Source organism: Humulus lupulus, chromosome 8 (genome assembly GCF_963169125.1).
Source record: "Humulus lupulus chromosome 8, drHumLupu1.1, whole genome shotgun sequence".
In the NCBI taxonomy this organism is placed as follows: domain Eukaryota; kingdom Viridiplantae; phylum Streptophyta; class Magnoliopsida; order Rosales; family Cannabaceae; genus Humulus; species Humulus lupulus.
Window position 1 is genome coordinate 86,961,587 of NC_084800.1, and position 72,089 is coordinate 87,033,675.

The window sequence follows — 72,089 nt, forward strand, 5'->3', positions numbered from 1 at the left end:
TAGTATATTCATATTTATATACATGTTTGCATATATTCAGTTTGATATGTTTTAAAAATTTATTTTGTTACAGGATCGTGCATCTGAGCTGGAGTGGGTGCAGAAGTTGAAGGATGAGATTCGAAATCTTTCAGCTCAATTAGCTAATGTTCAATTCACTTATCGTGATCCTGCAAGGAATTTTGATAGATCAAAGGTGAAAGGTGTTGTTGCTAAACTTATTAAAGTAAAGGATAGCTCTGCGATGACTGCCTTAGAGGTCAGTCATTTATTTGATCTTATTTAATGTTAAAAAATGATCACATATGAATCTTTGACTCTAATATTGATTAAATATACAGGTAGCGGCTGGTGGAAAGTTGTTTAATGTTGTTGTGGACACAGAAAATACTGGAAAACAACTTCTTCAGAATGGTGACCTTAGAAGAAGAGTAACTATTATACCCTTGAACAAGATACAATCACACACTGTTCCGGATAGAGTTCGAAATGCTGCTGTTAGACTGGTTAGTTTTGCATCAAGCTCTTTGTTCTGCCATGATGGAGTTTGTTTGACTTTTGCTTGACAAGTTTTGTAACAATTTTCTAGGTTGGAAAGGAGAATGCAGAATTGGCGCTTTCCTTGGTTGGGTATGATGAAGAATTGAAGGTATGATTTGATTTGATAATGTTGAGTGACGTCAGATAATATTCTTTAATGGTACTTGGTGAGTTATGAGGTCTAAGCTTTTCTGGACCTGCGGTATATTTTATGCGGCGTTTTGTGCTTTCTGTTGAATTATTAGAATTTAATTATTCATATGCAATTTTAAAAAAATTATATTTCCTAAAGATTTTTCTTAAACTGATTTTTCTTATACAGGGTGCAATGGAATATGTTTTTGGTTCAACATTTGTTTGCAAAAATACTGACGCTGCCAAGGAGGTATATACATCTCTGATACCACGTTCACATGGCAATTGTGGAACAATGCAATTTAAATTGTAGTAGTCCTTTATTTCTTCAACAGGGACGGTGCATTGTCATAAGTGGATTGGTTTGAATGATCTAGTGTTCTTGATCAGTGTATTATCATTTTTACTTCAAATATGCAATTAATGAATGATACTTGGTACAAAGTCCAACTAGACAAAATTATCTTCTGAGTTCTGATTTGATTTATCTAATAAATTTTTGTAGGTTGCTTTTAGCAGGGAAATTCGCACCCCAAGTGTCACTCTTGAAGGTGATATATTCAACCCTAGTGGTCTTTTGACTGGGGGAAGCCGCAGGTAAGTAACAAGTGCCATTCAAGTTCAGTTTGCAGAATATATATACATATATGTGTGTGTATGCATATGTATATCTTGCCATGCTTCTATGTAGTCCCTTTTAATACAATGAAGCATCACAGGGGTGGTGGTGATTTGTTACGACAACTCCACGATCTAGCCGAAGCCGAGATAAAGCTCTCTGTACATCAAAAACGGCTGGCTGAAATTGAAGCAGGGGTAACTATTTCGTACCTCGTTTCTTAAATGAAAGTGATACATAGGATACTCAAGATTATAATGTACTCTTGTTTATATCAATCAGGTGGTGACATTTTCTTGTCTTGACTTCTCGTGAACTGTGAAAACTTTTATGAGCTGTGTAACATGTTTTTGAAATGATCATCGACTATAGCTTTGTGGTTGGTTAAGAATAAAGATTTTAAATTTTTTCTCATTTTGTATACCTAATTTAAGGGTTTGGGATTGTCTCTTTTCATTTTCTTTTTCCTTTTGATTATTTTTTTCCCTCATTGTATTCTGGGGCTACAAGCACTTGCTTCATGAAATCATTGAGTAATTTTGGGGAGGCATGCATTTCCTTATTGTGCTTAATGATTTTTTTTCCTTGAAGAAATCCATTTATGTAAACTTTGACTCAGACTACTCACAACACACTTAGTAAACCACTTGAGGTGTTCTCATATGGCGTGCTTAATGATAATATTGGTCAATTTGTGTTATATTTTTATTGTGATCAATATTATTCTTAATCGTTTAAGCTGAATATCAGAATGGAGATACTTTAGTGCAACACAATTTTAACAAGACTAGAATATGACAGTATGTTTAGAAAGTGCTTTCCCTCTTTTGTTACAAGTTATAAGTAGTGCTTTTGTCAATTTATATACAAATATATATATATATTTATATATTTTAGGTCCTCCCTCTCTATCAGATTGCATGAATGTTAAGTGTATCTTATATAACGGTCTATTTTTACATTTACTTTTTTAAATTGCAGATCACTGAGCTTCTGCCTCTTCAGAAGAAGTTCATGGACCTCAAATCACAGTTAGAGCTTAAATTGTATGACCTTTCATTATTCCAAGGCAGGGCTGAGCAAAATGAGCATCATAAGGTTTTTCACCACCTTGTATTTATTTACCAAGACACATTATTTGGACATAATCTCAATTTTTTTGCTCTTTGGTTCTGGCATGTGCCACCTAGCTTGGTGAATTAGTAAAGAAGATGGAGCAGGAGCTTGAAGAGGCAAAATCTTCTGCCAAAGAAAAGCAACTTTTGTATGAAAATTGTGTAACTAAAGTCTCAGTGCTTCAGAAATCAATCAAAGAACATGATAACAACCGTGAGGGTAGACTCAAAGATTTGGAGAAAAGAATCAAAATGACAAAATCCCAAATGCAGTCAGCTACAAAGGATCTTAAGGTAGGTGTTAGTTTTTCCATGCTATAAAATAGCATTTGGGATGAGATTCTCTTGGAGGTCATATGCTTTGCAATTTCACGACGTTACTGTTGAGCTCATTCCTCCTTGTTTTATTACCAATTATGGTGTACTTTTAGTGTTTCTTTAAATTGAAAACATAAAAATACTTTGAATGATCACATAGTCTCAGAGTTTCTGGGAGGTCAATATTATTAGGAATTCCTAATATCTAGATGCTATGAAATGACAACTTGACATTATTCTTTGTATGTTATGACATGAATTATGTGATTCATCACTAGCATTTCATGGTCAAGTGTTCATCCTAGCTCCTTGATATGTTATGACTTGATTGTACATGGCCAGGGACATGAGAATGAAAAGGAAAAACTTATTATGGAAATGGAAGCAGTTGTGGAGGAACGTGCAACTTTGGAGTCTCAACTGTCTTCTTTGAGAGCACAAGTTGACAATCTCAGATCAGAAGCAGAAGAACAGAGAGAGAAGGTATAGACTTTGGTTTATCAGGTCATTTGTGTGATTGAATTCATAATGCATGCTTATGTTTTGCAGGTCAATTCCACTAGGAACATTCTTGCCAAGGCACAAAAAGAGCTTGATTTGGCTCGCAAAAAGATGAAGGAATGTGATTCACAAATCAGTAGCATTATTAAAGAGCAGCAGAAACTTCAACATAAACTTAGCGAAACAAGTCTTGAAAAGAAGAAAATGGAAAATGAGGTAACCTGTTACGTCTTATAAGTTGTCATTGCTTTCATTATTCTAGGTAATTGCTAATTAATTTATTTTGAAACTTGTCTTAGGTAAAGCGAATGGAGATGGAACAAAAAGATTGCTCTACAAAGGTGGACAAATTGATTGAAAAGCATGCGTGGATTGCTTCTGAGAAGCAGTTATTTGGAAAAAATGGGACTGATTATGATTTTGCATCTCGTGATCCTTATAAAGCAAGGGAGGAACTTGATAAACTTCAGGCTGAACAATCAGGGTTTGTCTATGTGAAGCTTTTCTCTCTCTTCTTTCCCTCATGTGAACCTGATGTTTAGATTGAGATCTCGTACTCAACTCCATATGGATACTGTTAATACTGTCTTTAATGATGCCAAGAGGTGACTTTCTTCCTTGTGTAGGCTTGAGAAAAGGATCAACAAAAAAGTAATGGCAATGTTTGAGAAAGCAGAAGATGAGTACAATGACTTAATGTCTAAGAAAAACATTATTGAGGTTGGTGGTTTGATCTTTCTAGTAACTGTTATACCTCAATTTCGCTTTACTTACCTAAGCTTCTCTTTCCTAGAATGACAAATCTAAAATAAAGAAGGTGATTGAAGAACTAGACGAGAAAAAGAAGGAAACACTGAAAGTTACCTGGGTCAAAGTTAACACGTGAGAATAGTTTCAATAATAATTTGATCTCTAAATATATAATTCACTTCTGATGAGTTATTTTGCTCTTCTGTTTCCCTTGTTTATCACTCATACTTTTTAACATTCAATTCAGTGACTTTGGATCTATTTTCTCTACCCTTTTGCCTGGCACCATGGCAAAGCTAGAGCCTCCTGAGGGTGGCACATTTCTCGATGGCCTTGAGGTTCGTGTAGCATTTGGTGGAGTCTGGAAACAGTCCTTGTCAGAGTTGAGTGGAGGTCAAAGATCCCTGCTTGCCCTCTCTCTAATATTAGCATTGCTTCTTTTCAAACCAGCTCCACTTTATATTTTGGATGAGGTATGACTAACTTTTTCTTCACAATTTATTATCTGTTGTGATAAAGTTGTTACTATGGCAGAGTAGAGAATTTTTTTTAAGAACACTACTTTAGTTTAGCTTGCTTATATACAAGTTTATCTCAAAAAATTGTTTTGGGTGTGCACATCACTAGTCTTCCGATTTTGTCAGGTTGATGCAGCCCTTGATCTAAGCCACACACAGAACATAGGGAGAATGATCAAAGCCCATTTCCCACACTCTCAGGTTTGCAGGCTACTCTCATCTGGATATGCGCTGTTGTTATTCGCCCTCAGTTTTCTTAGTTACTCAACATCAATTTGATGTTCAATTTAGCTGTGGGATTAAGTTTCCGATCAAAAATTTTATCTCGAAAAAAGGATTTAACCCTCTTCCTCAATGAAAAATTCTAGGAAAAATATACATTCTCGTGACTTGTATCCAAGAGTCGATTACAAATTGAAAAACATTAAATTGAGCTCAATCTGTTAACTTTCTTTAACATTTGCTAGTCTAGGCCTAAACATCATTCATATTATTGAATCTGTTGCATTAAAAACTCGCAGGCTAAACAAACTGAAGCATAGATGGCAAACTGCATATAACTATTATTTGAGGCTTATGTATGCCATGCCTAATAATAATAGAATGATTCGTTAGTTTTACTAATTTTATTTTTTACAAAACAAAAAATGCAGTTCATCGTAGTTTCATTGAAAGAAGGCATGTTCAATAATGCCAATGTTCTCTTTCGGACAAAATTTGTGGATGGTGTGTCTACTGTTCAAAGGACTGCTGTTTCAGCGAAGCAGAACAAGTGAGTGTTGTTTCACGGGTTCAATTGTAAATCTTTGGAATAGCCTTTTTTTTATACTTCTTGATGTAATTTAATTGTTAGATTATTAGTAAGAGGAGATGGTATATATTTACGTTGGATTGACTTATTTATTATATTGTGACTGATGTGCGATTAATTATCTAATAAATATAAATTGAATACCGACTTAATGAAATATATGTAAATTTAATTAACATTGAAACAGTATAATTTCTTTTTGAAATAGCTTTTCTCAAAATGAAAAAAAATGAAGTACACACTATAACTCTTTTATTAAAAAAATTGAATTGGCACATCAATTATGTAATATCGCTAAAAAAAAGGTTATGTTTCAGGTAAATACTAATTTGGTATAAAAATAAAATAATATTAAAGTATCCTCTGGTTCATGTGTATTTAGATTTTTGGACTAGTACCAAAGAAAAGGGAATACAAAATCAATATCATCGACTCTTTAGCATTCCATGTCCCGATTGAAGGCTGGCTCTCTGATTAATGATTCCATTAAACATGTAGTCACTGCTTAGCATGGTTGCATGGCCCATGGGGAAGCTAATTTATTCAATTCAACAGAGAAGAATTTGTATTCTCAAATTTCCTTGAAACAAATTATTTGATTACTAATCAACCAGCTTATAGCAAGTACATGGGATACTAATGATGGAATTGGAGATTTCAAACACAACCTCTTAAGCATATTACATTTTTTTAAATGGCTGGCACAACCATCACGATAAGAATCATCATAATAAATTATTTTTCAAGTACGCATGATTTTGTCTGGTTGGGACAATATCAGCACAATCCTAATAAAACCAGGCCAAGGTAGTTGGAGTGCTAACTTGAGGCAAACATAGCTGATGATTGGGCGACTTCAAGAGCATAAGCAATAGTTATTCAGCTCGAGAAACCTGGAAAATATATACTCAATGATATAAGTAAAGCCCCCGCAAGAATTCCACAATGTCAGATAATATTCTTCTCCATTCAAGTTTCTCTAAAGTATCAAGTTTCCATGTCATCATATCCTCTGCGAGTCATTATTGGTTTACACTTCCCCACTTGCTTAAACCTCTTTCCAATCCCATCTTTTATCCTACCATGAAAGCTATCATCAAGAGAATTGGCTTCTCCTGCTGACATAAGTGCATCACTTACTAATTTATAAGTATATTCTCTCGGAACCGAGCCACCATCAACCAACTCAACCAGAAAATCCCGGGCTTCCAATACCCTCCCTGCTTCACAGAGAGCATGAATAATCGGTGTGTAAGAACTCGAAGAGGGTATTCCATGATTCATAGTCTGCATTCTCCTCAACATATTGACAGCATTATCAATCTCATTAACTGCACTATGGTACCTAATAAATGAATTATATGTAATCCGGTTAGGGGTAATACCCCTTTGGCTCATGTCTTCAAACAACTCTAAAGCTCTCCCAATTCGGCAAGTTTTGCAACAACCATTGATTATTGCATTATAGGTGACAACATCAGGAACAAAGCCCTTGAAGAGCATGATGCGAAACAAATGGTTAGCCTCCCACAACCTCCTCCTAATAGCCTTTTTGGACCCAGTCTGCAAGCTATATCTGCAATAAGAACTAATCAATATTGTATAAGTAAAAGTATCTGGTGGACATCTAAAGCCCGGCAACCCCATTTGCTCCAACAAAGCCCTGGCTTTCTTGAAATTCCCTACTCTACAAAGAGCATAAATAATGGTATTATGAGCATAAACATCCGGCTTACAATGAAACTGCTTCATCCTATAGAAAGCAGCTAATGCTTCATTGACCAACCCTTCTTCTCCGAGAACTTTTATCAAACAGGTAACGGTCGTTGTAGTAACAATCTCCCCACTCCCTCTGCTTGACATATCCCTGAGAAAATCCCAAAGAGCTTTCAATCTATTACCTTTAGCCAAAACGAGAGCCATTTCCCGGCAAGTTTTCTCGTCATGGGAAAATCCAAAATGGGCCTCAACCCAGTAATAGAATTCCATTGCTTTGTCCAATCCCAACTGGACCTTGTTGAGGTCTCTGTAAGCAGCTGGCCCAAGGACAAGCACCCCATTACCGAACCTATCAAGTTCTTCTTTTAGGTTGCGCTGTTTCAAAGGAGAGCGGTGCCTGAAACCTTTTTGGGTACCAATGGAACGAGGAGACCGGAAGAAGAATCTGGGCACGGACCTTAACACCTCAGAAACCGCTTCGGAGCTCCAGCAGTGAGAGGTGGTGGCTGAGGCGGCTAGATGGGTGTCGAATTCCCGGTTTTGAACCATGGCGGCTAGGACTTGGTTTACGATGGGGGTGTAATCGCGGTAAAGAGTTTTTGAAAGAATCATCTTTCGTTTCTTTCTTCGATTTTTCTTAGTTGTTAATAGCTAGGGGTGACAGTGGGTTAGGACATAAGTAGCTGAAACTGAAACGAAGTAGACCAAATCACTCTTGTCCATGGAGATATGTAAGTTTCAATTCGTAATTCCATGCAGAGAAATGAAATGCAATTGGGGAACTACACTACACCAAATATGCTTGACAATAGATTTTTTTTTTTTTGGGAAGGGAATGCTTGACAATTGATAATAAGTACAGATAATTTTTTTTTGGTCATGATTGACTTTATTTTTTTAACAAATGATTATCTTTATTATTAATCAAAATAGACAGTAAGGATTCAAGATAGAAAGTAAGGTGTAGGATATGTGTTTGTCCTAATAACTATTTAAATTTTACAGTTTGAAAAATTATTTTTTGAATGGTTCAAATAATTAACTGAACTCGATTTTGGTTAAAGTTTTTTTGAACTAAAAATATAAATAATTCACTTAACTAACATTCAGAACAAAAATAAAACCACTATGTTTAACAACAGTATTGCTATATTCAATTTTGTTTTCATCAAAATTAGGTTTAGGATTGTAGTTTACATATGGTAATAATTAAACATAGTAGATTTTGATAAACTACAATATTGTTCAAAGCCAAAAGCAAATAAAAGTGAATCATAAAAAAGCTGCCCCGAAAGAAAACAAATGCTTCAATTTGTAAGGTCGATAAGATACTTGCACCACAATACAAAAAAAGATAAGAAACTACTAATGAAATAAAGTTAATAATTCTTTTAGAAAATAGAGTATCCAACCAAAGGATCTTTCTTTAGTTTAGTCCTGAGTAAATTTAGTTAGGAACTGAATTTATTACTATTAAGAGAAAAATTAGAACAAAGTACAAATAAGGGGAGGAATTTCATCAAACCAGCAAAACTCGTTGTCTAGCCCAAGAATATACTTAGCCAATTCATAAGTTGTAGTTTTAAAGTGACGACCAACAAGAGAAAGAGATGGCCTCATAAAGATAGGCAATATAACTCTAATATCAGCAAAGATAAAACAAAGTTCATTATTATAGTTTGTGTTATTGTTCAAAGCCAAAACAAGAGAAAGAGAATTAGAAGAAACTGCAACAAGTGAAAGACCAAGTCTTTGAGCCCAGTCAGTCTTACTAGTAATGCTAATGCTTTAAATTGAATTGCTGATAAGGTCCTTGCATACAAAACTATCCAATATTAAAATAGATAACACAAAGGAAGTAGTTAAATTAAAATAATAACATAAAAATAAAAGAGAAAACAATCCCAACCGAAGGGAATTCCTACAATTAGTAGTTTTAAACTAAATTATTTCTTATAAAAGATTCAAGGATATAACTATCTTTAGGATATAGTCCAAACCAATTGAAAAGATTTAAAAGAACACAAAAATACCTTTCAAAGGTTTTGACAGGATTGTCAATACTTTTTGATCTAAGGAAAAAATAATTGTTCCAAAACCTATCATGTTTGTATGATTTGAGATCACAACATCAACAAACAAAGTAAGGAGATGATACCCCATATCCTCTCCTCTTTGATTTGGAGTTCTTTGATGTAAACAGTTTGTTCGATTAGAATTTGTGCACTTTTAATTGTCTCATAATATTGTATTACCCACTGAATCATTTGGTGTGGCTGTCTTACTAGTTGTCCATGTATTCTTTTATTCCTTTCAAACCATATAGCCCAAGCTACAATCAACATTTTCTAAAATAATTCTTTTTCCAGGATTTCCAAAGCATAAAGTAGGGCACCAAAAAACTGCATATGGATTAGAATCAACCCTAAAACTACAAATTGGACAAACACTATGACTTGTAATATTTCAACTATGTAGGCTCTTTAGAGTCGAAAATTTTTCGTGAAAACCTCTCCATGCAATATTCAAATGGAGTTAAAGGTATGGATAAAATATGTTGAACATTCAGGGTAATGAAAATTTGTTGAACTAGTGTGATGTTTCATTTCCCTTGTGTTTCCAAAAGGTCAGAAACTCTTAGAGGGTCAGATATGTTAGTTAAACTAGGGAGGAATGACAAAGGTCTTGGTATCCAAGGATCATGAAAAGCTGAAGTATCTCTCCTATACCTATTCCCCTTCTTAAACCTTTATCTAGGAAATCCCTTCCCCATAAGATACTTCGCCATGTCAATGAAGGATAATTGTTTTCTCTAGCCTCAAAAATACTTGTATGTTGGTAGTATCTTACTTTAAACACTTGAGCCATAAGAGATGAGGGAATTAATAGAATCCAAGCCTTTTTTGCCAGTATTGCCTGATTATATTGAATGAAGCCTCTAAAGCCTATACCTCCATCAATTTTTTGGTCTACACATCTTATGCCGGACCCGCCAATGGATTTTCTTTTTCCTATTTGTGGATCCCCACCAATATCGAGCTTGCAAGCCTTCAATTTCTTAACGCAAACCTTCTAGAATTCGAAAGCATGACATAAATATATGTTGGCATAGCTTGGATTACCACTTTGAGTAAAAAAAAAATTACCGGCAAGAGGAATGTGCTTAAATTAAACATACCCAAACTTTTTCATTGATTAATGTTGAAAAGTAAACATTTATATAATCTTGAAACTATCTTTACCTGCTTGAGAAAAAAACTTAGATTTTAGTGTATGTAAACACATCCATATTTTATCTTTAATTGGGTTGTACGAAGCTCTCTTCGTCCTACCTCCTATCATAGGTGGACCCAAATAAGTCTCTATGGCTTATGTCCTTTGCATGTTAAGGGAGGACATATAGAGATTTCTAATCTCCTCTGAGATATTTGGAGAAAAGTATACTAGGGACTTATTATAATTGATTGTCTGTTAAAACGATAAATACCTTTTATAAAGACTCATTGCGAAGTTGAAATAATATTTTGATATCATTTTGTAGACGTAGTAATTTAAATTAGATATCATTTAGGAGCTAAAGCTCATAAAGGAATAGAGATTTAACCTATCCTGGACATCCTGAATAAAGAAAAAAAAATATTCTGAATAACTTGTAAAGATCTTTTAGATGCGTAAACAATGATGAGACTATCATCCACAAAAAAAAAAAAAAAAGATGAGTAATGGATGGAACATTATTAACAATTCTTAATCCCATAATATCTTGCCTTCTTTCTGCTTGTCTAATCAAAGCTGAAAAGCCTTTTGCACATACCAAAAAAACAGATAGGGTGAAAGAGGATCCCCTTGTCTCAATCCTCTAGATGGAATTACTTCACCAAATGCTGAACCATTAATCGAAAATGAATATCGAACTGAAGTAACACATTTCATTAACTTTTTAACCCATTGAATTCTGAATCCCAACTTAAGTAACATTATCTCAACAAATTTCCATTCAACCCGATCATAAGCCTTGCTCATGTCCAACTTCATTGCATAACATTTTCTCCTTGTCTTTTTAAGTTTTAGATTGTAGAGACACTCATAGGCAATAATTGCATTGTCCGTGATAAGTATTTTTGGAACAAAAGCACTTTGGGTAATACTTATAATAAATGTGAGAAAATGTTTCAATCTATTGATTAAGATCTTTGAGATAAATATATAGACGACATTACATAGAATGATTGGTCAAAATTCACTTATAGAGACATGCTCTTTCACTTTTTGGATCAGGGTGGCAATGGTGGAATTAATGATCGACCAATCCTCATTTTCATTCAAACAGTCCATAATTATTTTTGATACCAACATACCTACAATATCTCAATGTTCTTTGTAGAATAAAACCCTCATACCATCTGGGTCTGGACTTTTGTCAGCAGACATAGAAAGAACTGCTTTTGTAATTTCTTTCAAAGAAAAAGGCTTTTCCAACGTCATATTCATTTCCTCAGTAACTTGTGGTTCAACCCCCAACAATAATTCATCAATATGTGTTTTTTGAGGGAGATGAAGAGGTGAATAAAGAATTATAGAATTTTAAAATAATTTCACTTATGAAGAGATAAATATATAGATGACATTTCCTCAGGCTAATAATTTTTTTTTGGGACTCATTTGTATAGATGGCTGGAGACATAATATACATATATGGAATCCAAGACTTCTTCTTTGAAGATTGAATAATTGTTCCCTTAAGGGTTAATTCTGAAACTAAGGAGTTTGAGGCCTCTAATTTATAAAAGGTTTATAAATTAATTATTCGCTGGTGAATTAATGGTACTTAAGGATAAAGAGGAAATTAGAGGGGTAAAATGGTAATTTAACCTAGCTCTAATTATGAACCAATTATTGGAGGATTGAATTGTATGAAGTGATTAAATCAATGAACACTTAATAAAGTACTCATTAAATATAAGTCTATAATTACAAGAGGGCAATCCTATATTTTTAGTGTAATAATATTAGGATTAATAAATAATATTATTATATTAAAGAATTTAATTAATAATCTAAATTTATTGGAGCTTGGAATTATAGGTCTATAGGTCCCCAAATCTGCTCTATAAACATTGTATAGGGTAAGAGTAGCAATAGAACAAATATGAATATATTTGTCAAGAAAATTAGTTTCCCAGAAAATAATTAGTTTTGAATTAATTATGTCATCTTATTTTAAATTAGTTTGAGAAATTAATTTAATATTTAAATTTTAGAATTTTAAATTAAGATATTTGATTTTGAATTAATTAGATATTTTATCTAGGTTGTAAGATTGATTTTGAATCAATTTAAATTCAATTAATATATTTTAAATATAGTAATAGACAAGGTCTATTTAATTGAATAACATAAATTGAAAAAATATGTCTTGTAACTGTACAAGAATTACACGCCAGTCACTGTCCCTGGACTGTGATTGGAGCAGACCCAGTGCCAGGGGCACTGTGGTAATTTTTTCTGTCTTATTATATTATAAATTAAAATTGTTTTAATTAATAAAACCCTATATGACTAATATAAATATATATTATAATATTTCTCTCAAAACAGAGACAGATCGTGATATTCAGTCTGACTGAAAGAGTGAGTTTTCTCAGGGAGAAAAATAAAGAGAGAAAAAATTGTTTCAACCCTTCTCTTTACCCAAACTCCATTGATCTCATGGGTTGAGAATATCAATGGAGTCCTAGATTGTCCTATTGAATCTCTACATTCCTACACACATCCTATTGTGTTGAGATTATGATCTGGAAGACTTTGCTGTGAGTCTTGCGTGCTTGGATATGATGATCGTTTATTATACGAGAAGATAACAATGACACTTAATAGGCTTCAAGAGGTAAATATTCTTATGTTAGATTAATATATATATGTATAAATCATATGATTATTTATATAAATTTGTTTTATATACACTCTTTTTGAAATCTACTGGGTCATAAATCGCATTCCGTTGCGCACTCAGATAATATGTTTCCAACACAAAGTTCATCATCAATTCAATTGACTACAGTGGATGTAGGTTTCATTAATGGCCGAACTAGTATAAAATATTTATCTCTTACATTTATTTCTCTGTGTTTGGTTTATTATTCCTAACAAATATTCCACTTAGGATTTTACACGCAAAACAACTTTTTATTTATTACCCCGTGTAGTTGACGAAAAAATCACTCAACAACTATGTATCCAATCAGGCAATAATTTGGCCCCTTAAAACCCATCTTTGATTCCACCATTAACTAATAGCATTTTATTCCATCTCGCTTAATGATATTGATCAAAGTATCATCCTGATACACTCCAGTTATTTATTCAATACTAAAAGAAGCGATTTCTAATCTATATAGAGCAACTACTGGTACTTAGAATTTCACTTCGTACACGTATTCTAATTTGTATAATAAATTAAAATATAAAATTACTTTTAATTTTAATATTTTCATTTAAAATACGATACAAATACTGCTATATTTCTATCTCTGGAGTGATGAGATGTTGCTGCATGGTTACACAACTAGTATATATATAAATATAAATATAAGAGAATTTTATAGTAGGGGCGCCACTTTTGCCTCTACTGGTAGGGACGTCTCTATTTTTTGGCACATGGAGAAATTATAATTTTTTTTATATGATGTTGTACATTGTAGCTATAACAAGTATCCCTATAGTTTTTGTAAATTTTTTAATAATTTACGGTGCCGAAAATAAAGTTTAAAGTACTCAGTTGCATGATGTGGTGTAAATCCTACACCCTTCAAGAACAACAGACAAAAAAGAGTAATGCAAGAAAACTAGGAATCGAAACTATGACAGAAACTTAAACAAAATAACACCAAAACATTACTTGGTTCAACTCAACTAAGAGCCTACATCCAAGGTAGAACAACCCCAATCAATGGCTAATGGCTTTATTTATTCTTGATTCTCAACTACAAAAATGGTGTTACATAAGGGGAGACTTGCTTCACATACAAAATCTCTCAAGCACTATGCTCTCAAACACAAACAGAAAAACCAACTTTGAATTCTTCTATTCTTCTAGATAGTCCCCTAAGTGATAGTAGTCACTTAAGTGGCTTGAACCAATCATCACAAATCCACCTAAGTTTGGTCACTTATGTGTTTAAGGAATAAGGTATGTTCTAACATGAGCCATTAAGGCTCTTCAGTATTATCAACATTCAACAAGTTTAGGTAGTGCCTAAACTTTTGAAAAGTGACACTCTTTGCCAACATATCAACAAGAATGTTTTCTGTGCTGATCTTCTTGGCTTGAACCTCCTTTTTAAGTCACAATATCTCTAATAAAGTGATACTTTATGTCTATATGCTTAGATCTTTCATGTAGCATGAGATTCTTAATCAAATGTAGAGCACTATGATTATCACAGTAAACAGTAATATCACTTGAGTTTAAGCTAAGTTCTTGAGTCAAACCTCTGAGCCAAATTGCCTTTTCAAATGCTTTTGTTGTTGCCATATATTAAGCTTTTGTGGTTGATAATGCAACCACGTTTTGAAGATTTGATTTCCAGCTTACACTTCCACCAAGTACTATAAAAACAAAACCTATCAAGGACCTTCTTGTGTCAACATTGGCTGCATAATCACTGTCAACATAGACAACTACTTCTTCTTGCTGTTCTATTTTCCTACCATAAACTAATCCCAGATTTGTGGTACCCTTTATGTATCTCAAAATCCATTTTAGAGTTGTCCAATGAACTTCTCTAGGATCAGTCATGAACCTACTAACCACACTCAATGCATGTGCTATGTTTGGTTGAGTGCATACCATAGCATACATTAGGCTGCCCACTACATTAGTATAGGGAACCTTTTCCATGTACCTTATTTCTTCTTCAATTTGAGGAGACTGAGATTGGGACAATTTGAAATGAGGTACTAAAGGTGTACAGACTATCTTTGCCTTATCCATGCTGAATTTTTCTAATACCTTCTCATGGTAATTTCTCTGTGATAGTTTAATGATCCTTGGTTCACCTCGGTCTATTTCTATGCCAAGAATCTTTTAAGCCTTCCCAAGATCCTTCATATCAAACTCACTGCTTAGCTGAAATTTTAGTATAACAATTTCTCTTTTGCATTTACCAATTATGAGAATATCATCAATATGACAGTAAGTATTTATTTTTATCAAAGTAAACACATGGATCATATTTACTTTTAATAAAACCAACCTTACTGATGTACTTTTCAAACTAGATATTCCATTGCTGTAGTGCTTGTTTGAGCCCATATAATGATTTCTTCAATAGACACACTTGATTCAAATCGCCATTATCAAAACCTTCATTTTGCTTCATAAAAATTTCTTAAACTAGTGTACCATGTAAAAATGTAGTTCTTACATTCATTTGGTCCAGCTCAAGGTTATCTCTAGCTGTTTTGGCCATCATTACTCGGATTAAGGTTTGTTTCATTACTAGTGAAAAGATATTCGTGGAGTCAACCCTTTCTTTCTGTGTAAACCCTTTGGCCACAATCTTTTAAACTCCAAGAATGCCTTCTTTCAGTTTGAAAATCTATTTACATCCTATTAGCTTTTTATTTTTTGGTTTGTCTACTAAAACCCAAGTGTTGTTCTTCCTCAAGGATATCATTTCTTCCTGCGTTTCTTGGATCCAAAAATGACTTTCTATGCTGTTGATTGCATCTTGATAGGAAGTGGGGTCTGAGCTTATTTCTTCTTTTGCTACTGATAAAGCATAGGCAATGAAATTTGCATAGCCGAGTCTTTCAGGAGATTTTAATTTTCTTTTTTCTCTAATTCTGGCCAGTTGATAACTTCTCAAATCAATAGTGTCAACTTCTTCTTTGAGCTGCTTCTTCTTGTCTCAAATTTTTCTGATCAAGTTGATTTTTATCAACATTATCCACCTCAATCTGCATATGGTTTTGAACTGAGCTGGTGCTAACTTCTTTGTTACTCTTCATTGGCTTTTCATCTTCTCTGAAAGTGGCATCTTTGCTTATAATGCATATTTTAAAACCTGTTTCCCCTTAACTCCATACCCAATAAACATGCATTTAATCACTCTTGGTTCCAACTTATCTTGCCGGATATGAGCATAAGTTGTGCAACCAAACACTTTCAAGTGTTCATAGGATGGCTTCTTGCCTGTCCAAACTTCCTGGCTGTTTAAAAATTCAAAGCTATTGAGGGACACCTATTGTAATGCCCTACTACCCAGGGACCGTTACGGTGTGCATTTTAAACAGTGCTAAACTCGCTAATCGAGTCATTTGGCCATAATCGTGTAACTAAGTATGATTAGTAGTTTAGGGTTAAAATTTTTGGTTAAGATACAAAGTTTCACTAAAACGTTTACTGTATACATTGGGATCCCAAAAATATAAGTTAAAGGTTAATTACAACAAAATATTTACAACCAGCCGACCTAAGCGACAAAATAGGGTTAAACCCTAGTTCTTCTTTCAACCCTCGGCCGTGGCAGTCGAGCAGCCGCATATGTACACATCACCACCTAAGCTCTCCAACTCAAGGATGGTCCATCTTTATTTTGTTGATCCCAAAATGGGGTGTTTTAATATTTAAACTCACAAGTGCACGATTCGTTTCGGAATATAATGTTCATGTAAGTACGAGGTCGAACCCATGGGAGTTGACTAACATCAAAAGAAACTATTTCAAACAAAGCAAGAATATTCTAACCTAGTTCCAAATATTTGATGAGAATTTGTTTTAGAAAAATAAAAGACAAGTAATAAAGGTTTTCAAATGAGATAAGTAAAATAAGATTATTAAGATTTTAGAATCCACAAAATGCAAGTTCAATAGTATTTATAAGTATATTGATTCCCAAGTTTTGATATAGTTGAAATAAATCACACTATATATTTTTTCAAAATATATTTTCTATTCAAGCACAAGTTACTCTTTAAAAAAGGTAGGATTTTTCTTCACTTATATAAGATATAATTTCTAAGCATTAGTTGTGTTACAACCTAATGGAACTACAAAAAATCAAAGAGATTATGTTTAGGCAAAATATGATACTTATGCTCTAAGAATTAGATGTGAATAATTTAATGAAAAACATTTAATCAAAGAATATCATATTTTTGCATAATGAAGAACTAAGTGTAATATGCTTTAACAATAAATAATAGATGAAAAAATGCATATCTTTGATAGAAAAATCCATAAACAATGTTGTACAAATGGGAAATCAACATACAACAAAAAATACTATCTAGTTACATTTTGCTTCATCATCATCTTAATAACCTTTGAAAAAGATTAGAAGCTCATAACTAGATAAAAATTACAAAATAACATACTTGACATGCTCTTCAAAAGATGAAAATGGTAGAGAGAAAATAGTGAAAAGTAGAGAGAAAAATATGTGTAGAAGATGTTGAAAAAAGATGAAGAAGAAGAGCTCCCCCAAATGGTCTTACAAGCCTCTATTTATAGGAAAAACGTGGAGATTAAATTAATCAAATTAAAATAAATAAATTGATTAATTTAATTGTGTTGGGAAGTGGTAGGATAAATAGAGTAAGTGTAAGAGTATTGGAAAGATGAAATGTTTGGTTGGGTAAAATATTAGTGAAAAGCTAGGGTAAAAAATAAATTAGGAATGTTTATTTAGGTAAGAAAAATAGGGAAGAGTGAATTGATATTTGAGTGAAAGAAGAAAGACATTGGGAAGAAAAATGTTATTTTTGGCTATTTGGTGATTTTGACTAATTCAGAAAAATACTAGTTTTTTTCTTCTTCTTTGGGCTGGTCAAAAGGCAGATGGGCCTGCTGAATGTGGGCTTATATGCTGAGAAGTTGGCATTTGGTGAGGATATGTTGCTGCTGGGCCGTGGGTGATTGGGCTAGATAGAGAGGCAGGCCCACGTTGAAGGTTGAAGGCTGAATGAACAGCTGCAGGCGTGATGGTGATGATGCTATATGCTGCTCAAGACTTGGAGTAATTGTTTGGGGTAAGCTGCTGGAGAGGCCGTACGACTGGCAGGTGCAGGAGCAGGTGGAAGCTGGGCTCGGGCCGTGGGCCTGGCAGGAGATGGGCCACGGGCTGAGGGTTGTAGGCTTGGGCAGGAGTTGACAAATGCCACTTCTCATGCTATTTTCTTTCAAATTTGCCACTCTTTTTTTTCCTTTTTTTTTCTTTTCAAAGCCAAAAAAAATACAACTTACTCCCTACAAAATAAGTAAATAATAAATTAGAATCAAATATTTTCAATTATAAAATAACTCAAATTAGGTCCATGAAAATACTAATTGAAATTTAATTTACTTTGGGAATTAAGTTCAACAAAATCACATTTTTTTAACTTATAATCTATCAACACAAATTTCAAATAATTAAACTACAACATATTAAAATATCTATAAAACATATAAAAATCTAGAAAACGACAATAAGACTAATAAATTAAGAATTACATAAAAACTTAATAAGTTAATTAAAAACTCAAGAATTAAGCAACAATTAGCACATAAAAAGTGGTAAAATAACTCTATTTTGTAGAGTTATCATTAAGATACAACGTTTCACTAAAACGTTTACTGTATACATTGGGATCCCAAAAATATAAGTTAAAGGTTAATTACAACAAAAGATTTACAACCAGCCGACCTAAGCGGCAAAATAGGGTTTAACCCTAGTTCTTCTTTCAACCCTCGGCCGTGGCAGTCGAGCAGCCGCATATGTACACATCACCACCTAAGCTCTCCAACTCAAGGATGGTCCATCTTTCTTTTGCTTTTACCTGTACCACATAGCACCCGTGAGCTGAAGCTCAGTAAGAAAACTCAATATGCTTATGAACAGTAATAACATGTTTCTAAGTCATAATATGCATGCCTAGCAATAATAGCCCTATTCATGCATGCAAATAAGTCCAGATAATGATTGTGGGCCCTGTCCTTTGTATGGATGACTATCAAGTGAATCCTAATCAGATGAGTGATTAACACTTTGAGATTCTGATAATCATGCTGGGGTGTGTAGCCCTAATCAGATGAGTGATTAACACTTTGAGGTTCTGATAACCATGTTGGGGCATGTAGCCCTAATCAGATGAGTGACTGATGAGTAAGTCACTAACTTAAACTAGATGAGTGACTGATGAATGAGTCACTAACATGGGCTCCAACCCTTAGCCATGTGACGATGTAGTCACCTGGGCCTTCTGGCCTTTGCTCTAAGTGACTAGCCATTAGGCTAGACAAGTGCTTTTAGTTTTCATCGAACTTGAGGTTAGTCAAGCATTAATGCTCATGATGAGTCATTCAATGGTTATGTTGATTAGATCTAATATTTTTGGTGTTGAACACATCAGTGCCGTTCTTGGCTCTTAAGCCAATACCATACGGATCGTGCCGATTTCTGACTCATGGGTCAGTGCCACACACAAGTAAGCAATGCAACCAGGCATATATCATATGTCAAATATCCAAATGTAGGGCATTCAACATGATCACTTAACAATCACTAGTATAATTATGATCATGCACAAATACAGAGACTCAAGCACTGATCAATCTCATATTCAACATTCATGTCATGCCTTAATCACATGTTTCTCATGCATCACATGCATCGCATAATGGGTGCAGTTTTCTTACCTTTGGTCCAAGCACAGGTTACCAATAAATGAGCCACAAGCACGATCCTGATTCCAAGCCCCTAGAGATAACCTAGTCACAACCATAAACGGTGTTTCAATGAGTTCAAGTTCTAAAACCCAATCCCGAGACCAATCCCGCGCTCTCGGGACCTCCAATTCCACCAAATAAGGTGGTGGAATCATCCCTCGAGCCGTCGGGTCAAAACCCCAAAAACTACCAAAAATCCTCATTCTGAAGGCATTGTAGCGCTACAACGCTACCTTTGGGTGCTACAGCGCTACAGACAGACCCAACCGCTCCAAACAGAGCTCCTAGCGCTACAACACCTAACCCAGAATTCTGGGTTCTCAACTTCGTGTTCTTCGAGCTTCAAAGCTCCAAATTTGACCCCAACCTATCCAAATCTCAAAATTAAAAATCCCAAACATCCTAATCTCCCAAAATCAATAAAACCCAAGCTTCAATTCAACCAAAACTCATCAAAACACAAAAATCCAATCCAAGCTTAAAAACTCTAAAAACTTAGACTTTAAAACTTGAATTACCTCTGATTATGTTGTTTCCCAGGTAAATCCTCTGGCTAGTAAGCTTCTAATCTTCCCTAGAATCGCTATGCCTCGATCCTCGCTTGAATCCGAGTCCTAGAACTCAAGTTTCCTTCGAAAATGCGATCGAGTGTCGAAATGGAACTTTGAGGAAGAGAGAACGTTTTGAACGTTCTTTTATGATTCTAACAGGTTACTTCAAGCTTAAGTAGCATCAAGTAAATCCTAATGCTCGGGGTCCCGAAAACGCCCCCCGGGGTAAAATAGTCAAAACTCCCAGAATTTCTCCTGATCTTACTAACTCCCAATTTATCATCAAATATTTATTCCCATTACCCAATATCCCGGTAATGTGCTAAATACCCCTTGACTCACTCCGAGTCAAGAATAATTCCCGTTGTGACTTTCCTACTAGCTCACCTCCTAGGATCATCTTGTGTTGAGTAACCCTAGCATAACCAAATAATAATGAAGCACCACACACATGCCACATATATGCCAAATATACCCGAAATGGCCAAAATATAAAAATCACTCAATTAATCAGAAATGGGTTCACATGCATATAATCATTTAATAGCATAATAAATCAATTATGGCTCTCGCGACCTCATAGTCAAGGCCCTAAGCCTTATTAGGAAATTTGGGTCATTAAACCTATTAACCAAGTAGCAAGCTGTAGTTACAGCCTCACCCCATAATTTTCTCTCTAGACCAGTTCTTTTCAACAAGCATCTCACTCTTCTAGCAAGGTCCTATTCATTCTTTCTGCTAGGCCATTCTGTTGGGGTGTTTTCCTCATTATAAAGTGTTTTTCTATGCCATCATGGATGCACTAATTATCAAACTCTTTGGAAAAAAATTCTAGTCCATTGTCTATCCTCAATTTCTTCACTTTCTTTCTAATCTGATCATATGTAAGCCCTTTCCGATTGATGAAGAATTTTAATGCTTGATCTTTGAATTTTAGTAATAGCACCCACACTTTCCTTGAGTAATTTTCTACAATACTCATAAAATATTTAGCTCCACCCAAGGATGAAACCTTGGCTGGACCCAAAAGATCATAATGTAAATAGGCTAAAGGTTTAGTTGTAGTGTGTAGACCTGTCCCAAATTTTACTCTACAACTCTTACCATAGATGCACTCTTCACAAAAATCTAGCTTTCCACTAAGCTTGCCACCGAGAACCCCTTGTTTTGCAAGTTCTGATATGCCTCTTTCACTAATGTATCCGAGCCTTTGATGCCATAATTGAGTCATGTTTGTACTGTTATGAGTAACAATTGATGCTACTCTCGTTACTAATTTGCCAACAAGAAAATAAAGACCGTTTCTGAACTCTCCCTTCATGACCACTAAAGATCCTTTCAAAACTCTTAATGAGATTCTATAATCTTGATTATGTATCCATTCTTGGCTAGTTCATCAACTGAGAGTAAATTTCTTCTTAACTCGGGAATGTATCTGACATTCAATACAGTTCTTTGAACACCATCATTCATTTTGATAATGTTTGAGCCAATACCTTGAATCTTACAGGCCTTGTTATTGTAGCGTCACAAATTTGCTAATAAGGCTTAGTGCCTTGATTAGCATGCTGGGAGGGGGGGGGATAGTTGATTTAATTATGCTAATATGTGAATTAAATGATTATGTGATTAGAAATGCATGTTTAGGTGAATTAAATATGCATATGGGCCCAATTTGGTTATTAGGGGCATATTTGTAATTTTGGCCCGTTGAGGGCATAAAAGTGAATTATATGGTGTTGTGCTTTACACCACAATATTGTGGTGATATATTTGTGATATGTGATCCGAGATGATCCTAGGGAGCGGAATAGTCACAATGGGGTCGAGTACCCGGCTCGGGGTGAGCCTAGGGGAATTATGGGAACGTAGTGCTTGTTTGGGATTACCGAGTACCAGGTAGTGATTTAGTGATTGTTAAGTATGTCAGGGATTAAAGGGGGAATTATAGAAACACTCGAGGAATTAGCGGGATGTGGGAAGTGACAGGATTGCCCTTGGTGGCATTAAAGGATTGAGGATAGACTTAGGAGAATTTTGGTCATTAGGCAGCTAGGATAAACTTAAGCCAACATCAGACTAGAACAAAGGAGAAACATTTAGACTCTTCTCAGCTTTGCCACACTTTCTCTCTCTCGACTCTCCCTCCCTCTCTTTGGTGTGTTGGAGGTGTTGATGAATTCTTGAGGAGTTTGGCTAAGGGATTGAAGAGTTGGAGACTTGAAGTGTAATGCCCCGAATTTCCTAATAAAGGTTAGGACCTTGATTAGGAGGCCGGGAGGGCCATAATTGATTTATCATGGTATTAAATGATCATATGCATTTTAATGTGAATTATATTGTTATATGATGATAAATGCATGCATATGGGTGTATTTATAATCATAAGGGCATTTTGGTAATTTGGCCTGTTGAGGGCATATTTGTGAATTGGGTGCATATTGTAATTTGTGAATGAGTTCTTATTATTATGGAGATATATTCGAACTATTCGGCATGAGACGATCATAGATTATGAGTTAGCGGTTTTGTCATAACGGGGTCAAGTTTTGGGTAATAAGAATGTTTACTTGATGATAAATTGGGAGTATTTGAGATCAGGATGGAATTCTGGAAGTTTTGACTATAATGTCCCCGGGGGTGTTTTCGGGACCCCGAGCACTAGGTTTTATTTGAGGTTACTTAAGCTTGAAGTAGCTTGTCAGATAAGAACGTACGTTAGAAAACCTCTCTCTCTCTCTTTCCGATAGCCTATTTTACCGTTCGAAGCTTTCTTAAAGGAATTTCGAGTTATGGGAGTCAGAATCAAGTGAGGGTTGAGGCATAGCGATCCTAGGAAATATTAGAAGCTTATTAACCGAAGGATTTGACGGAAAACAACCCAATCAAAGGTAATCTAAGTTTGAAGTTTTTAATTTTTAAAGTTTTTAAGCTTAGAATTGAACTTTGTGAATCGTTGAGTTTTTGGTTCGTTTGAACCTTGGGTTTTGAGGGTTTTGGAGTATTGGGAAGCTTGGGAACTTTGATTTTATGATTGAGGAATGTTTAGGTATGATTTTGGAGGCTTTGGAGTGTTAAAAATACGTTTGGGAGTGGCCCAGAGTTGAGGGTCGCGACCCTGTTCTTGGGGTGCCGCGGCCCTGCTTTGAAGAAGCAGGTGTAGGTGTTGTTCCTGCTGGGCGCCGCGGCCCTAGATGAGGGGAGCCATGGCCCTTGCTTTAGGGAACTCTGGGGGCCATGGCCCAAGGTGCTAGGGCCGCAGCCCTTGCCCAGTTTTCGCCTCGTTTGCTCGTTTTAACCCCGGGAACTTAGCTATAGGCCTCGGGAGTGTCCCTACTACTTGGATTAGTTTGGGTTGTTGTCCCGGAGGCTAGATTTTGGTTTGGTAACCTATGTTGATCATTTTTATTGATGGTATCCCTTATTTGGTTATGATTAGGTGACTGCTAAGGGCTTAAAGGTTGATCGTTCTCAAGGGTCGTTCTTATATTGGTTCTAGCTCGAATCTGAGGTAAGAAAACTGCACCCTGTGTATATATGACATGCATGGCTATTATTGGTGCATGTTGGATTGTTAAATATAATGCATATGATGCACGAGAAACATGTGATTAGGACATGCTTTATATATTGAGTATGATATTGTTCAGAGCTTGAGCCTTTGTGTTCGTACATAGTCCTAATTGTACTAGTACATGTTAAGTAAGCATGCTGAATACCTTGTTTATGGATATTGGATATGTGATATATGTTTGGTGGCATGGCTTACTTGTGTGTGACTCTGACTTATTAGCCAGAATCGGCAATGGTGTTAGATCCATCTGTGAAGCTGTGATTTACTAGTCAAGTTCACAATGGGTTGAACACTGGTCGTGTTTTACTGACCTAAGAGTCAGAAATGGCATAGCATCATGAACGCCGAGCCAAATGAAGATTAGATCTAATCGATATCAGCAAGAATGACTCATATAGGGTATTAACGCTGGACCGACCCTAAGGTCGATGAACTTATAAGCGCTTGGCTTGTCTGAGACTAGTTATTCAGAGCCAGGGCATATGGCCCCGGTGACTGTTTGTCACATGGCTAGGGAACACTGTTCCAAGGTTATGACCCTAAGGTCATGAGGAAGGTTATGCTGGTGACTATTCACCATACACCTATCCTGTTCAAATTCATGAAAGGTTCTCTTATCAGTTAAGCTCAAGTGACCCTAACGTCACATGGCTAGAGGGGGCTGTACCCACTTTTGTGACTGTTGCGACTGTCACCTATTTATTGGGGCTAAAAGTCCTGGATGATTATAATGATCATTGGTTGATGTGTCATACTCAACATTATGTGGATCTATTGCCTGTTGGAGTAGGGCGTGTGCCTTATGATCCGATGACATGATATAACTGCTTATGAGCATATTAAGTTTTCTTGTTGAGCTTCGGCTCACGGGTGCTATGTGGTACAGGTAAAGGCAAAAGAAAGCTGGACCATCCTTGAGTTGGAGAGCTTAGGCGATGACGTGTACATATGCAGCTGCTCGCCCGCCACGGCCGAGGTTTAAAGGGAAACTAGGGTTAAACCCTGTTTTGCCGCATAGAACGGCCTGTTGTAAATATTTTCTTGTAGTAGACTCTGAAATTATAATTTAGGGATCCCAATGTATATATTAAACGTTCTAATGAAACGTTATATCTTATCCAAATTTTTTAATCCCTAAACCGCTAATCATACTTAGTTACACGATTTTGGCCAAATGACTCGATTAACGAGTTTAGCACTGTTTACAAGGCACACCGTAACAGTCCCTGGAGTTGGGGCGTTACATGAAGTGCTTGAGGATTACCTCATGTTGAATTCTCAGTGAGGTAAGGGTTTTAAGTTGTTTTTTTTTTTTTGAATTCTGTTGTAATCCATAAGCTTGCATGAGGGTTGAATTCTAAGATTGGTTTTGAGTTTTGATGATCTTGTAGAATAATTTATGGAGTTGTTGTGATACTTAGGCCGTATGGATGAGAATTCTAGACTTAATTCTAGGTTTGGATGTTGTTTTGGGTGTGATTTAATGGTTTAAGCTCAGGAAAAAACATAAGAAAATGGTGGGATTTTTGGGTTTTGAGGCTCGAACCATGGCCCTGTTCATCAGGCGTCGCGACCCGCTTGAACACAGAGGCTTGGGGGCCTCTGAATTTTGCCCAGGCGCCGCGACATAGGCTGAGGCGTGCCGCGACTCATGTCCCTTTGATGAGAGCCCCAAGGCTCTCCGACTTGAGTGCACCGCGACCCTTAAGGGCTGGGCCGCGGCTCAAATATGAAATATTGGCCATTTGAGGGTTTTAAGCTCAGGAACCTAAATGTTAAGGCTCGGGAAGGATTCTTCTACCCGGTTTAGTAGAATTTGAGGTCCATAAGACTAGTATTTCAATCCATTTTTTTAATTGGTTAGGGATTGATGTATATCTGTTTAATATAACGTTGTGACTAGGTTTTATGTCAAAGCTCGGGTTTAGGGGATCGTGCTCAGGATCGCGTTAATCTGTTAGCTTGGGACACATGTAAGAAAACTATTTGTGCCCATAGAGTAGGGCATGGCCTTATTATTTGTGTTTAGTATATGTGTGAATATCTGTGAATGCTATGTTGTGTTGTGCATGCTTATGAACGAACGACGAAGGTCGAGAATGACGAAGGCTGGGTACGACAAGGGTTAGGATCAGCGTTAAGTACGCTGAGTGAAGGCCGCTAGGGTGAGACCTTCCAAGAGTGTTGTATCCACCCACTCGGTGAAGATTGCGAACCCAAGGCCTGGTAAATCACCTGGGTCAACGTAGGCCGCTATGTGTTTAGTCTGTTGACTAGTTTGCTGTATGTTGTTGGATTGATATGTGATTTGTTATGCGTTGAGCTTTCTTGCTGGGCTTCGGATCACGGGTGCTCTATGGTGCAGGTAAGGGCAAGGGAAAGGTCGACCTACCATGAGTTGGAGAGCATGGAGCGGCGTGTACATGTTCGGCTTACCTGGCTGCCACAACGAGGGTTATTTTGGGGAAATATGTTGTAATGATTTGCTTTGTTGCTTAGGTCGACTGTATCTATATTTTGAGTTGTAATACATTTTTGAAACAATATTTTGGGATTCTGAATGTATAACTTTTATGATTTTAATGAATGTCCAAATCTTCTATATTCAGTGTTGTCAATGAGTCATTATTTCCATTTAATCACACTTTTGTAACCTAAAACCTCGATTAGCGAGCTAGTGGCACATTTATAAATCACATGGTAACGAATCTAAGGTAGTAGGGTGTTACAACTTGGTATCAAAGCATGCCAAGGTTTATGATTCTTGGAGATCGATCGAACATGTACGCTCGGTTGCCAGTGACAAGCTCGACTCAGGGCTGGTCGAGATTAAATGAATTATGTGCTTAATTGCTTGTTTACGTTGCCCTGTTTGCCTAAATGTATAGATAGAGCATGATGAGTATGTGTTTATATGTATGATGCCAGGGCACGACCCCTTGATTGCTATATGCTTATCTTTTGTACGATGTGTTGATTTGTTGTTTGTGACTGATTGACGGGACTGGGAGGTGGTTTTTGGATGTTGTTATCATGCCTAATGTGTGGCGTCATTGATTGTAGGCATATCGCAGTGATGCCTTGGCAATCGATCAGACTTCGCGACAATAGGGCCGAAGATGACAATGAGGGTCAGGATCCTCCACCTGCTCCACAGAACTGGCAACAATTATTTGTAGCTAGAATTCAACGAGCGGAAGGTGAGCTTCGAGAGTTGAGGCAACAGGCCCCTCCTCAGGGAATTGGGTTACAAATTCCACAGGCTATGGTACCAGTGCCAGCCTAGCCTGTGATGGAAAACAGGTGGAAGCCTTTATACGAGAGGTTCAGGAAGCAACACCCTCCTACCTTTGAGGGTGGTCCAGACCCACTGTGGGCAGAGCAGTGGATGAACATGATTTCTTCCATCATGGATTTCATGAGGGTGGAAGGGAATGAGAGGGTAGCCTGCGCAGCTACATGTTGAGAGAAGATGCCCGCATTTGGTAGGAAGTTGTGTCCCAGAGGAGGGATGTGACTACTATGGCTTGGGTTGAGTTCATGGATGTTTTCAATGAGAAACACTATAGTGTTGCAGTTCAAGCTGCGAAGGTGGATGAGTTTACTAATCTGATTCAGAACAGAATGACCGTCACAGAGTACGCTTCAATAAGAAATACTACAGTGTTGTAGTCCGAGCTGCAAAGGTGGATGAGTTTGTCAACCTGACTTAGAACCAGATGACGGTTACAAAATATTCCTTGAAGTTTGACCAGTTGGTGAAGTTCACGCCAGACTTGGTGCCTACTGATATGGCACGGAGGGATCTTTTTGTAAGGGGGTTGAACGTCATGATAGCCCGTGATGTCAAGATAACACTAGAATTGAGGACTACCACCTATGCAAAGGTAGTGGAGAAGGCCTTTACAACTGAGGGGGTAGAGGATCATATATGGAAAGAGGGCATCACTAGGCGCGGTGCTCAGAGGATGGTGCCTCATTTTACTGGTTCTAGCAGGGGTAGTGGCCCTAGTGAGCAGAAAAGGAAGGCCCCATATTCTTTTGTTCCTCCTGCTCCAGATAGGAGGATACGGGGTGCTTTCAGTGGTTGTCAGGGAGAGTACAGAGTCAGAGCCTGCTTTACTTGTGGGAGTGTTAGTCATTTGAGGAAGGACTGCTCAAAAGCCCAAAAATAAGAACCGAAGAAGAGCGACAACATGTAGAGTCCAAGAACTTTACTTAGCTAGTTAGATAGTAGTATTATAGTAATTATAGTATTATCTTTATGACTGTGGATTTTGGTTCAGACCAGGATTTATTTGGACACTCATAGTAGTACTTGTAGATTTTCTAAGTTTAACCTATAATTTAAGAATATTAATTTTAACCTAAGGTTTGATTAATATGACTGATATTGAGGATAATATTTAGTATACTATAAGGTTTAGATAAGAACCAACAAGATTTTAAGCACATGTTATGTATGGGTGATTAATGATTAAGTATTTTGAGGATTAAATTTATTAAAGGTAAAGTTTGAATGCTCTAAGGTCCGTCAGCAGCTGTGAAAACGTTTGAGGGCTTAGTCAAGGCTATTTACTCAATTCAAATTAAGCTAAAAATGTGTAATTTCGTGTTTAAATAATCAGCGTATGCCGATATATCACAGCTATAGGGGGCGATATATCGCAGTACGAGGATACGAAAAACCCGAAACGATGCACGTTTTCCTCGGGCATACTGGCCCAGGCGATATATCGCCTACAGGGGGCGATATATCGCCTCCTTCAGCATATTTTGAATGTTTTCAAAATCGTTTCCCATTCAAACCTTCAACCTCTTGATAAGTCCAGCATCTTTTTGAACGAGTCTTCAGCCTCTGTTGAACGATAATTCAAATTATTTTCACTTAAAAACCATTATTTTTATTCAAGTTAAATGAAGATCTCTTCATTCCTAAACTCTATAAATAGGACCTAGTACACAGCCATTATTCATCTTTTACTCTAAGTTCAGAGGCTGCAAGTTGCTAGGTGAGTGTGAGAGTGTAAACACTTGGGTTGGGAATCATAAGCTTGATCATCATAAGCTTAACAAACACTTGGGAAGTAAGGTTTTATAGCATTTCGGTTCAAGGTTTAGATTGGTCTTACAAGTCTTCAAGATATTTCCACACTCTAGTTCATTGGTATTATTTTCTTTAAGTTCTCATAATCTTCTACCAGCCTTCTAACCTTATTCTTATTTTGGTTAGGAAATCTAAGTTCTTGAGCACAAGGTGTTGGTAAGTATATTTTAATAGTATAGTTCCTTCATCTCCTTCATCTATTTTTCTTCAATAAACTCACCCTTTCATAAATGGTTTTTAGGAGTGTTCCAAAATCCCAACTCTGTCCTCATATCCCAGTAATTTTGGTAATGAAAATATGATAGAATTTATATGTTATATGCTTTTTATATGTTATCTTATGTTTTTATGTTATGAAATATGTTATGTTATGTTATGTATGTTTGTAGGCTTGGGCATATGACCCATATGACTAACAAGCCCCAAATGAATTATGGGCATATGACCTGCTTAGCTAGTAGGACCCCACTAATCTAATGGGAATATGACTTGTTTAGTCTATGGGACCCCAAGTAATAATGGCCATTATAGTATGTGTATGATATAAGTGTTATGTTATGTTTTTATGTTTCTCATGAAATTTATGTATATGAACTATGTGTTAGATTTTTCTTGCTGGGCATTAGGCTCATTCCTTTTTGTTTATATATGCAGGAAAATAGTCTTAGTGGCGGGAAAGGTTCTTGGAAGCTTGGAGAATGTGTATTGAGGTCGAATGGATTCAAGAGTCGAGTGTTACGATTCGAGGATGTAGTTTTGTTTTTATGGTTTTTACATGTATTTTTTTGCACTTGTTATGTAATCCCTTTTTATTTAAAAATTATGTTTTGTTTTGTTTTTAAAAACAATGGGATCCCATATCCTAACCTAAATTTTATGTAAGTTTAACTCTTATTTTTACAAGTTTCTTAATGAAGTTATGGTATTTTCACTTGTAAGTTTTATTAAGGATTAGTATGTATAGTTTTCGTTAATGGTCCAAAAGTCTAGAGAAGTTGGGTCATTATACAACATCACTCTAGCGACAGCCTCACTCCAGCCAGAGTATTTAACTTGACCCAGATTGAGGCTGAGGCTAGTCCTTCGGTCGTGATAGGTCAGATTTCTAGTGTCGGTTCTTCATTTACTACATTGATTGATTCATGAGCTACTCATTCGTTTGTATCTGCTAGGGTGATAAATCAGTTGTGTAGACCTAGTGATTTGTATGCTAAGGGATTTAGGAATTTATTACCAACTGGGGAACTGGTAGTCCCTAGGAGATGAGTTAGAGCATTACCAGTAGAGATACATAGTAGGGAGTTGTTTGTGGATTTGATTGAGCTAGCGATGGATGACTTTGATATGATTCTGTGAATGGATTGGTTATCAAAGTACGGGGCAACGATAGACTATAAGCGAAGGATGGTGACATTTGAACCGTAAGGGGAGGTACCCTTTGTATTTGTGGGGACGGTGAGTGGGCTGCGAGTACCTATGATTTCTGCACTGAAGGCTAGAGACCTAATGCAAGAAGGTTGCATAGGATTCCTAGCAAACATAGTGGATACCTCTAGGGTTGTTTCGGTTGGACTGGATGAGACCAAATTAGTATGCGAGTTTCCTGATGTATTTCCAGTAGACCTGCCAGGGTTGCCACTGTTGGGGTTTTATGCCCTAATTAAAACCCAAATTCTTTGTAATCTCATTTTATTATCAAAAAAAGAATAGAAATCATTTTTTGACTTGGTATCTAAATTAATAAATAAGTTTGAATCAAGGTTCAAATTATAAATAATTAATTTGATAAATGATTTAAATAATTATTTAATTAATTAACTCAATAGAAAATAATACATGCCTTGATTTTAAGTCCAATGGGCTTATAATCAAATGGGAAATTTCACGGGCCTAAAGCCCATGATAATTTCGACCTAGGGCTGTTAATTGGCTATTATTTTATTGATTTTTTAATTACATTAAATGGCCTAATTGAATCTATAAAAGGAGTGCTTAGAGAGAAGTCAAAACATAAGTTTGATAAGTCACAAGTCAGATTTTCTGATAGTTTTAGATTCTCTCTAAACACAAGTCATTTTTTAAGCCTCTTTGTTATTTTCTCTTCTTCTCTCTATATCTATCTCATGTGTTGAGAATTTCCCACACTAGTCTAGGTGATTCTAAGGATACATTGGAAGATTGTGAAGAAAATAGAAGATCGGTTCAGTTTCTTGATAATACTCTGCGACAGAGAGGATACAAGAGTTAGAGAAACTGAAGGAAGGACTCTTTATTTTCGCTGCGTATACTGTAAGTATTCTATTCATTGTTTCTCTTTGAATTCAATTTTAGAAACATGTTTTAGGCTATCTCGTATTAATTTTTTTAATATTAGATATACATGAAAATGAACAAAGATCCTGTATAAGTTTCCTCAACAGCCACCACACCGAGAGATTGAGTTCGTCGTAGAGTTGGCTCTAGGGGCGGAGTCAGTATATAGGACACCTTATAGAATGTCTCTAGCAGAATTGAAGGAACTGAAGATTCAGTTGCAGGAGTTATTGGAATTAGGATTCATCAGGCCGAGTTTTTCGCCATGTGGTACTCCAATGTTGTTCGTTAAGAAAAAGGATGGATCCTTAAGAATGTGCATTGACTACAGAGTGCTGAATAAGTTGATCATTAAGAACAAGCACCCACTGCGTATATGTGACGCCCCACATCACTATGGCTGCTTTCTGGAATGACGACTGGCCCTACAAACCAAGACAAGTCTTTCCAGCGTGCTTTGTCCTCACTCGCACACTTCCTGGGAAAACTTCCCAGGAGGTCACCCATCCCTAGATTACTCCAGGCGACGCCCCACATCACTATGGTTGCTTTCTGGAATGACTACTGGCCCTACAAACCAAGACAAGTCTTTCCAGCGTGCTTTGTCCTCACTCGCACACTTCCTGGGAAAACTTCCTAGGAGGTCACCCATCCCTAGATTACTCCAGGCCAAGCACGCTTAACCATTGAGTTCTCAAGTGATGGGCTACCGAAAAGAAGATGCACCTTCCTGATATAGGTAGTACCCATCAATCCATTTAAGCCCTCTTCAACTGTGTAGTCCCATACCTACACAGTCTTAGAATCATTACACTTGACCTTCCCCAGGCGGTGTGGGATTGCACAGCTTACCCGGTCTTTCCCCTTACGGATCACGGGATTCTGACTGTCACAAAGTCTAGAGTAGTTGGGTCATTACATTACAGTTAGTATTAGAGCAAGTTCATTCGCATGAAGTTCTCCTCGATACACACACTCAAAGCTCTGAATCTGACCGCCAAGTAAGTGTTTATGATTATAGTTATTATGTTTATATGTATAGCTAACAATTTTAGCCTTTATGTTTTTAGTTAAGAATGAACGGAGCATTAACTTATGAGGATATCCGAGCCATTAAGGCTTTAAAAAGAATTAGAGAACCCCGAAACACTATAGGAGTGCTAGAGAGAATCACTCGGAGGCTACTTTTGTTCCACAGGGAGATAGGTCACCTCCAAGAATCTAAGCAAATCATGATGAGATCAACGGAGAAATACATTTTAGTAATTAGACTTTTTAGAGATTATCCTATTGTGATTTTAGCCTTAGAAGAAATTTGGGAGACGATAGATGATGAAGATGAATTGCCGGTAGCTATGAGATATTACTTTCTCATACTTAGGTTCACTTCAAAAATGGAATTTCAGTTTACAAATGAACAAAAACATAGAATTTTTACGAATCTTCCTCGAGGGCATTTTGAGGCACAAGACAATGATGACTATGAACAGATAGATGACGATATGCTAGATGAAGGATCGGATGTAGAAGATCCCGATTTTTAGAATAGACTAGTTTCATTGTTTATTTCAATTTATTATTTGTTTTATTTTATGATTGTAAATAGTGTTTTTTTTTTTCTAAATTAATATCAATGTTATTTTTGTTAACATGTATGAGTTTGATTTTTCTTTTGCAATCATAATAAATAATAATAAAATAAATAATGACTAAGTTCGGTGAGGGTTGATACAAATCAATGAACCGAGTTTCTATATTGAGAGCTAGGGGGCCATAGTAGTGGGAAGGATTTTACTGATCCCATCCCACCCTCAATATGGTTAACTTTGGAACAAAAATGAGTTTTGAGCCTGAGGATTAAGTCATATAGGATGATTAGAAACAGACTTAGAAAATAATAAAGATGGCTTATTTTTCTAAGTATAGAAACCCACTCTAATAATAAAGAAGACTTATATAATTTTCATAAGAAGTCATAATTAAAAGGTCCGAGTTATGTTTGTTTAGATTAAGTTTTTGCCTTAGAGCATATTAGGGTAAAGTTCTAACATGTTTTTCTCAACTGTTAGAACTCTATTGAAGATGTCGCTCTGAAGATCTGCTCAAACTAATGGAAATGCCTTCAACGCTGCTCCGGTGAACAATGAAGCCCCTCCGGTTTGCTGAAGGGGAGTACGTGCTACGGCCAACCGCAACGCGCCGCCGCTGCCAACTGACAACACTGCGGAAATCGCCAGACTGCGACAACAAGTTGAGGAGTTATTACAGCAACAACGACAACAAGCTTAGCCTCAGACTTAGCCTCCACCGCAACCACAGCCGCAGCAAATGGCCCCAGCACCCTAACAAGTTGGTCCATATGGGGGATGGCCAGTGGTGAACTATGCGCCATATCCAGTTCAGCACATGGAGCCAGCTTATGAGCGACTTTGTAAGCAACACGCTCCAAACTTTGAAGGGACTACAGACCCCTTCGAGGCAGAAGAGTGGCTCAGGAATGTGGAGCCAATCCTGACGCACATGAACCTCGGCAACGCGGACCGCATATCCTGTATTTCGTCTCTGCTCAAGAAAGATGCCAGAATATGGTGGGACTTAGTCCAGCAGACGCATGACATTGCCACCATGACTTGGACCTGATTTGTAGAGCTGTTCCACAAAAAGTATTATAATTCGGTTGTCATCGCTTCAAGAGTCGAGGAGTTTGCTAGCCTGAAGCAAGGGAGTTTATCAGTGGCAGAATATGATCGGTAGTTCGACCGATTAGCTAAGTTCGCACCGGATATGGTTCCAACTGACTATCTGAGGGTGTCTAAGTTCGTTAGAGGACTTCGACCGAAGATCGAGCTAGGGGTTAAGCTAGAAAACCCAGGAAATACTACCTATGCTGATGTTCTAGAGACGACAATAGAAGTATAAAGGCTACAGGCTAATGTTAGTAAAGAAGAAGCCAGTAAGCCTGAGCCTAGACAACAGAGTCAACCTTAGACTAGTCAGAACAAAAACCACAACAACAACAGCAATCAGTCTAGCAACAACAACCGTGGTCAGAAAAGAAGGCATCCTGACAATAAGCAGTCCGATAGCGATAAAAGGGCACAGACAAATAATGGAAGCAGTAGGTCGGGTTATGTAGAGTACCCGCAGTGTACTAAGTGCCAGAAGAAACATCCTGGTGAATGTCGGGAAAACACCAAGAGATGCTACAACTATGGTCAAGAAGGACACCGGAAGAAAGAATGTCCTCAGCTCAAGCCAGAAGGGAAAAAGGAAGATAAGATGGTTCCTGCCAGGGTATTTGCCTTAACCCAAGGAGAGGCTGATGCTAGCAATAAGGTGGTCACAGGTCAGGTTTCTATCCTCAATAATATATGTTCTGTATTATTTGATTCGGGAGCCACTCATTCGTATATCTCGTTAGGAATGATAGAAAAACTAGACAAACCTTGTGAAAGATTTAGAACTAGGTTTGTAACCGAGTTGCCTTTGGGCAAAGTAGTTCTATCATCACGGATAGTACGAGGCATACCGATAAAGATTGAGGATGTAGAACTAAAAGGAGACCTGATAGAACTGGAGATCAAGGACTTCGACGTGATACTAGGCATGGACTGGCTAGCACGACATGGCACTACCATCGACTGCAAACGCAAGAAAGTGACGTTCGAGACTCCTGACGGTCAGAGACTATGCTTCATGGGACAAGTTTCAAGACTACGCACCCCACTAGTATTGTCTCACAAAACTCAAAGGATGATAGAAAAATGATGTCAAGCATTCTTAGCCAGCATCACAGATGTAGTAAAGGAAACAACGCTTAAGGTTGGAGACGTCCGCATTGTACAATAATTCCTAGAAGTATTTCCCGATGACTTACCAGGGTTGCTGCTGACTCGAGAAATTGACTTCACGATAGAATTAGTACTTGGCACCGAGCCTATCTCCAAGGCACCATACCGGATGGCACCTAAAGAACTCAAGGAGTTAAAAGACGCAGCTATAAGAACTCCTAGACTTGGGTTTCATTAGACCAAGCCATTCGCCATGGGGAGCACCGATTCTATTTGTGAAGAAAAAGGACGGAAGCATGCGGATGTGCATAGATTACCGCGAGCTGAATAAGGTAACAATTAAGAATACCCGCTACCCCAGATTAATGACTTATTTGATCTACTCTAAGGTGCGACCGTATTTTCAAAGATTGATTTACGGTTCGGGTACCATCAGCTCAAGGTGCGAGGAGAGGATATTCCTTAGACAACTTTTAGAACTCGTTATGGGGATTACGAGTTCTTAGTTATGTCTTTTGGTCTTACCAACACTCCAGTCGCGTTTATGGACTTAATGAATAGGGTCTTCAAGGACTACTTGGATAAATTCGTCGTAGTATTCATCGGCGGCATCTTAGTATACTCCAAGGACGAAGTCGAGCACGAGGAACATTTGAGGTTAATCCTATCCCGGCTAAAGAAGCATCAACTCTACGCCAAGTTCAAGAAATGCAAGTTTTGGCTTTCGCAATGTTAGATTAGCTTATACATGATCTTTATTTATTTTCATGTATATTTAATATTAAACAAATTAATACGAGATAGCCTAAAACATGTTTCTAAAATTGAACTCAAAGAGAAATAAATAATAGAATATTTACAGTATATGCAGCGGAATTAAAGAGTCATTCCTTCAGTTTCTCTAACTCTTGTATCCTCTCTGTCGCAGAGTATTATCAAGAAACTGAACCGATCTTCTATTTTCTTGACAATCTTCCAATGTATCCTTAGAACCACCTAGACTAGTGTGGGAAATTCTCAACACATGAGATAGATATAGAGAGAAGAAGAGAAAATAACAAAGAGGCTTAGAAAATGACTTGTGTTTAGAGAGAATCTAAAACTATCAGAAAATCTGACTTGTGACTTATCTTTTGACTTCTCTCTAAGCACTCCTTTTATAGACTCAATTAGGCCATTTAATTTAATTAAAAAATCAATAAAATAATAGCCAATTTGAAGCCCTAGGTCGAAATTATCATGGGCTACAGGCCCGTGAAATTTCCCATTTAATTATAAGCCCATTGGACTTAAAATCAAGGCATGTATTATTTTCTATTGATTTAATTAATTAAATAATTATTTAAATCCTTTATCAAATTAATTATTTATAATTTGAACATTGATTTAAACTTATTTATTAATTTAGATACCAATTTATCTTAATTAATAAATCTGCCATAATTTCTATTTTCTTCTCAAAATTACACAACTCTGTGAAACTATCCAAAATTGACCTGGTCAACTTTGATAATTCTAATTGATGATTAAATCAATTAATTGCGACTATCTAGATGATTTTATCCGAGCTACAATGGGGACCATGGGCCTATGAAATTAAGCTCCAATAAGTTATCATAATTTTAACAAATAAATTTACTAACTTATTAATTCCTCGTGACTCCACTATAGACTCGGAATTGCACTCTTGAATTCATAGAACGCTCTATAACAAATATAGATACACTATTAATTATCCATTGTTACAACCATAATTGTCACTCAATCCTCTATAGACGGTCTACAATGAGATAGGACTAAAATACCGTTTTACCCCTCATTGTATTTTATCCTTAAAACACTTAGTTCCATGTAAATGATATTTCAGTAAACTAATTTAATTACTGAAATGAGATCTCTATCATTTAACACCTTGAACCAAACTAAAAGGAAACCATCGTTTCACTTCTTCATCAGAAGCTATAGATGTTCATATCTATGATTAACACTCCCACTCAATTATACTACCGAGTTCCCAAGATGTAAGTATGGGCTAGTCCGTAGGGTAAGCTGGTAACGAACAAGTCAAAGAACTCAAATAATACAATCAGTTACAATACTAACCACTCAGAATTGAGATTGAATTGACCTATGGTCAACTATATGATATGACTAGAATAGATAATAACGGTATGTTTACTTATCTTATCAACTGTCAATATCGGTCCTGTCAGATGTAACAAATACATCCGATCTTATTTACTTTGCTAATGTTCTGGAAAGAACATAACACTGTAATGTGTAAGTAGATCATATCGTAGATTAGCAAGTCAGTGTAAATCCTGTGCACTGACTAATCTTAGGACTAACTTATTTTGAACATATAATCATATTTATATTCCACTGTGATGACGTCACTATAAATAAGATTAGCTATATGCTCGAGATTTAATAAAAGATTATATTAAACAAATAATCATGAAAATAAAACATGTGAGCAAAGTGATTGACCAAGTCAAAAAATGATTTCTATTTTTTTATTGATAATAAAATGAGATTACAAAGAATTTGGGTTTTAATTAGGGCATAAAACCCCAACACGCAAGTGGCATTCCTCGGGCACATTATATCCAAGGACGGAGTTGCAGTAGACCCATTCAAGGTAGAGGCTGTGAAGGATTGGCCAAGACCAAAGAGCGCATCCGAAGTAAGGAGCTTTCTGGGATTAGCAGGTTATTATCGGAGGTTTGTAGAGGGCTTTTCTAAGAAAGCCACTCCGCTCACCAACCTGACCTAGAAACAGCAAAGATTCAACTGGACTGATAAATGTGAAGAAAGCTTCCAGTTGCTTAAGGATAAGCTTTGCTCAGCACCAGTACTCTGTGTACCGTCACCCAACGACAAGTTTGTAGTCTACTGCGATGCGTCGAAGCAAGGGTTGGGTTGCGTGCTGATGCAGAATGACAAGGTGATAGCCTACGCCTTAAGGCAGCTGAAGGAGTGTGAGCAACGCTACCCAACTCATGATATGGAGTTGGTAGCGGTGGTCTTTGCGTTGAAAATCTGGCTCCATTATCTTTACGGAGAACGGTGCAAGATTTATACGAACCACAAAAGCTTAAAGTACTTCTTCACTCAGAAGGAGCTCAACATGAGGCAGCGCAGGTGGTCAGAGTTAGTGAAGGATTACGACTGCGAAATCCTATACCACCCGGGAAAGGCAAACGTAGTTGCCGATGCGCTAAGTAGGAAGAATTATGGAAGTTTAGCAGCACTAGCCGGAATAGAAAAACCGCTACAGCAGGAGCTGATCAATGTTGGAATAGAAGTAGTTATCGGTAAGCTGGCTAATTTGTCTATCCAGTCAAATCTGCTAGAAGATATAAGGATTGGACAAGAGCATGATGACACATTAGTAGTGCACATGGACGCAGTTCGAGAAGGTAAGGCCACAGATTTCTCAATATTAAGTAAAGGGTTATTGAGATATAAGGATCGGGTATGCGTGCCAAATGATCAAAGGATTAAGATGACAATTCTAGAAGAAGCACACAGTACCCCGTACTCAGTTCACCCAGGGTCGACCATGATGACTCACGACATCAAGGCAATATATTGGTGGCCAGGGATGAAGAAAGACATAGCATAATTTGTGTCTAAATGTCTAATATGCCAGCAAGTGAAAGAAGAACATCAGCGACCTGCAGGCTTATTGCAACCGCTTAGCATACCAGAATCGAAATGGGACGATATAGCTATGGATTTCGTGACGGGTTTGCCATGAACAAGTAGGCAACATGATTCAGCTTGGGTAGTAATAGATAGACTAACCAAGTCCGCTCATTTCCTGCCTGTTAAGACCTCATACACAGCGGATCAATACACAGACATCTATGTCCAAGAGATAGTAAGGTTGCATGGAATCCCCAGGACAATAGTGTCTGATAGAGGATCGGTGTTTACATCGAGATTTTGGGGAAGTTTACAGCAAGCCATGGGTACTAAGTTAAGTCTTAGTACAACTTTTCATCCTCAGATAGACGGTCAGTTCGAGTGTACGATACAGATTTTAGAAGATATGTTGCGTACTTGTGTACTTGATTTCACAGGATCATGGAATAAGTACTTACTGCTGATAGAGTTCTCCTACAATAATAGCTATCAGTCAACGATCAGGATGGCACCTTATGAATTACTTTATGGAAGAAGGTGTCGATTGCCGCTACACTGGGACGAGGTAGGAGAAAGGCAGCTCCTTGGTCTCGAAGCCGTTAGAAAAGCTCAAGAAGCAGTAGCGCTGATTAGAAAGCGTATGCTCGCTGCTCAAAGCCATCAGAAAAGCTATGCGGATGCCAAGCGACGCGATGTGGAATTCAAATTCGGAGATCAAGTCTTCCTGAAGATATCTCCTATGAAAGGTGTGAAGCAGTTTGGGAAGAAAGGCAAGCTTAGTCCCCGATTTATAGGTCCTTTTGAGATATTGGACAAAGTGGGAGCAGTTGCATATAGATTAGCCCTACTGCCAGCCCTAGCAGATAGCCACAACGTGTTCCACATCCCAATGCTACAAAAGTATGTGTCAGACCCATCTCACGTCCTCAAGTACGATACGATAGCACTCCAGAAAGACTTGAGTTACGAGGAATGACTGGTTAGCATCGTAGATAGAGGGATGAAGCAGTTACGGTCCAAGAGTATTCCGATAGTCAAAGTCCTATGGAGTAATAGTTCTAAACGGGAGGCAACGCGGGAGTTGGAGGAAGACATGCAAGGACGGTATCCGGAATTGTTTGGTAAGTAAATTTCGAGGACGAAATTCTTTTTTTTAGTAGGGGAGAATCGTAGAGTCCAAGAACTTTACTTGGCTAGTTAGATAGTAGTAGTAATAGTAATGGCTAGTAATAGTTGTAGTATGTTTATTACTGTGGATTTTGGTTCAAGCCAGGACATAGTTGGACACTCGTAGCAACACTTGTAGATTTTATAAGTTTAACCTATAGTTTAAGAATATTAATTATAACCTAAGGTTGAATTAATATAGCTGATTATGAAGATGATATATATTATATTATAAGGTTTAGATAAACCCAATAAGGTAATGACACTTGTCATGTGCGTTTATTGAGAAATTAAGTATTTTTGAGGAATAGTTTATTAAGAGTAATATTTGAAAATCCCAGAGTCTGCCAGCAGCTTTGAAATCGTTATAGGACTCGGTCAAAGCTGTTTACTAAATTCAAATTAGGCTGAAAAAGTGCAATTATGTGTATAATATTTCAGCGTATGCTGATATATCGCAGCTCTAGGGGGCGATATATTGCCACTCGGGGAATACGAAAAACATGTAACTTCGCACGAACACTTCGACGAGCCTCAGGAACATAAGCCCAGGCGATATATCGCCTAGCATGGGCAATATATCGACTCTAGGACATTATTTTTGAATAATTTTGAAACCGAGCTCATTTTATTCCATAACCTCTTGATAAGCCCAGAATCTTTTTGACCGAGTCTTAAGCCTCTGCTGAATGATTATTCAAATGTTTTTCAATTAAAAATTAATTATTTTTATTCAAGCTAAAAGAAGATCTTTTCATTCTTGAACTCTATAAATAGGACCTAGTACCCAACCATTTCTTTCATTCTTCAAGTTGAGTTCAGAGCCTTCAAGCAGCTAGGTTTACTTTAGAGTGTTAAACACTTGGGTTGGGGTTATAAGCTTTATCATCTTAAGCTTATTAAACACTTGGGAAGTAAGATTAATAGTGTAATTTTCTATAAAGGTGTAGTTCGGTTATAGAGCATTCAAAGGTATTCCTATTCCTAGTTCATTTTTGTATATTTAATTAGTTTTATAGTTTTTCTCTACTCAAATTCTAACTCGCTGTTTTCCATTCATGGTTAGGCAATTAAGTTCTTTGAACTTGAGGTTTCATTTCGGTAAGCTCTTCTTCTCGGTGGTTTAGACTCATTTCTTTTCATCTCTTTCTTTTAGAAACACTCACATTCTTCTTGTTGGTATTAAGAGTGTTCCAAAATCTCGTCCTTGTTCTCACATCCTGGTATTTTGTAAGGAAAATATGATAGTTATTATATGCTTATATGATTATGCTATAATATGTTTTTGTATGTTATGATATATATATGTTTTGGGGCTTATAGTTGCTTAAATAGTAAACCCCAACACTTTTATGTTTTTGGGGCTTATAGTTGCTTAGCTAGCAAACCTCATTGTATTTTGAGGCTTATAGTTGCTTACTTAGCAAACTCCAATAGTTACCATGTACATGTGTTAGAACTATGATATATGTTTAGAGCTTATGTTTATGTATATGTTCCATGATTGTAGTAGATTTTCCTTGCTGGGCATTAGGCTCATTCCTTTGTTTTATATGTGCATGAAAATAGTTATGGCGGCGGGAAGATTCTTGGTGGCTTGAGATTGTGTATTGAGGGAGAATGAATTCGGTGGACTGCGTGAACGGTTCGAGGACAAAGTTTTTTTTTTTTTTTTGTCATTTCAATTATTATGATTTATATGTATTTTTCCGCACCTGATCTTATAACGAATTTATTTACAATTTAAGATATGTTTTATTTTCAAAACAATGGGATCCCATATCCTACCCCAAATTTTATGTATTTTAACCTTGGTTTTACAGTTTTTAATAAAGTTATGACTATTTTTTATGTAAGTTTTCTTAAGAATAGTGTCTACGTATAAGTAGTTTTAATAGTCCAAAGTCTAGAATAAGTTGGATCATTACACCTTTTATGAATTTCTTTAGAATTGAGTGCAACTTTGACCTCTGCCATAGTTAATGTATCTTTTCCATACAATATTGTATCTGCAAAGTGTTCATATGATTTAGGAAGAGAGCTGAGTAAGATTATACCTTGATCCTCTCCATCCAATGTAACACCAATATTGTTCAAGTCAAGAATGATCCGATTAAAATCATCAAGATGCTTCCTCAAGTCTTTAGCATCATCCATTCGAAGAGTATACAGTTTCTTCTTTAGATACAATTTTTTTGCTAGAGATTTCTTCAAGTAAATTGCTGCCAATTTATTCCACAACTCAATTATTGTTTCTTCACGAGACACTTCCCTTAAAACTTCATCTCCAAGGCTAACAAAAATTGCACTATGGGCTTTAGTCTAAACTTCCTACTACTTTTTCTTGTCATCGCCAAGTTCGACAAGTGCTTTGCTATCAATGGCCTCAGCAATGTCATACCAGCAAAGCCTTTATTTGGTTCTTCGTAACCCACAGTCATTCTGTCTAGTGAACTTGTCCACCTCAAACTTTGTAGATGACATTCTTGCAAACTTTCTTGATCTTCAAACCAAGTTCTTGAACACCAAAACCAACTTGGCTCTTGATACCACTTGTGGTGTAAATCCTACACTCTTCAAGAACAACAAACAAGAAAGAGTAATGCAAGAAAACTACGAATGAAAACTATGGCAGAAACTTAACTAATAGCCTACATTCAAGGTAGAACAACCCCAATCAATGGCTGATTAGCTTTATTTATTCTTGAATCTCAAGTACAAAAATGGTGTTACACAAGAGGGGACTTGCTCCCATACAAAATCTCTCAAGCACAAAAAGAAAAACTAGCCTTGAATTCTTCTATTCTTCTAGATAGTCCCTTGAGTGAGAGAAGTTAATGGGATCTCATTTATATAAGTTTATATGCATGCTCCCTATAAATATATATTCAAAACAATATACATAGTTGAAAGCATAAAATCATACAAGCATGTGAATATTAGAGAGACGCGTAAATACAATAACAAAACCATTAGAGTACTTAGGAGATGCGTAGCAGAACAATGGCTACACCCTTTAGATTCCCTAATTTTTTGTCCTTGTTGAATGCTAGATATTGCAAGGAATCTAAACTGCTTTGAAACAATACTACAGTCTTCCAAGTTTTACTCTAAAATAACCTAGTGTTTGTGTGGGCAAGTCTGAACACATGAGAAGAGAATTCCTAGAGAGAAAATTAAGAGAGAGTGGGCGGCTAGGTAAAGAATATTAGGAGTGAATTTTCACCTTGTCAAATTCATCTCACCTAATGAATTTTATAACACTAGTATATTTAGGCAATTAACTAGGACATAAAATAAGTTTTAATTTCCCATTTTAATTTAATTATTTAATAATTAATTAAATACTTGTCAAAATTAACCAATTATAATTTTTACCTTTATTTAATTCATTTTATTAATATTAATATAAATTTATCAATATTAACAAAATTGTCCTAATTAGTTATAATACTCTTTTTGAGACTTTTCAACAAAAACCTTAAAGTTTCTTCTATTTCTTTTCTCATAAAATATCAATAAACAATTTAACATTATTTATTTCCATTGAACTAGTCAATATGATATTTTTATAATTAATGATTAAATTAATTATTCAATTCTATTAGGTTCATCTTGATAAGAGATGACATGAGGACCATGAATCCATGAACTCAAGCTCCAATAAGTTACCGTGAGTTTATTTATAACAAATAATCTCACTACCTTATTAATTCCTTGTGACTCCACTATAGACTCAGAATTTGCACTCTTGAATTCATAGAACGCTTTACACCAAATGTAAATATGTTATCCATTGTTATGACCACAACCGTCATTCAATCCTCTATAGATGAAATACTAATGAGACATGTGCAAATTACTGTTTTACCCCTCATTAGTATTTTATCCTTAACTCCCACTAAGTTCCTTGTAAATGATATTTTCGTAAACTTAATTACAGAAATGAGTACTCTATCTTTTAACACTTGAACCAAGCTATATAAGGAAATCATCGTTTCACTTCTTAAACAGAAGCTATAGATTTCATATCTATGATAAATACTCTCACTCTGAATGTGTAAGTAGATCATCCGATGTAACAAAATACATCCGATCTTATCTACTTGGTCAATGCATCGGATAACACATCACATCTCGAATGTGTAAGTAGATCATATTGTAGATTACTAGTTCAGTGAAAATCCAATGCACTGACTTAATCTTAGGACTCTTTCTTTTGAACATATAATTACAATGATAATCCACTGTGACCTAGTCATTAAAATTGTAACTATTTATATGTTCGAAATTTTATAAATGTTTGTATTATTCTAATAATCATATAATAAAACAAACAAACAACACGGATGTCAAACTAAATGATTTCTATTTCTTTCATTGACAATTTAAAATCGTGTTACATGTCCATCATAGTTTTATAAGGGCATAAAACCCAACAGTTAAGTATTTATAGGCTTTTCATTGAATGCCTTTACCAACTTACATAATCGATTTTTGAACTTCAGAGGAATAGGATTGCCACCTCACCTTTCACTTAAGTGACTTGAACCAATCATCCCACATGCGTATAAAAGAAATAAGTACGCGTGCAACTGACTGTTAGAATTATGTTTTTGACACTATAAATTATTCAAAATATTTAAAAAACTGGTAATATGTCTGCTATAACTACAATACAATGTACATTGTCATATAAAAAAAATGGTTATAATTTTTCTAAATACCAAAAACAGAGACACCCTTACCAGTAGTGACAAAAGTAGTACCCCTACTATAGAATTGCCCTATAAATATATATATATATATATAGGGAACGACTACAACACATCTATTTTTTTGCAACACCGGTGCATCATTTTTCTTATTTGGGCATCTGAATAGATATAATCCAAAAAAAAATTATATGACGGTGTACATTGTAAGTATTTATAATATTCTGCAAATTTTCAAGAAATTCTGAATAGTTTACGAAGCCGAAAACAGAGTTCAAACTGTCAAATTTTACACGCGTACACAAAAAGACAGACACGCGTGCAAACAAACAGTTTAGATCCTGTTTCGGTACCATAATTTATTGAAAATTTGTAAGATGGTCTAAATAGCTATAATGTACACCATCATATAAATTTTTTTGGGATTACAACTATTCAGGTACCGAAATAGAAAAATGATACACCGATATTGCAAAAAAAGATATGCATTGTAGTCAATCCTTATATATATATATATATATAATAATTGAACAACAATATAGATAGATAGAAGTACGGTACGTAAGTGGTATGGATATGCCTAATATAAAGAGTAACATGAGAAAATCCCTACTCCACATGGCATGACTTTAAAGATCCCAACATGTATATTGTAGCGGTGCACCAAAAATATGTAATACTTATATTATGCTGATTAATGTCACCGAAATCCCTGTCAATATGTAATAGTATATACATATAAAATATTTAGTACCGATATCTCTCGAATGGGATGTAAAGAAAAAAAAAATCAAATAAGACCCATATATAATATATTCACCTTCTTTGATCTTTCCAAGAAAGAATATGTATCATTTGATCTGATCCTAAATAAATATGAATCAAAATAGACAATAACTTGGATTATATATATGTTTGCTTGCATCGATATAATTTCCGATGTTTTATTGGACTTTGAGAAAAAAATCTTAAACTCCAAGAGATAAAATAATTTTTGTTTTTTTTTTGTTTTTTTGTTTTTTGCAATGGTTTTGAACGTGCAGAATATTGAGAAGACATATTTTTAAATCATCATATTCTCTACTTCAAATCGACGTTTATTTAAAGAACTATCTTATATTATTGACTTTTTATCTCTTTGGCCGGTTACCAAAGATTAAGCTAAGTGCAATGTTGTTATTAATAAATATTTCTTAGCAAGATTAAGGGATGACTGATTCTAATGTTTAACAAAAGGTTTTCATTTAAAAAATTCATTAATGACTTCTATCATTTTCTTTATTTATAAAAAAGAAAATTAAATAATGTGCATTGACAAAATTTGTCTGTCAACCAATATTTTATTTTCGTTACTTGTTTGAGTCAACAAATCTTGTATTAAATATAAAATTTATTATTGCAATTCAACGCTACATGCAGTTCCATTTTCCATGTCTTATAAGTTTTTTAGTGTTAATTAAGAGAAAGGTACCAATTAATACAAGTATACAACATCCAACCTGTATTGCTGTTCTATACAAAAATACCTGATAGAGAGACCGACCAAGTTGACTTTTTAATACCATAATATTTGAAAATTGTTTCACCTAGTTGACTTTTTGCATGAAATTGTTTGAAAACATAGTAGTTTTGTTTTTGTTTTTATTACTATATAAAAGAAAAATATGCTTAATGGGTACTACGTTAAGATAATTGGCTTTTGATGATGAAATGGGTCGTTTTGATAAAAATCCCAAGAGACATGGAAGATCCCACACACTTTGATATGTAGGTTCCAATAATTATATTTGACACCTAGCTCCAGACCTCTCATTTACTCTTACACAAACGATTATAATATTAAAGCCTTAAAAAATATATATGTAGTTGAAGTGTCTTATATGAAAACAGTTAATTATGTTGACTTTGAGTGGTCTATATATAGAGGTGAAAAGCTTGGTGTCACATATCGCATTTCAAGTCTATAGTACTATACAGTATATATAGTAGTGTTTGTATAGTTAAGAGATAAGAGATAGAGAGAAAAAGAAAAAGAAAGATAAGGATCATATCATGAAGAACAATCTGGTGCGATTGAATTGTGGAATAACAATGCCTCTCATTGGCTTAGGCACTTATTCCTACCAAAACGATAGGAACACAACAGAATCAGCCATTCATATGGCCCTCAAGGTACACTTACTATATCTTTTTTTTATATATGTATATGAATACACACACAGAGAGGACCCATTCTTCATTACTTTCTCTTCATTGCTAGTATCATACAAACCATTTTAGTGCAAAAAAAGTCTTTCCCTTAGTTACTATATCTAGTGGTATCAGAAGTATCTAATAATAAGAGTACTAAGTCAAACCAGTTCAGCTACTATTTGGTTTAAAACAGCTAGTTATGTGTTTAAGTATAAGAGCTTATTTCTGATATATATTGCATAATTTGCAGATGGGTTACAGGCATTTTGACACTGCAAAGATATATGGGTCTGAGCCAGCTGTGGGAAATGCTTTAAGAGAAGCTATTTTAGACAGAAGAGTAGTAGAGAGGGAAGACATTTTTGTCACTTCTAAACTTTGGGGAAGTGATCACCATGACCCAGTTTCAGGACTCAAAGAAACTCTAAGGTAATAATAATACCAATAATCAAAGCACATGGATTAACAACCATACTCATCATCATCGTCAACATCATCCATCATGAGTTCGAAGCACATATTTCAAATACATTTTTTCTCAATTTTTAATAATATTATTGTTATTGGCAAATCTACAAAAATATCCTACACTATAAATCTTATTATATAGGAAAGAGCATGTGGGTAAATCGTCTCGAGTTTCATGCATGGCTAAATCTTGAACAGAATCTCTTGAGATTCACATTGTTGAAATTGTTTAGGTTCTTTTAAGAGAATGGTGACAAAGTACAGTACTGGAAAAGCACGGCTCAGAATATTTATATATAATATTGTCACCTTGTTATAAGATTTTGAGAATCTCACACAAAAAGAAAAAGCATAGCCAGACATACTTGTTGCTGTGTTACATAACAAAGACCCCCCCCCCCCCCCCCCAAAATCTATTAGAATATCATCAACAATATATATATAAATATAAATATTTTTAATTTATTAATTATTAGTATAAATATATATATTTCATAATTAAATTGCGTGTTGATGGATGGAATGTCATAGGAACTTGAGCATGGAATATTTGGACTTGTACTTGGTGCACTGGCCAGTCAAGCTGAAACCTTGGGCTCGTTTTGCCATTCCCAATGAAGATGAGTTTGAAAAGTTAGACTTGGAGTCCACCTGGGCTGGCATGGAAAAATGCCTTGAATTGGGTTTGTGTAGATCTATTGGTGTCAGCAATTTTTCATCCAAAAAGATTGAGAGCCTCTTGGATTTTGCCTCTGTTACCCCAGCTGTCAATCAGGTATAAAAATATACATACATATATATATATATATTCATGCAAATTAAGAACCTTATTAATTAATCCAAGTTGAATTATATTAAACATATCAAGTGAAAGTTTTTCAAATTAACTGGACAGAATCAATACGATTTTTATGTTGATATATACGATTTGGGGTTTTGGATTTGAGAATATATATAAGAAAGCTGTTTGTTATATACATATATGCATATTATATGATCTGGTACGTGACAGCTAAAGTATGATACAATGTTTCTCTGTAGAAAATAACTAACTCCAATTATTGAACCAAATTAAGATATCAATAATAGTATTGCTTAATGATGATGTTAATTATATTTTGTGAGTTTTTTAAATGATAGTCAGCATCATCAAGTCAATTCATTGACATCATCGCAACTTTTTAATTAATTTTATTTTGAATTTTTCCTCTCCTATCATCCAATTATTATTGTTTCTAATAGTTTTCGATCAGAGAGAAAAATGGACGGGTCTTAAAAGACAAAAAAAAAAAACTTATAACAATAAAACTATTTTCCTATAACTGTTTTAAAAGCATGTGACATATAGAGATTTGTCAAATGTGTCAAATTCACGATAGGTTAGGTTTGATATGACTGAGCATATGAGATGTTTCTTCATCATACATCAATTTTTTACTAGTATATTTTCTCACGCGTGACATGTTTAGTTATTAAAACATATGAAGACAAAAACAATCATATATAATTATATATCTCTTTCGACAATTCAATCAAGTTTTTCCGAAAATACAAAATATATATATATTGTAGTTTTGTTTCGGCTAAACTATTTAATTATTTTCTTTCCTGTGTTTAGTTTATTCAGTTTTTATTTATAATATATTTTTTTAAATCAACAAAATGAAAAATGCCCACTAAACTAAAACATTGCAAACAGTTGTAGTTAGTGAAATAATAATTTTAATGAGAATAACATTTATATTGTCCTAATATCAATTTTTTTGGTATAATAGGTGGAAATGCACCCGATGTGGAGGCAAGCAAAACTGAGAGAGGTTTGTGGGGACCACAAAATCCACGTAAGTGCCTACTCACCACTTGGTGGGCCTGGGAATTCATGGGGGTCAACGGCTGTGGTTGACCATCCCATTATCAAATCCATTGCCAATGAACGCAAAGCCACTCCAGCTCAGGTAACAAATAACATCTTTTAATGTTGACCAAATATATTTATTAAAAAAAATGAAGAAAAACGTTTGACTAATATCTAGTTCTAACGTGAGTTTATGCATGCTTCATTTGAAGGTTGCTTTAAAATGGGGATTATCGAAAGGATCAAGTGTGATTGTAAAAAGCTTCAATGAGAGTAGATTAAGAGAGAACTTTGTGGCCCTTGATTTGAAATTGGACGATCATGATTTCCTCCAAATTGACAAGTTGGAGCAATGGAAGATCATGAGGGGAGACTTTCTTTGCAATGACACCACAAGCCCATACAAGTCAATTGAAGATCTCTGGGATGATGAAATTTAGTAATTACTACTGTATTTTATAGAATGATGTGCTATTATATATTTAATTTGCAATTTTCATACTTCTATATCTTTTTTTCTTTACTTGAATGCTGAGGGGTTCCCAAGCCAAACATTGAGGATAGAGAAAAATATATATATATATATATATGTTTTTTAAGTTTAAAATATTTACATTTAAGAATACCCAAAGCAATTGTGTATATGTTGTAAGAACAAAAAAAAAAAGCTGTGTTTCTCCAAAAATATTTACATTGGAAGTGTGCTTTTCCCAAATGATGAGTTCTTATGCCAAGTAGTTACAATTAAAAAAAAAAGGCCAAAACTTTATTATTGTCAAAATTCCAAGCAATATGAACTTCTTAGGTTAGGAAGCTATATTGAAGTTTCACAGAGCATTTGATAGTATTCTCCAGTCAATAAATACCTCCATTAAAATGCTTCCTTCCTTTCTTAATTTACAAAATGTGACATATTTCCTCTTACAATATTTATGGAGTTACATTATTGTTTTAAATTATTTTATTACAATATAAGTTTATGAATAGTTATTTGCCGATTTAGCCCATGTAATTTTTAGTGATCTTTGATTGATGGGCTTAACATTAATAATAGTCTACTTGAAGCAGAAGTGTTGACTTTTTAGTTAATTGAAGCTTTTGACGAGGAAACTCAGTTCAACTAGAGTTTTGTAGCTAGGTCCTCTCCTTAACTTTAGAAATAGAGATTTTTTCAAAAATATGATTTTTATACCATCAATGTGCAAAAATATAGGAATTATAATTTTTTTAATTTGTATGAGAAAATTTATTAAAGAAAAAATTAAAGTATGGAAACACAATTAGTAGCTAACTAAAATATAGAAATGCCACATTTTTTATCATAGTTATGTTTTATTTGATTTTGAAGGTTATTTTATTTTATTTTTTTCCTTCATTTTTTAATTATTTTTCAATTATTTTTTTTCCTTTTTTCCTTAATTATTTTTTCTTCCATTTTTTCATTTTTCATTTTTTTTTTCTACCAATTTTTCCTTCATCATTTTTTTTCTTTCCATTCTTCTTCTTCTCACTTTTATTCATTTATCTATTTTTTTTCTTTCATTTGTATTGTTTTATTTTTTTTCTTCATATTTTTCAGTTTTCTTTCTTTTTTTTCATTTTTTTCTTCTATTTTTTCTTCATTTTTGTATTTATTATTTTCTCCTTCCATTTTTTTAATTTTTTCACACACATGAACCTTTTTTTCTTCTTCTTCCATTTCACTTTTTTTTTCCTTTTTTTCTACAAATTTTTTCATTCATATTTTTTTTCTTTCCATTTTTCTATTATTTTTCTTCTTCTTCTTCTTTTTCATTTTTAATCATTCATCTGTTTTTTTTTTCTTCATCATTTCTTTGGTTTTGTTTTTTTTTCATATTTTTTTAGTTTCTTTCCAAAGTTTGTTTTCCTTATTTTTTCTTCATTTTTTGTACTTATTCTTTTCTCATTCCATTTTCTTTTCCTTTTTTTAAACACATATATTTTAACATTACATAATTATTTTACTATTTTATTTATTTATTATCTTTTAGTATTGTAATTTTTTTTATAGTTTTTTCCACTATATGTAAATATAATTCAAATCAATTTTTTATTCATTTTCTTTTTACTATAACCCTTATAGGAGAACATCAAATTTGAATGAAAAAGAGGAAAAACATTTCATTAAAAAAAGAAGAAAAAGTAACTATAATTTTAGTAACATAGGTAACTAGTTACCATAAAGAACCCAGAAATATATACACACATCAAAACGTGAAGGTAACTAGTTACCCCAAAAAATATACACACAAAGAATGTGAAGGTAACTAGTTACCCCCAGAAATATACATACAAAGAACAGGAAGGTAACCAGTTACCACAAATTTTAAGATAGAAAAAAAAAAATCAGATCCACCCTCTTTCCCTTCTCTCCCATCTTCTTCATATAATTTTTTGTCTAGATTTGAATGTTCCCATCAGGGTAACTGGTTACTCATTCACGTTTTCATATTTTTATTAGTTTTCTTTCCAAATTTTAATACAAGTAACCCGCCACCCCTCTTATGGTAACTGGTTACTCCTTTTATGGCAGAAGGTTACTCCTCTCAGGGTAACTGGTTACTCCTCCTGATACATGTTATTTAACCTAGCTCTATGATTTTTTTTTACATAATTGTAAAAGATCAATCAAGTAACTGGTTACCTTACCCATGATTTGAAAATAGAAACGTACAATCTAAAACAAAGGAAAAAATATTTATAATAAATAAAAAATAATAAACACAATTCATATTACAAAAAAAAAGAAATTTTTTTTTGCAAAACAACTAAAGAAAAATTTAATATAAAATTAGTTATACAAAAATAATATAAAAAATAATAAAGCTAAAAAAATAATAATCATTGATATCCTTCCAAATTAATAAAACTTGATTAAGAGTAAAATTATGACAAAAACAACTTTTACAAAAATATGGGAAAATAAACCCATAAAGTGAAAATTCTTAAAAAAAGCCATAGATTAACTTTTTTTTTGAAAAAAAACCACATTTTTGCACACTCTACTAAAAATCTCATATAAAATGTAATTTCTTCTTATAAATACGTATTGTCTCATCACAATTATATGATCTGAAAAGCTGCTTAGAAATAGATATCTAGGGAGGAATGCTTAGTAGATAGTGTTGTACTATCAATCTATATTATCTCAACGAATCAAGCAGGTATGTCTTTAATATCATTCAATTATTCAGATACTCACAATGTTCTAAATTATATGCAATATATTATTATGATGTTATATAAATTTTTAACATGTATCAAACTGTCAATTGTATCTAATTTAGGACTTATTATTTGTGTTTAATCGTGTGATTAATTACATATTCAAAATTGATTTTATGTTGAAATTTTTATTTGTTGTTCATGAAATTTTAGGGCTTTTATTCTTCATATCATAAGCTTTCTATTCATATATTTTATGCTTATTTTTGTTGGTTAATAAGAGAGAATTTTGTGTTTAAATTTCTAGGGTTTCTCCTGACCAAGATTATGACAATGATTTAGAATCTTTAATTTTCAAGATTTATATTATAAATTGAATAGTTCTTCCTTATTCTCTATGGGTATAAACATTTTGTATGAATTTAATTCGCCTTACTTCTTCAATTTAATGACAGAATCGGGACAATTTTTTTTTATTTTTTTACTTTCGGCCATGGATGCTTTAGATCTAGGTTCTTTTCTAAGTTTTTCTTCAATTATATCATCTAGATCTGTTAGCAATCCATATATAATTGAAACCCTCCAACAATCGCGGAAAAAATGCTATTTTTTGGCCGGAATAGCTTAAAATCCATAGTTGTAACAAACTGGGCCGGGTACCCACTTTCAGACCCATCCAAAGGTTGAGGACAACTTCCTGGGCAAAGCCCACTCTCGGCAGTGGAGAGTGGGGGCGAGTGCAGCACTTACGGGCAACATTTTTCAACAAATGTTTTTTTTAAAATTCATTAGAATTTAATTTCTGATTTTTCTGTGATTTTTAATTACTTTTTGACGTAACCAAACAATTATTATTGAATTAATACGATTTTAAGCAGTTATTAATTAATAATATTAATAATAAATATTTTTGTCATATTTTCTGAAAATTTTAAATCAAAAAAAATTATTTGAGTATTTTCTTCTTCTTTTGTACACTACACACTCACTCTCTGGGTTATCCTCCAATTAATGGTGTATTATCTACTCAAATGCCATGACTTCATTTTCTTCAATTAAACTATTTTTGTTGTTCTAAGTGACTACCTTGATTTGTTGATATAGTGTTATGGAGGATACTTTATTTTGATTATCAACATATTATGAGCAATTTTTTATTTTAGGATTTGGATGAAAATTATTAATATTATTTCACCAAAGTGATTTGATTTATTAATTTTCAATGATTGTGTTATCACCAAATTTATTTTGTTTGTAGTAAATATTTCTTTTGGCTAATTAATGTGTAATTACTTCCCTCTTTATATATATAAATATATATATATAAATATATATATATATATATATTAGTTATGGTCCATGAAGTGTGTTAATGATAAATGTGCATGTTTAAAATTATTTGCCCAAAGGTAATAATTTTGATGTGTATATTTGTTGTAGTTATTGGTTTGAATCAATGTATATTTCTTAAGAATTTATTTGCCCTAAGGTAATAAATTTTTAATTTATATATGTTTTTTCTTTTACACTTCATAAAGAGAGATCATATGTGTATCATATTATCACTCCAAAGGAGAATTTATGATGACCATCTTGACTCTATTTATATATTTTCTTATTGCCTTGCTCATAATTTAATCAAGTTGTTCATTTTTGTATTTATAGTCTCTTTTTCTGTGAAAAACAATAATCCCTCCATTGAACTTTCGACTGAGTCCAACTACTAGAAATGGTTATCCTTTAGTTGCAGCCTACTTTCACAATTGTTTTGAATAATACTTTTTATGTTCATTTGTATTAGAGACATTTCGTTTAGCTTCCGTTGTTAGATACAATAAATTATTATTATTATTTATTTTTTTCAAATAAGAAAGTAGACATTATGTTTGACTCCAAGGTTATTGGCAATTATTTTGTTTATTCTTGTTGTCTTTAATTAAAATTGTTATTACTTTTTTAGTTTTCTCATTTCATGTTGAGAATATTTTGGTTCACAAATTTCTATTGAGGAAAAATCTTTTCTATTATGGCACACAAGGTCAAGTCATGTCTCGAGAGGTAGCCTTAAAAATCTATTAAGGCTCATATTCTTCCTCCTCTTAAAGCTTCTAATTTGGAAACTTGTGTTTATTTTTCTCTAAGAAAGTTAACTTAAACTAGACAAAAGACTATCAATTGTAGCAATTGCTTGTTATAGATTATTCTACCAATATTAGCAAGTTTTATTCTTCTTATATTTTCAACAATGTTCCTAGTAAATCTATATATTACACTCTTATTTTTGCGTTATGGGCTTGTAGAAAGCCTAGATTGCATAATCTTTAATTTGATGTCATTGAAGGAGTTTCTAACCAATCTCTTGAAAATAGGGAGTCTTCTAATGAACTTTTTTCCATTTGTCTTTTTCAAGAAATGATGTTATCCTGTCATTGAATGGCCTATCTTAGGAGACATTCATCTAATGAACTTTCGTCCATTTGTCTTTTGTCCATACAAAATTGAGTAAGTAAGTCTATATGACTCAAGTTGAGGTTTTCAAGGAAAGAAGAAAAGAGAATTGGTTTTGAAAATAGTGTTATGATTGGTTAAATACTAAGATAAGTGTTAAAATACAAGCAAGGTATAAACACTTAGTAAATTTCACATAGTGAAGAGGTGAAATTTGAGCTTCAATTGTAGGCACTTTACAAATGCATTTTTGGGTCCAAAGTGATGCATGGAGTTATCTAAGGGTTCCCGAAACTTTTTGTAATGCCCCGGATTACCTATTATGGTTAATGGCTGGGTTAGTAGGCCGAGAGGGCCATAATTGTTTAATTACGCCATTAAATGTATTTATGCACGTTTATGAGAATTATATTATAATATAATGTTAATTGTATGCATGTTGGTGATATATGTTGAGACCGCATTATGATGTGGGTTTGTTCGAGCTATTCGACATGAGACGATCGTAGAATATTGATTAGCGGTTTAGTCACAATGGGATTAAGTGTCGGGACTTGGGTTGAGTCTCGGGGTGATTTTGATGATTAGAGCGTTACCGGGAGATAAAGGGTAACGGGATGTGAATTATTGGTATTTGAGAACTTTGAGAATAGCGGGAATTGGGGAGCGTTAATTATGATTAACGAGTTAGGAGGAAAGTACCAAATATGCCCTTGGGAGCCTTTAGAAACTATTAATTGACCTAGGGGTAAAATGGACATTTCACCCCTAGGATAGATATAACTCTTGATGGCTGAAGAAAGTAGTGGAAAAACAGAGTATGCAAAGAGTTCTCCCGTACCTTCTTATCCTCACTATTCTTTGTGGTTTTTGAACCAATTTTGAGGATTCAAGCTTGGGAAGCAAGCCTTGGGAGTTTGGGAGTGTGTTCCACCATTGAAGATCATCATAAGCCAAGCTTTGGGTAAGTTTCTAACCATGGTTTTCTCTGGTTTGCCCTGTTTTGGTTTCATTTTGCAGTTGAGTTTACTAGGGTGAATTCATGGTTTTGTTGGGAGTTTTGGCTAGGGCTCCCATGCTTGTGATGTTTGGGGTGTGTTGGGATGGTTTTTGGGTTCATTTGGCATCAAGAATAGGATTTGGAAGCTTGGAAATTGAGTTAGAATCGAAGGAGTTGAAGAAGGTCAGTTCAGGGGAGTTTGGGCCTGGAGGTAGCGCTACAGCGCCCACCCTAGGGCGCTATAGCGCTCCTCAGGAGGTTTTCTGGCTCTTGGGAGGTTCTGTGTAGAGCGCTGTGGCGCTAGGGGTTGAGCGCTGTGGCGCTAGGGGTTGAGCGCTGTAGCGCTACCCTGCTCCTTCCAAACCCCGTTTTGAGTGTTTTTAAGGGTTTTTGACTTGGGGTTTCAATCCTTAAGGCCCGGGATCGAATCTACTCACCGTGTGGGCATGTTTCGAGGTCCCGGGGGTGGTGCTTAGGTTAAGACCCTATTATTGTGGATTCTCATTAATGGAGGTTATAATTGGTTGTGATTAGGTAACCGCTAAGGAACTAAAAGATCGATTGTTCTCAGGGGTCGTCCTTATCATACTTCTCGCTCGAACTTGAGGTAAGAAAACAGTGTATGAGTACAGTTGCATCCTATATAGGTATATGACATGCATGGTTTGATATTGAAGCATGTTGGTTGATACATGCGGACGTGGATTGCATATTAAATGCTAATGAACGCTGATTACCTGTTTATGACACTGACTAGTCAGGGACCGACTCTAAAGTCGATGATCACGCATTGAATGGCTCTATGGAATTAACGCGGGACCGACCCTAAGGTCGAAGAACTTATAAGCGCTTGCCTGGTCTACGACCAGATGTCTATAGCCAAGGTATACGACCCCGGTGACCGTTAGTCACGTGGCTAAGGGACGTTGTCCATAGCTTCGACTCTAGAGTCGTGAGGAAGGTTATGTTGGTGACTAATCACCATGCACCTGTCATGATCAAACATATGAAAGAATCACTTAACCATTAAGCCCTGGTGACCCTATCGTCACATGGCTAGAGGGAGCGATGCTCATTATCGTGGCTTTTGGCTATTGTCATCTATTTGTTTGGACTGAGAGTCCTGAAGGGTTTCTATGATCGTTGTTGATATTATATCATGTCTTATTGTGTTTTCTTGTTGGGCCTTGGCTCATGGGTGCTATGTGGTGCAGGTAAAGAGAAGGAAAAGCTTAACCAGCCCTGAGTGGAGAGCTTGGGCGATGTTGTGTACATACAGGGCCGCTTGACCGCCACGGTCAAGGAGTTTTCAGAGGGACTAGGGGTTTACCCTATTTTTGCCGCTTAGGCCGGCGGGGATTGTAAATTTGGAACTGTAGCGACTCTTTTGTATTACGAACTACTTGTAAACATTTTGAAAGGCTCATGGGCAGTTTGTTTACTTAATGAAATGTACCCTTTCCTTTTTACTGGTTTTCTACCTTAACCTGATAGTAACACTTAGATCACGTTTTTAACCAAAGGACTCGGGTAGCGAGTCAAATTTCCGGTTCACCGTAACTGTTCTGGGGTAACCAGGGCGTTACACTTTTGTTAGCATTTGGAGCAATTTTTGGATCTTTGGAAGTGTCCAAAAATAGTGAGGGTGGCGATGCGTCGCCACCTAAGTGGCGTAGCATCGCCTGATGCTTAGGGTTTCAAGAAACCCTAACAAGTGATGCATTGCCTGCATGCAGGCGACGCGTCGCCTACTATAGTACGTACAAGTTACATGAAATGCTTTTAATGACGTGTTTTACAAGGTCTAATCCTATTGGTTAGACCTAATGATGGTTCCTACTCTATATAAGGGTCAAAATAGTGTTTTGGAATATTTGATCACTCTCTCCAATCTCTCTCCACCCTCTCTCTCTCTCTCTAGCTCCAAGAATCTCTAGTTTTCTCCAAGAACTCTCAAAGAAAGTGCTCAACTTTGAGAGTTTAAGGCTTGTTAAATCCCAATCCTCCTTTCCTCTTAGAAAAGGCATCAAGCATCCATGGTGGCTAGGAAATAGAGTATTAGGACAGCGTTTGCAACGTGTATAAGCCTTGGTTTTGTGTTTTTTTGCTTTGTTCAAAGGGTTTAATCGAGGTGTTGGTTTTGCCTAGGGTTTTTGAAGCCTCATCAAAGTTGAAGAAAACCATTGATCTACTTGGGTTTGCCAGTTCTTTCTCAATCTATATTTAGTCTCTGTTAATTCAACTTTTGTGTAGATTCTAATTTTTTAGGTGGTGTTATATCATTCTCCCCCAACATTCTAATACTCTATAATCTGAGATAGCATATCATGAAAGAATCTAACTTCTTTTCGGCATTGAAATTCATGACTCAAGACTTTGTAAGAATGGATAGGTTTGATGGGACTAATTGTTTTCATTGGCAAGACAAGATTAGATTCTTGCTCACCACTTTGAAAGTTTTCTATGTCTTGGATAAAGACCTAAAAGCCTTGGAAGAACCCAAGGAAGATGATACTCAAGAAGTTTTCAATGAAAGGAAGAAGCACGAATAAGATGAATTGATATGTAGGGGTCACATCCTCAATGCTCTTTCAAATAGGCTCTATGATCTCTACACCAACACCAAGACTGCAAAGGAGATTTGGGAGGCCTTGGAAAAGAAGTACAAAACGGAAGAAGAATGCACTAAATTTCATGATGATAAACCCCTTCTCCCTCAAATTCATGAGTTGTAAATTATTGTGAATAAATTGTCTACACTTAACATTGTACTGCCAAAACAATTCCTTGCTGGTGCCATTATAACCAAGTTACCACCTTCTTGGAAAGACTATAGAAAGAAAATTCTTCATAGAAATGAAGAGATTTCTTTGGAGGAAATTCTCAAACACTTGAGAATTGAGGAGGAATCTTGTTATGGAGATATGAATGAGGAGAAGTCCAATGGAGAGACTTCTAAGATCAATGTGGTGGCTAACCCTCCTAATAAGGGCAAATGAATTGGTAAGAACAAGGGCAAGGGTAAAAAATCCTTAGTGACCAAGAAGAATGAGGGTCAATTCAAAAGTTCCAAGAGGGACCTTGCTTTGTGTGTGGCAAGAATGGCCACTTTTCTAGAGATTGTAGGTTCAAGAGGAACCAAAACAATGAGGCAATAGTCAATTCAACCCAAGATGAGCTAGTGGCAACACTAAGCGAAGTTAATTCCATTCATGGAAAGGTGAATGGGTGGTGGTATGATACTTGTGCCACCGTTTATGTTACCTATGATAGAACTATTTTCAAGACCTCTGAATCTTCAAAGGAATAGCATGAGATACAAATAGGCAATGAGAAAAGTTCCAAGGTTGAAGGAAAAGGAACCATTGATTTGTTCTTCACATCCGACAAGAATGTTCTACTCACCAATGTCTTGTATGTACTGGAAATGAGTAGAGTCCTTGTGAGTGGGAAATTACTTGGCAAGTTGGGAATCAAGGTTGTGATAGATTCCGGCAAGCTCATTTTATCTAAAGACAATGTTTTTGTGGGAAGGGGATATGCATGTGATGGCATGTTCAAACTTTGTACATCTATTGACCATGTGAACAATAAAGTTTCTTCTTCTTCTTGATATATGCTTGACTCAAATTCTATAAATTTGTGGCATGTTAGACTCGCACATATAGGATTTAGCACAATTAAAAGGGCTATGAAAATTAGAAATATGCAATTTTAATGGAATATTAATAAAATAATAAAATTGCACATCTATATTAGACTCATTTTCATTTTGAGAAATATACAAATTTGTTCAATTATGGGCTCGTGAGATATAATTATATCTTTTTCATTTTCCTCATGAGCCTAAAAAATTATATCAGTCAACTCTTTTGTTTCATTAGGGGGTTGAATGCATATTACAAGTTCTTCAACTACTTCATTATCTTTTTCTCTTTGAATTTGACTATTTGGATTGGGAATGAGTTGGTTGGGATAAACTTGTTTTTCTTTTTTCGGCTTGCGTTAAACATGCTAAAATCGTTCTTGACTCTTAAGTTAATACCATACGACCAGTGTTCAGTACTATTGTCGAACTTGACTAGTAAGTCACAGCTTCACAGTTAATACTGACACCATTGCCGATTCTGACTAATGAGTCAGTGCCATGCACAAGTAAGCAATGCAATGAGACATATATCATATGTCAAATATCCAAATGTAGGGCATTCAACACGCTTACTTAACAGTCGCTAGCATAATTATGATCATGCACAAAAGTAAAGACTCAAGCTCTGAACAATCTCATATTCAACATTCATGTCCTGCCTTAATCACATGTTTCTCATGCATCACATGCATCACATACTGGGTGCAGTTTTCATACATTTGGTCCAAGCACAGGTTACCAATAAATGAGCCACAAGCACGATCCTATTTCCAAGCCTCTAGCGATAACCTAGTCACAACCAAACATAAACTCCCATCAATAAAATGAGTAATAAAAGATTCCCGGACCAAGACCTAGCCTCCGGGACGTCGAATCCCACCAAACCAGGTAGTAGGAACGATCCCGAGGCCTAAGGTTTGAGTTCCCACGATCAAAACACCATTTTGGCCACAAATTCCCTCAAGCGTCGCGACCCCACCTTACTAAGCCGCAACCCCCAGCCTAGACAGAGGCGCCAGCCTCAAGCACCTGCACCAAGCTTTGCGGCCCCAAGGCCCTTCAGCACCACCCCTCACATGCACTAAGCTTGGGCCGTGGTGCCCAAGAACAGGGTCGCGGCCCCACCTCGAAACCCAACCAAAACCTCATTTTCTCATTTTTTTTAAACCTTCCAAAAACCTACCTAAACATTTCCAAATCCAAAATTCAAAGTTCCCAAACATCCTAATCATCCAAAACCATTAAAACCCAAGTCTCAAATCATCCAAAAACTCATCAAAACACAAAATCCAATTCAATCTTAAAAACTTTAAAAGCTTAGAACTTAAAACTTGGATTACCTCCGATTATGTCGTTTCCCAACTAAATCCTCCAGCTAATAAGCTTCTAATCTTCCCTAGAATCGCTATGCCTCGATCCTCGCTTAAATCTGAGTCCTAGAACTCAAGTTTCCTTTGAAAATGTGATCGAGAGACGCGAATGGAATTTTGAAGGAGAGAGAACATTCTGAACGTTCTTTTTATTTCTTAACAGGTTACTTCAAGCTTAAGTAATGATAAGTACCAGATTTGTCTATTTTTAATTCATTATTCTTCTATTATTATGCACTTGATTATTTATTTATATATTTTTAATTAGTTTATTTTGTATTTTTAGGATTTTCAAGACATTTGGGTGAAAGTGAATGAATTTGGGATGTTTTACAAGCAATGGTTAAGCTCGGAATTACAAGTCTGACACTTCACACTTAATTTTGATAACTTTCCGATACTGTTTTGGAAATATACCTAGAAATAAAAGTTTTATATATTTTTCTTAGCTTTCTATAGCTTTTAGAATCGTCCAATTCCGAGTTATATCTATGAAGTTATGCTTAAAATACTTTCGGTCACTACAGCAGAAGAAAACCGAAAAACGGGAAAACTTGCTATGGCCGCGGCCAGCCTTATTCCAGGTCGCGGCCTGGGGGACAGAATGTAGTGGCCGCGGCCAGCAATGTCCCAGGCCGTGGCCGAAGCCCGATTTTCTGGAAAATACATTTTTCTAGTGGTCGCGGCCACCAAGAATCATTGGCCGCGGCCGGCGATCAATTTTTTCTTAACTTTCAATTTTTAAATGTAATTTTTGGGGGGCTATAAAAGAGATTAGGGTTAACTTTTATTATAACTTTGGATTGCGATTTTTAAAGGCTAGAGTAGCAGAGGAGAAGGAAAAAACATCATCATCTATATTCTTCAATCTAGTTTTTCTTTCTTCTCAAAACTCTTTTATTTTCGTTGAATATTTATGTTTATGAATATGAATATGATTATGGAGTAGTTTTCTTTATAGTTAAGGGTTATTTCAAAACCCTAGACATGATATCTTGAATGCATTGATGAATTTTATTTCTTTTATTCCCTTATATTAAATTGTTTCTATTTGAATGTCATGGATCTTGTAAAATCTTGTTTAGATGGTCACTAATTAAGGTTTTGCATTGTTCTACTATCATCTTAGGATTTCTATTCACCTAATAGTTTAGGATTCTAAGTAAAGTGATAAATTGCAATTAAGGTATTGTGACGGGTATTTTAATTGTGATGAGAAATAGAACCTAGGTTAAATGAATTGCATGCTTAATGAATTTGTTGCCTAGATTAACCTGTTTCCACAAAGTGTAATGCTTTTACTAGGTTAAATAGATTGTATGCTTAATGGGTTTATTGCTGGGTAAAAAGAGTTAATTAAGAGCGCTTAGCTTTAATTAATTATATTAGGGAAACTGGGATAATTGACTGCTTAAGTGCTATCTGCGGGGTTAATAGTTTAATTGGGAATAGGGAATATTATTCATCATTGTTGATAGATTGATTGTTGAAGGTGGAGAGTAATTCTTGACTATTTCTTTAATATCGTTATATGTTTAGTTATTCAATCATTGATATTTATTTCATTTTATGTTTTCAGCTATTAAAACTAAATCCCCTTTTTAATTTCAATCTAGTATTATTTTGAATAATAATTTGATCATAGTCCTCGTGGGTTCGACCCTTATTTACCGCTATACTGAAGTAGCTGGTGTAAGTGAAAAAAATATATATTTAAATTTGATACGGCATACGACACGCATCAATTAACCTCAAACAAATCCTAATGCTCGGGGTCCCGAAAACGCCCCCGGGGGTAAAATAGTCAAAACTCCCAGAATTTCCCCCTGATCTTACTAACTCCCAATTTATCATCAAATATTTATTCCCATTACCCAATATCCCAGTAATGTACTAAATACTCCTTGACTCACTCCGAATCAAGTATAAATCTGTTATAACTTTCCCACTAGCTTACCTCCTAGGATCGTCTCGTGCTGAGTAACCCTAACATAACCAAATAATAATGAAGCACCACACATATACCACATATATGACAAATATGCCCAAAATGGCCAAAATATGAAAATTGCCCAATTAAACAGAAATGGGCCCACATGCATATTTAATGCACCTAAACATGCATATCTAGTCATATTATGATATAACTCACATAATCATTTAATGGCATAATAAATCAATTATGGCCCTCCCGGCCTCCTAATCAAGGTCCTAAACCTTATTAGGAAATTTGGGGCATTACAACATATTATTCTAAGACATGAATATGTGAGACAATGGATTCAACACTGAATCATATCGATCTCAAATGTTAAGACAAGTGAGAATTTAGCGAATCCATTTACAAAACCTCTTGTGAGAAAGTTAGTAAGTTCCACTTCAAAAGGGATGGGACTGAAACTCCTTAAGTAATAGATTCACCAATGATGGCAACCCAACTCCAAACTTGTATAAATCAAGGGAAAGAGTTCAATGGGTAAGAACAAGTCATTGATAAGTGAATAGTTTCAATACTAAAACTTATGGTGAGTTCCATCCGAGATGATTAGTGTTGGTTGTTACCGAGTTAGGGTTAAGCCTAGAGCTTTTAATGAAGTTTATTTGAGGGCAACAAGCATCTATAAAGGTAGCAAAGATGATGTAAGAACTTCACCTGTGTGAACTTAGAGGTGGTGCTGCCTCTCATGAGAGTTGGAGTTTCTCCCCAGAAAGTTCATGAAGGGATGAACACGTGGTCATATGAGTGCTAAAAGAGAAAGTGGGAAAACAAAAGATCTAGTGGAGATGTGTGAGATATCACCGGTTTTATCATTAGGAATACTTTGTTCAAGATTGTAAGTTGCCAATGATTTCGATAAGACTTTGTGTATTTTCACTAAGGTAAAGTTCAAACTGAAAGGTACTTTACTTTATGCACCAAAAATGTTTGAACTAGAGGATGCGACTTGTATTTAACCAAGTGATGGATTGTTATGATTGGTTAAATACAAATGTTAAGTGTTAAAATACAAACTAGGTATAAACATTTAGTGAATTTCACATAGTGTAGATGTGGAATTTGAGTTTCAATTGTAGGCACTTTGAAAATGTGTTTTTGGGTCCAAAGTGATACATAGAGGTATCTAAGGATACCCAAAAACTTTGACAGCATTTGGAGCAATTTTAGGACCATTGGAGGGGTCAAAAGTCAGAGGGGGTGGCGATGCGTCGCTCCCTAAGTGGTGTAGCATCGCCAAAATGCGAAGGGCTTCAAAAGCCCCAATAGACAATGCATCGCTGTTAGTAGGCGACATATAGTCTGGCAGGCGATACATCGCTTGTCGTGTCCGTACATGTTACGTAAATAAGCTCCAAATGACTTGTTAATTATCTATAATCCTATTGGTTAGACCTAATGACGGTGCCTATACTATAAAATGGTCATCATAGAGTTTTGGAAGACTTGATCATTCTCTTTAATATCTTTCTAGTTTCCAAGAATCTGTAGTTTTCGCCAAGAAACTCATAAAGAAAGTGATTGACTATGTGAGTTTAAGGCTTGTTCAACCTCAATCCTCATTTCCTCTTAGAAAATGCCTCAAACATCAATGGTGGCTAGGAGATAGAGTATTAGGACAGCGGTACGAATCATGTATAAGCCTTAGTTTTGTGGATTTTGCATTTGTTAAAGAAAAGACTCAAAGTGGTGGTTCAACAAGGGTTTTGAAGGTTCATCAAGGTTGAAGAAAATCATTCTACATCTAGGGTTTACATCATCTTTCTTTATCCTTATTTAGTCTCTATCAACCATATTTTGTGTAGATTCTAGATTTTGTGGTGGTGTTATCTCACTCTCCCCCAACATGAAATAAGGGTGGAGAGCAAACCCTATATAATATATGGGATTTTGCGTCCGGTTTTCTTCTCAAACTAATAAGACACTGACTGCATTTTCTGTCACGTCCAGGTAAAGAAATAGACACTCTCTAGACGTTGGTTTTGATAGTACGGGGGGTTCAGCTAGATGCGTTTTCAGATCGCGAAATGCATGTTCGCATTCTTCAGTCCATTCAAATTTCTTGTTTCCCCTGAGCAGAATGGTAGACACTTGTTTGTGGATTTTGAAACGAAATGGTTTAGAGCTGCCACCTTTCTAATTAGGCTTTGTACTTCCTTACGCGACCTGGGCGAAGGCATTTCTAACAATGAACTGATTTTTTCCGGATTCGACTCTATCCCCCTTGTGTTGACTATGAACCCCAGAAACTTTCCCGACTCAACTCTGAAAGTGCACTTCTGGGGATTCATCTTCATGTCGTACTTCCTTAATATGCCAAAAATTCTTCCAGATTGGATCCATGGTTATTGACAGTCTTTGAATTGACAAGCATATCATTGACATACACCTCCATGTTTATCCCGATTTGGCGAGCGAACATTTTGTTGACCAACCGTTGGTATGTAGCTCTGGCATTTTTCAGCCCAAATGACATAACTTTGTAGCAATATACGTTATGCTCGGTCATGAAACTAGTATGCTCTTGGTCTATAGGGTTCATCGCGATCTGATTATATCCAGAGTACACGTCCATGAAAGACATGAGCTCGTGACCGGCCGTAGCGTCTACCAACTGATCAATTCTTGGTAGTAGGAAACAATCCTTGGGACAAGCCTTGTTGAGGTCGGAGAAATCGATACAAGTTATCTACTTCATGTTTGGCTTTGGGACCACACGGGGTTAGCAACCTAGATCGGGTATTTTGCTTCCCTGATAAACCCGCATTTAAGTAGGCGAGCTACTTCTTCTTCTAACGCTTCAGATCGTATTGTCCCCAAAAGCCTCCATTTTTTGGACTTTGCATGCACATTCTTGTCCAAGTTTAAAGTGTGCATTATTATACTTGGATTGATTCCCACCATATCCTCGTGTGACCAGGCGAAAACATCCAGGTTTTTCCTTAGAAACTCGACCAACTCCTTCTTCCTTTCGACTTCAAGATTTTTTCCAATTTTGACAACTCTTGAAGGTTCTTCTGGGTCAAAGTTTATTTCCTTGAGCTCTTCTACTGCGTTGAGCTCAGACCTGTCTTCGCCTACCCACGGATCAATGTCGTACCATTGGGCAACCTCATCATTTCCTTCTCGAGGTTCTTCCATCCTACGGGTAACTTCCATTTCCTGAGACTCCTCATTTCCTTCACCTATAACTATCGCCTGTTGCCCGGGTTGTGATTTTACCTTCATATAAATGTTGTAGCATTCTCTGGCAGTGAGTTGGTCTCCTCTTACTGTGCATATTCCTGAGGTCGAGGGGAACTTCACTGCTAGGTGTCGGATCGATGTAATGGCTTCAAAAGCCATCAGCGCAGGTCGTCCCAAAATCGTGTTATATACGGCCAGACATTCGATTACCATGAACTCAAGTATTTTAGAGACAGCTTATGACTCTTCTCCCAATGTCATTACTAGTCCAATCGTCCCTATGGCCGTCGTTCCTTCACCCGAAAACCCATACAGAGTCAATGAGGTCGCCTTCAAATCGGTTACGGACAATCCCGCCTTTTCCAAGGTGGACCTAAAAAGCACATTTACGGAACTTCCGTTGTCCACCAGTATCCTCTGTTCCCTTCGGTTATCGAGTTGCACGGTTACCACCAGTGGGTCATTGTGCAGGAATTGAACGTGGCTAGCATATTCTTTCATGAAAATGATTGGTTTTTTTCCAACCGTTGTTGTTTCGATAGCCGCTATTCTGGGATAAATTTCACACCGTTATGAGTTTTTAACTCATTAATATACCTCTTTTGGGCCCCGTTACCCATGCCCGCCAAATGAGGTCCTCTGAAAAAATAGTAGTTATATCTCCTCCTACTATCGAGGGAGGGTTGACCTGACTCATCTTAGCTCCAGGTTGACCTGTCGAGGCTTCCTGAACTGGCTAAGGATTATGCCTGGCAGTTTGATTGGGAGCTACTCAATTTTGGGCGTACTAGGCTAATGAACCAACTCGAATGAGAGTCTCAATCTCATCCTTCATCTGTCGGCAGTCATCGATGTTATGACCGATGTCATTGTGGAATCAGCAAAACTTTGAAGGGTCTCTCTTCGCCCTCTGATGACTTAAAGGTTCTAGCTTCTTCCATGGGAGGCGATTAGAATTTTCCAAGAAGATATGTTTCCGGGTGTCCATTAGGTCAGTGTAGGTGGCATAAACGGGCTTGAATTTCTCCACAGACTTGTTCTTCTTCGTGTCGTTCTAGTCTCCCTCACCATTTCCCTTCCTCTTGTTGTTTTCCGCTTGGTTATTCTGGGTAACAGGTTGAGTCGTGGCTACAACTTCTGCCACTGGTCCAGCGGGTTGGATAAGGGCCTAGCTGGTTCCTGCGACAGCAGATCATGCCTCCTCCAGGTTTATCCACTCCTGGGCTTAGGCTAAGAATTCATCTACACTTTTAACTCATTTTTCACTGGAGTTCTTTCCATAGATTGCCTCCCACCAGGATTCATGTTCTCATCGCCATGAGCTTGGAACTATCATCAACATCCCTAGCTCGTGCTGCAACATTGGCGAATATGCTCAGGTATGTCTTCAATGACTCACCAGGTTGTTGTTTTACGTTGGCCAATGAGTCGGCCTCTACACGAGCTGTCTGTGAAGCTCAAAATGCTTTCTTAAACTCGGAAGAAAATTTCTTCCACGGGCTTATCGAATGCTTCTTGTATTGTTTAAACCACTGTCTCGCAGGTCTGACCAAAGTCGCGGGGAACATGACACATCTTAGGTCGAGCCCAACATTGTGGGCCATCATCATTGTGTTGAACATCCCGAGGAGATCAAATGGATCTGTATTTCCATCAAATGTCGGCATGTCTGGCATCCTAAAGCCAATAGGATACATAGTTGCGGCAATGCTTGGGATGAAAGGTTCGAGCTCTTTATCCGAGTCGCAATCATCCGCTCTTTTTCCAGATAAGAGCCTCTTCATCTGTTCCTCCATTAAGGCCAGTCGCTCAAGGGTTAGGTCCTCAGTCTTTAGGTTACTTGGGGAGCTGTTGAACAACAGCTCCCATCCTATTGTACGTGTTTGGTGGGTTATTGTCCCTCCAAGTCACGTACGATAAACGGACCTCCCTCATGTCGAGTGTAACTAACATCCTCGTTACAAGCTGGATACCTTCTTTGTGAGTTCAAATGATCGCACAGGTCGGGTTGTGGATCATACCGCAGACTTTGTGTTGAGCTCAAATGATTCCTCCAGTCGCTTTCAGACCTGCCCCCACGCTGGCTCCCCGTCCAGTAACTTCCATTTGCAAAACTTACGGCCCGTGGTTGAGATCGAGGACCTGGATTCTCAACACGTGCCCGTGGGGCGTCAGTATCTACCGACGGAGGAGGATTTCTCCTACTGTTCCCATGAGCTGAAGCATCTTGTTGTGGGCGAGGTGGTGTAGGATGTCTAATCGGTGATGGCGGATGCCTTATTGGCGAGGCTATCCTCGTTCCATCAGGGCGAACCAAATTAGCCTGCCTCGGCTCTACTCCAATGTCCTGAGTTCTCTTTGCCTGGGGTTCTGATCGTGGCACATGAGGATTTGCTGGATCATTTTGCCTCCGTGAACTTGTCCCAGCCTGCCTTGGCGGGTTGTTGTGGGCACTCCTGGGAATCTATGAAGAAGGCACGAAGCTGGAGGTTGCAGTCCTGGCTGACCGGCTTGTTGGTATTTATAGATCAAATCAGAGATTATACGCAGCGGAACAACAATCAAAATTGTTAATTTAACCACACAATATTTCTAGATCTACTTCTTCACATACATATATATATATTGAATCAAAGAGATGAATAAAAAAATTACCTCAAGTCCTTCCTTGCTGCTATCTTTTTGTACGGCAAAATCCTTGAGATCTCACACCAAGATCTTCCAAAATGTTCTCAACACACAAAGAACGAGTGTGGGTTCGCTATACAAAATAATAGGAAAAATCTATTTATCAGATGTTCTCAACACATGAGATCTGATAAAGTTTAGACCTAAATTTGTGAAGAACAGTGACCTATGCTTGTAGCACTGTTCTATTTCTCTCAGGGAGATTTCACGATATATTTTCTATTTCTGAAAAGTATCGCTCTGAAAAACGGATCTCCTTTATTTAATATATCCAATATATATTAAGATAAATAATATTAGTTATTTTAAATTTTTTAAAAAGAACTAATCAGTTATCAGATTTTTATTTAAATAATAATATTTTAATCATATTAAAATATCTCATTATTTATTTAATATTTAAATAACTAAAATTGTTGAACTAAGATTCTCCTGGAATCTTCTTGTGCGTGTAGCACAGAGTCTGTGCACTGTGCTACACGCCCAACCCATGCCAGGTAGGGCATGCGATTTTCACAATTTTCATCATTATTTAAATACCAAAAATCCCAAAAATAAATTAATTCGAAATTAATTATATTTTTGTTAAATCAAATAATTAATTAATTCTCAATTAATTAATTACACATAATTATGTTTAGTGCATAGAAAAATATTTTACTTACCAAATAAGTCATTTTGCTCATTTTTGTATTTATCTTTGTTAGTGTTTGTTTGAGCCATTTCGAGGACCATGGACCTATAACATTAAGCTCCAATAAATTAAAACAAAATAATTAAACTCTTTAATCATAATAGTTAATTTATTAATTATGATATTTCTCCACCATAAATTCAGAATTGAACTCTTTATGTTATAGATATACTTTTACAGAAATCTTATTTTAAGTTGTCCATTGATATAACCATCTTACAATAGTTCAACCCTCTAATTAATTAGTTCATAAATTAGAATGGAAGAATTACCATTTTACATTTCTAATTACTTTTTATTCCTTAAGTACTAATAATTCACTAGTGAATAATTAATCTATAATCTAATTATAGATTTGAGCTCAAAATCATTCAGTTCTAGAATTAACCCTTAAGGGAACCAATATACGATCTGTTAGGAAAGATTATATTCCGTATTGTTGATGCATGTTCCCAGCCATCCATGATATTAAATCTCCAAAACAAAAGTCATTAGCCTCAATCTATGAAGAGGCCTTAACGAATGAATCAAAAGATTTAATAAACATAAACAGAAGTTCATGAACACTCAGGATTTAGGTTAATCTATAAATGATCATCGGTTATGATATGAATTACAAATCTTTATTATTAAATGGTTTTTGGATAAAGAATTTTATTCATATCGGTCCTTGTCATATATAAACATATTATATAAAGCACATTTACCGAGATGTCTTACCACATCAATAATTTGAATCTAGATTATTTGTATCAACATGATACTCAGTAAACCGTACTTACAACCCTAATTAAAGAATTCCATAACTTCAATTTGTTGTTGACTATTTTTATTCATTCATGTGATGTTAATTCTCTCGTACTAATACAAGATCACATTCTCAATAATGAATATTGAATTTTTATGATATTTACAACAAAAAAAAAATTATTCAAACAATAATTTAATAATTTAAATATAACAATAATAGACCATTGTATTTATTTATTCATTGAAATAATAAATGTCTTTTACATGCTTTTAGAACATACTCCTAACACGACTGTCATGTTGGTGATGACCCCTATGACGACTAGTGAGCTGAGCACTTCGGTGGTTTCGCTCTAAAGGCATAGAGCTCGGAGTGGCAGTTCTGACAGAGTGACTAGGTTTAGACCGGTTATTCCTGTGGGACTTATGAGACCCACTTTTCCTCTTTTCGACATTAATATCGGTTGCAAGAGTGGGTAACTGAGCCAAGACCTCATCGATTTGCTTGTTTGCCCTAACGATATGGCTTCTTAATTGGGCATTTTCCATCTCGACGATGGTCAAATACCCCAGATTAGGATTTTGTGGGAGTGATGCTGAACTCCCAGCGTCGTCCTGACCCACCAGTTGCTTTTCGAGACGCTGTTGAATGCCTGGGCCCCTTTCAGCAGGAACAGTGGTATGATAGGCCTCCTGCCCACCAGGCTGCTCCATGTCATTGTCTTGCATCGATCGAGTAAGCACCATGATGAATGTCGACTGAAACTTGCGAAGCACTAATTTCCTCTCAATGAAAGCACCAAACTGTTGAAGCAGTTTTTCGCCAAAAGTAGATTAAGAAATCAAATAGGTAGATTAGTGCTAAATTATAAACCGTAATGAAATAATTAAAGCCCTCTCGAACACACACACCTTTTACGTGGTTCAGTGGTTAAAATCCACCTAGTCCACGAGACAATATTATTGCTTTTTTTTCTCTCTCAATTTCTGTAGAGTTTTAGTAATACAAAAATGGTCGTCCCCTTCCCTGTCATTTATTCCTGATATTTATAGAGGAATTTCCTGGACAAGTTTGGGAAACCGCGTGAATAAATAAGGTATACATACATATTATTCCCATTTATATTGGGATATGATTTGATAACAGATTGGAATATACTCCTGTTATCTCGGATAATAAATGATAGATATGTGATACAGCCTGGGCATTAATGAGCGTATAAGGAGCCTCTGAATCTTTTGGGATCCTTCAGTATGCGTTTTGTCCAGGTTTCCATGAGCTGAATATCTCACTCGAACTCGTGTTCAAAGACTATCTGAATCCTAGCTCGTAGTAAGCTCAGAACTCCCTAAGTTTGATCTAGCCATTATATGTCTCGAGCTCAATTGTTATCTTAAGAGGCGATTTGATAATAACCTGTATACCGTGTACAAACTGGATTGAATCTCGAGCTGCTCACATCATTGTTAACCAGATGTTCTACTTGGCTATTTTTCCACATATTTATCTGTCAACTGTACACGAGCTGAGTAATTGAACTCATGCTAATTTTAGGGTACAACAATATCTTTCGACAGATTCCAACAAAACATGTTGGTCTTATTGAATATAGGGCACATCCATTGTAACACTCTGGATAGCCAAGACCGCTACACTGTGTATTTATAAAGGTGCAGGACTTGCTAATCAAGTCTTTTAGTTAAAAATGTGTCACTGCAACCATTAATGTGCTAGGGTTAAAAGGTTTTGGTCTCAAAAGATACATTTCATATAGCTAAATATTTTTACACATGGGATCCCAAAAGAAACAGCGTTTAAAAGCCAGTTTACAAAATTTCCAGAGTACAAACAACCACAAGCCACTCTAAGGGAAAAACAAACGTTTATGGTTCTCCTGTTCCTGTCTCCCCCTCAACTGTGGCGGCTGAGCAGCTGATCATGTGCATTCTGCTCTCAGAGCTCTCCGAATCAGGGCTGATCAAGCTTGCCCTTGCCTTT

At 35.8% G+C, this 72,089-nt stretch overlaps 3 protein-coding genes across 3 annotated transcripts in view; 2 read left to right on the forward strand and 1 right to left on the reverse strand.

Annotated features, from left to right (window-relative positions):
* LOC133798032 (structural maintenance of chromosomes protein 2-1-like) overlaps positions 1-5,380 on the forward strand; it is a 7,745-nt gene extending 2,365 nt beyond the window's left edge. Inside the window, exons 5-20 of the mRNA XM_062236204.1 lie at positions 74-259; positions 342-506; positions 590-649; positions 863-925; positions 1,181-1,272; positions 1,395-1,491; positions 2,276-2,392; positions 2,485-2,703; positions 3,070-3,210; positions 3,277-3,444; positions 3,528-3,712; positions 3,855-3,948; positions 4,022-4,110; positions 4,226-4,451; positions 4,623-4,697; positions 5,150-5,380. Coding sequence (XP_062092188.1) covers positions 74-259; positions 342-506; positions 590-649; positions 863-925; positions 1,181-1,272; positions 1,395-1,491; positions 2,276-2,392; positions 2,485-2,703; positions 3,070-3,210; positions 3,277-3,444; positions 3,528-3,712; positions 3,855-3,948; positions 4,022-4,110; positions 4,226-4,451; positions 4,623-4,697; positions 5,150-5,272 — 2,100 coding nt within the window. The 3' untranslated portion in view covers positions 5,273-5,380. The remainder of the gene's footprint in view (positions 1-73; positions 260-341; positions 507-589; positions 650-862; positions 926-1,180; positions 1,273-1,394; positions 1,492-2,275; positions 2,393-2,484; positions 2,704-3,069; positions 3,211-3,276; positions 3,445-3,527; positions 3,713-3,854; positions 3,949-4,021; positions 4,111-4,225; positions 4,452-4,622; positions 4,698-5,149) is intronic.
* Positions 5,381-5,869: 489 nt separating this feature from the next.
* LOC133798033 (pentatricopeptide repeat-containing protein At1g77405) lies at positions 5,870-7,884 on the reverse strand. The gene has a single exon (XM_062236205.1). The coding sequence runs from the start codon at positions 7,636-7,638 to the stop codon at positions 6,295-6,297; it is 1,344 nt and encodes a 447-aa protein (XP_062092189.1). The 5' UTR covers positions 7,639-7,884; the 3' UTR covers positions 5,870-6,294.
* Positions 7,885-46,606: 38,722 nt separating this feature from the next.
* LOC133793938 (NADPH-dependent aldo-keto reductase, chloroplastic) lies at positions 46,607-49,723 on the forward strand. The gene is made up of 5 exons (XM_062231163.1): positions 46,607-46,779; positions 47,051-47,229; positions 47,800-48,043; positions 49,044-49,223; positions 49,336-49,723. The coding sequence occupies exons 1-5, from the start codon at positions 46,660-46,662 to the stop codon at positions 49,561-49,563; spliced, it is 951 nt and encodes a 316-aa protein (XP_062087147.1). The 5' UTR covers positions 46,607-46,659; the 3' UTR covers positions 49,564-49,723.
* Positions 49,724-72,089: the final 22,366 nt, after the last annotated feature.

Bases quoted from the DNA above. Each gene is read 5' to 3' on its own strand.
- LOC133798033 (XM_062236205.1), bottom strand. From the start codon at position 7,638: ATGATTCTTTCAAAAACTCTTTACCGCGATTACACCCCCATCGTAAAC.
- LOC133793938 (XM_062231163.1), top strand. From the start codon at position 46,660: ATGAAGAACAATCTGGTGCGATTGAATTGTGGAATAACAATGCCTCTC. The intron at 47,230-47,799 runs GTAATAATAATA...GGAATGTCATAG, and splicing joins GGACTCAAAGAAACTCTAAG to GAACTTGAGCATGGAATATT. The intron at 49,224-49,335 runs GTAACAAATAAC...CTTCATTTGAAG, and splicing joins GCAAAGCCACTCCAGCTCAG to GTTGCTTTAAAATGGGGATT.